At 46.1% G+C, this 60,948-nt stretch overlaps 2 protein-coding genes across 9 annotated transcripts; both read left to right on the top strand.

Annotated features, from left to right (window-relative positions):
* The first annotated feature begins 732 nt into the window (after positions 1 to 732).
* On the top strand, positions 733 to 27,494 carry LOC141929513 (solute carrier family 22 member 4-like). Of its 6 annotated transcripts, XR_012625047.1 has the most exons (11): positions 733 to 1,168; positions 8,349 to 8,452; positions 10,063 to 10,217; positions 13,807 to 13,978; positions 16,610 to 16,736; positions 18,729 to 18,829; positions 19,831 to 20,045; positions 20,691 to 20,873; positions 21,564 to 22,046; positions 22,825 to 22,950; positions 23,187 to 23,275. XR_012625047.1 is itself a non-coding variant. In XM_074839072.1 (10 exons), the coding sequence occupies exons 1-10, from the start codon at positions 776 to 778 to the stop codon at positions 24,590 to 24,592; spliced, it is 1,662 nt and encodes a 553-aa protein (XP_074695173.1). In that variant the 5' UTR covers positions 733 to 775; the 3' UTR covers positions 24,593 to 27,494. The 6 variants fall into 6 exon arrangements, 1 of the variants encoding a protein (XP_074695173.1); XR_012625049.1 differs by lacking the exon at positions 22,825 to 22,950 and having other exon boundaries at positions 21,920 to 22,046; positions 23,187 to 23,283; XR_012625048.1 differs by lacking the exon at positions 22,825 to 22,950 and having other exon boundaries at positions 21,732 to 22,046; positions 23,187 to 23,283.
* Positions 27,495 to 28,684: 1,190 nt separating this feature from the next.
* Positions 28,685 to 58,829, top strand: LOC141929279 (organic cation/carnitine transporter 2-like). 3 transcript variants are annotated; one of them, XM_074838501.1, is made up of 10 exons: positions 28,685 to 29,269; positions 38,341 to 38,444; positions 39,941 to 40,095; positions 41,414 to 41,585; positions 42,531 to 42,657; positions 48,104 to 48,204; positions 51,345 to 51,559; positions 52,779 to 52,961; positions 53,402 to 53,535; positions 54,158 to 58,829. In XM_074838501.1, exons 1-10 carry the CDS (start codon positions 28,877 to 28,879, stop codon positions 54,248 to 54,250), a joined length of 1,677 nt encoding a protein of 558 aa, XP_074694602.1. In that variant the 5' UTR covers positions 28,685 to 28,876; the 3' UTR covers positions 54,251 to 58,829. The 3 variants fall into 3 exon arrangements, 2 of the variants coding, with proteins under 2 accessions (XP_074694602.1, XP_074694601.1); XM_074838500.1 differs by having other exon boundaries at positions 53,402 to 53,537; positions 54,125 to 58,829; XR_012624991.1 differs by lacking the exon at positions 54,158 to 58,829 and having other exon boundaries at positions 51,345 to 51,569; positions 53,402 to 53,533.
* The last annotated feature ends 2,119 nt before the right edge of the window (positions 58,830 to 60,948 follow it).

The raw sequence follows: 60,948 nt of genomic DNA, 5'->3' as shown, positions 1-60,948 counted from the left end.
CCCCCAGCTCGTTCCTTGATCGATAACTGATCCAGTTTCCGATCTAGTGACCATCAGTGTGACCCTGGGCTTTGCCCAGCTCTCGCCGAGCTGTGCGGTGGCGTCCGTCCATCTTCCCACAGCAGCACAGGAGGAAACTGCTTTGGGTTCTAGAAGGGGCTGGATTCAGGGGTCCAGCAAGGGCTCAGGGGGGTTGGGGCTACCCCAGACAACCACCCCTGGGCCCCCAATCTTTACCGGCAGCAGCTGCCGGGCCAGCTCGTTCCATCCCAGCCCAGCAGTCTCCGGGCCGGGCGCGGATGCTGAGCTGCTGGTACTGGCACAGCCCTGGATGCAACCTGAAATAAATTTGTGAAATATTCTCGATAAAGAAAAAAGAAACCACCAAAAAAACCCCAAAACAAACAAACGAAAACAAACAAAAAACCCAAAACAAAAACACCCTTAAAAAAACAAAACCAAAACCCAAAACAAACCAAAAAAACCCCAAAAGAACCCAAACAAACAAAAAACCAAACTGGAAAAAGCCTCCTCGGAAAGCTCCGCAGCTGCGGGGCAAACGCGGGGGCCCAGGTGCCCCCCCGGCCCCGGGGATGCTGCGGGGCGGCGGGACCGCAGCATCCCCCCCCCCCACACACACCCCGGAGCGGAGCCGGGGGGGCCCGGCGGGACGCGCCGCCTCCGCGGGGGGGAAGGGGGGGGCCGGGCCGGGCGGGGGGCGGAGCCGTCGTGCAGAAGCTCCCGCGGTCGCGCCGAGCCGCGGAAGCTCCGCGCCATGCGCGATTACGAGGCGGCCACCGCCTTTTTGGGCGAGTGGGGCCGTTTTCAGCGGCTCGTTTTTTTCCTCCTCAGCGCCAGCATCGTTCCGAACGGGTTTAACGGGATGTCGGCCGTTTTCCTGGCCGGTACCCCCGAGCACCGGTGCGCCGTGCCCCGCGGGGCCAACCTGAGCGGCGAGTGGCGGAACGCCAGCATCCCGCTGGAGCTGCGGGGGGGGCGGGCGGCCCCCAGCCGCTGCCGCCGGTACCGCCTGGCCGCGCTCGCCAACTTCTCGGCGCTGGGGCTGCGGCCCGGCTCCGACGTGGAGCTGGGGTCTCTGGAGCAGGAGCCGTGCCTGGACGGCTGGGAGTACAGCCGCGATATCTACCGCTCCACTATCGTCACCGAGGTGCGCGGCCGCGGAGCCAAACCCTTCCCCCGCCTCCCTCCTCTGTGGGGGGGCGTTGGGGGGACGCGCTGCCTTGTAGGGTGGGGGGGAAGAAAAGGGAGCGGCGGGTCAAGCGGTTGGGGGAAAGGGGTTGATGCTGCGGGGAGAGGGGGGGTTTGTGGGGTGAACGGCCTCAGGAGGAGCCGCTTGTCCTTATTAGCCCGGCTGCGTTTTCCATTGAAATGTGATTTATTTGGAGAAGGCTTTTCTGTGGAGGGGGAGGCAAAGGCTGGGAGTAGAAGCCTGGTAGCTTCCTTTTGCCAGCAGGCCAACTGTCCCCAGAAACTTCCCATCTGCTGGAATCTTCCCAGTGTCACTTTGGATGGGGACATCGATGCTTTCCCATAAACGGGCCAACAGCTTGGCTGGGTCTAGAGCCGCAGTGGGCCCTGCCTGGCCCCCAGCACCAGTGCTGCTAGCCACAGAGGTGGCTTTGGTGGCCGTCGGCGCTGGGCTGGGCAAGTTGGTGCGAGGCAGGTGCCGTGGTCGTGGTCTACAGCGCGCGGGAGGCTCCTGTGCGAGCCTGGGCCCCGGGCTGCGGTTTTGTAAGGCTGGACAATGGCATCACTTGTACCGGGTGTCCTGTGGGGACGTCAGCGGCGACGGGTCATTTAAGCACTTTTTTGGGTTTTCTGGTTGTGCCACGGCGCCGCGGCAGGGACACGCTGCGTCTCTGCCCATGCCAGTGAGGAGCTCTGGTAGAGGAGGAAAAGGCAATTCCCCTAAAGCTGCGGGGTTGCTGCTGCTCTCTTGTGTTGTGGGAGGGGGTTTGAGGAATATGGGGCTCATCCTCGTGCCAGCTGGCACACTCTGCAGTCATTGAGCCCAGCAGCGTGCCCCAGGTAGCCAAGGGCCACCCCGCTTGCGCACCGATGGCTCACGCTCGGGGGCACGGCACGGCGGGGAGCGGGCGTGTGGCTCTTGGTCTCGAGTCCCCGTGACTCAGCAGCAACATCTGCCACCGAAAAACGTTGCATGGGGGCACGGCCAGGAAAGGTCCTGACCAAGAGGCGTGTGGCTGCGGGTCTGTGCCCCAGGGACACGGGGACAGGGTCAGTGTCTGTGTCCTGGGGACACAGGGGCAGGGTCTGTGTTCTGGGGACACAAGGACAGGGTCAGGGTCTGTGTCCTGGGGGCAGGGTCTCAGTGCGGGGGACATGGGGACAGGGACAGGGTCTGTGCCCCAGGAACATGGAGGCAGGGTCTGAGTCCTGGGGACACGGGGCAGGGTCTGTGCCCCGGGGACACAGGACAGGTCAACACCAGATCAAGGCAGAGAGTTCTTGGGAAGCTCGTCCTGCTCCTGGTCGTGGGCGAACCGTAGCAGCAGCCTGGCTGCAGCCCATGTGCTGCGCGCAGCCATGCCCGGCTGTAACCCGTGGGCTGGCACGGCCGCCTGGCCGATGCCTGGTAGCCACCGCCACGGCACTCGCTGCTGGAGGGAGGCCGGGTTATCCCGAGGTGGCTGTGAACTCGTAATGTGTGGTTTGGAGTTCGCCATTGCTCTGAGGGAGACAGTAAATGAAGCAAAAGGAGGAGAAATACTCTTCCTTCTTAATGAGCAGCAGACAACTTGTGTTGGCAGATGCCGGACGAGAGCCTTCCGTGCCGGATTCAGATGGGACGCAGCAGTGGGGCCTGGGGCACGCCGAGGAGGCAACAGCACATTCAGAGATGGAAACCAAGTGCCAGGTTCCCATCTGTACACCAGATGGAAAAGAAGGATACTTGTTTTGTTTTAAAATTGTCATGGATGTTCGGAAAAAATACAGAATTTGGTTTTAAAACAAGGAAAACAGGCGCTGATGAAACCCTGAAAAGAAGCAGTTCAGTTCAACTTGAGATGATTATTTTTGTACCCAACATTTTTCTTGGTATTAGGAAAGACAAGCCAGGACATGCCGTCAGGAAAGCTCAGTGGAAAAATATCTTTGGTTCAAAAACTCAATTGAGGAGCAAAACTTGATGGTACAGGATTAAGTCCTGGAGGTTTTTTTTTGATTTGTGCAGTTGCATCAAGTCCTGTTATTACTGCTGCTTGAAGGGAGCAGGCTGGGGGATGCCAGCTCAGCCCTGGTGTTACTTGGTTTGCGGGGATGTGCTAAACCCTGGCAACAGAGGCTCCCAGACTCCATCATCTCCTTGGTCTTAAAATGCTGATAATGGCAGAAAAGTGAGTGTGGGCACAGCACAGGTGAGAGAGGTGATGGTCGGGCTGGGGTGGTAAGAAGGAGCCTGTAAGTGTAACGATGAGCAGGTGGCTGTGCAGGGTCAGTGTGGGGTCAGGTGTGATCCCACGGCCAAGACGAGGAGGCTGCAGGGTTCCCTTTTGCTCTGGGGGCTCAGCCCCTTGGCCCAGCTGCCTCCCCGTCTGCTGCAGCTCCTCCAGTTCTCCCCACAGAAAATCACTGTTTTCCACCGAAGCCACTGCGCCGGGTCGGTGCCACCCGCGCTTGCATGAGAGGGCTTGAGCCAATCTAGCAGGTCCTGACCCCAAAGTGGGGCTGCTTCACTCTCACCACCCCTTCCACTTTCTGCCATCTGTGCTCTGAAATTAATTTAAACATTAACATGTGTATTTTTGTCTGTTGGGGTTTTTTTGCCTGGAACTTAACCTACTTGTGCTTTAATTCCAGATAGCGATGCTCAGATCTGGTATTAATTAGAGGTTCAAGCACCAGTTTTGCGTTCACATCCAGTTAATTCCCTCACGCTAGGTTGTGTCCCAGCACCGCTGCCTGGGGACACGCGGGGCTGCTCCCCACCACCGAGGCCAAGCATGTCCTGGCTTGTATCAGCACTAGCGTGGCCAGCAGGGACAGGGAAGGGATCTCACCCCTGTGCTCGGCACTGGTGAGGTTGCACCTCGATGACTGGGTTCAGTTTTGGGCCCCTCACTCCAAAAAGGCCATTGAATGACTCGAGCGTGTCCAGAGAAGGGCAACGGAGCTGGTGCAGGGTCTGGGGCACAGGTCTGATGGGGAGCGGCTGAGGGAACTGGGGGGGTTTAGTCTGGAGAAGAGGAGGCTGAGGGGAGACCTCATGGCCCTCTGCAACTCCCTGAAAGGAGGGTGCAGAGAGGGGGGATGAGTCTCTTGACCCAAGGAACCAGCGCCAGGACAAGAGGGAATGGCCTCAAGCTGCGCCAGGGCAGGGTCAGACTGGCTCTTAGGAAGGATTTCTTTGCAGAAGGGGTTGTTGGGCGTTGGAATGGGCTGCCCAGGGCAGGGGGGGAGTCCCCATCCCTGGAGGGGTTGAAGAGTCGGGTTGACCCAGCGCTGAGGGATCTGGTGGAGTTGGGAACGGTCAGGGTGAGGTTCATGGTTGGACTGGAGGATCTTCAAGGTCTTTTCCAACCTGGATGATTCTGGGATTCTGTCCCCCGGGCACCACAGCGAGACCCCTGCGGAGGGCAGAGCGAGTGCCGGCGGCTTCACCTCTCACCCATGTTACCTCGCTCAGCCTCCCTGTCCCAGCCCTGGTGCTGACTTCTTGGTGAAGGCAGAAACCAGGAGCTTTTGGGGCTGGCAGAGGTGAGGAGCTGGATGTGAATTGCTGTGGTTTGAAGGCAACTGAAGGATTTTTCTGTTTCCTTACAGCTTTTTCCAGCAGCAGTGAGCAGCCTTAGCCCACCCTGCGCTTGGGTGTCTGTGCCTGTCACTCGTGCGCTGAGCAGAGCCGGTCTCATTGCTGGCATTGGTGCCCAGGGTGCAGCATGGGCAATCAGAATATTTTTTTTAATATCTCTTGAGCTGTTTGTCTTCAGATTTTTCTCTTGGAGACAAGGTCAGATTTTCCCTGGTTTACAGCCTCAGCCATTTACACAAGGCTCCGCTAGTGTTTTCTTCTCTGATATGAACAGGTTGATACTCAGGATGGTTAATTAGTGATTTCTGATTGAGAACACGAGCAGTCAGGGCACCTTCTCTGGCAGTTTCATTTTTTCAGAAAGCTTCTCCATCCGTAGTGCCCCATAGCATTGGCTTCCAGTAGCTGGGAGCTTGTGGGAGAGGGTTGGAGGGATTCGATGGTAATAAAGTGATTTAATGGCATTCTCCTCAAGCAGCTCTTACTCCAAGCACTCAGAGCACTTGCTTGGAAGTTTACGTGAACTTTGCTCTCCAGTATGCTTAGCCAGGGATATTACAGAATTACTTATTGTCTGGTTAATGAATAATTCAGTCCAGTACAGACAGTTTAGAAGTTGTAGAGGTAGGTAGTTCAGCTGTGGCTGGGCTGTAGCTCCTGTACCCACGATGGGCTCGGTGATGGATGCAGCCTCTGAGGAAAAGGTCAAATAAGTTAAATTTCATTTTTTTCCCCAAGTACTGCTTGCAAGGAGCCTTAAAGCCCTGTACATTCAAGCACTAGTGAAATCTTGCCATGCTGACACATGCTGGGTCCCCGTGTGGTGCTGGACATGAGCCTCCATCGGAGCGAGCGCCTTTGGGGAGGGGAGGCTGGTGTTTTGGGACAAGATGAGGTGTACCTAGAGACTAGGGCTGTATACATCACTGCCCAGGTCCCATGTGCTATTGGATCTAAAATAGGTGGTGTGGGTTTTCACTCAACAGCTTCAGATATACTTGGAGGCGGATGGATTTGATGGTGTTTGTGTGTTTTGGGGTCAAATACAGCGAGTTCCTGCGGACAGCAACGCCTCTCCGGCCAGCTGGCTGCTGCGTGCTCTTTGCCACATCCCGCAAATTTTAAAGGCTCGACCCTGTAGAGTGAATTTTTGCTGTCTGTGCAGTCTGTCATGGGAAAAGGTAGAGTGAACAGCTGGGTGGGAGGCATTTGGCACCAAGGAAACACAGGAAGCAACCCCAGTTTCACGGGCAAGTTATTATTTAGCTAGGTTTATTTTGCAGCCAAAGTGCCTTTGGCACAGTGGAGGCATTTTAAAAACACTGACCCTTAACCTCGAGTGACTGAAGTCTGAAGGTCTGGGAGCAGGCACTGTGCTGGCGGCCCCACAGCGGGGTGCTGATCATAGCCAGATAATTAATAATCGTCTGTATGGGCTGCAAATTTTGCCACCTCGTTAGACACCAACTTTCCCAGAGCGGGGACTGGGAGGGGCAGCAGGATGTGGCAAAGCATCTCAGTAGTGTGGGGCCAGGTGAGCCCGGCTGGCACGGAGCTGCCGCAGCTCCCACAGCTTGTAGAAGCTGCCCCTCTGCTGCCCTTTCCTTCCCTGCGTGATGTAAAGAAACATTTACTTTTAATGCTGTGTTTTCTGAAGCTGAGTTTTGCTTCATTTTAAATACGGGGCTTGATTTCCACCGAGCTTCTTTACAGAAATCTCAGTTTTCTTTGACATGTGAAGCAGATCCCTGTATATATTTCTCACAATTTGCATTCTTGAACGTATCAGAGCCCTGCTGACCTGCAGGTTCACATCCACCTTATCAAACACAGCAAAGATAAATGCAGGTGTATGCCCAAACAGGCCCACGCCTTGCCACCTCTCCCTTCCTGGCAGGGACGAGAAAATATTTTACAGAAATGACTGCTGCAGGCTTCTTTTTCTTATTAATCAGATCTAAGTATTGGAGGCGTATTTCAGTCCTCAAATCTCCATCTCCCCATGTTAAAGACTGTGTGTTTCTCAGGAAGAGGCATGGGTTGTGTTTTAAAGCTCAATTCATCTCTTTTTGTCCCATAGCTGGTGTTACTTTGCAAGCTGGGCAGAGGGGTAGAGGTACCCAGCTCCCCACCGCTGGCAGCATACCTTCGTTCTGCCTGAAAACAGGCACTGATTGCATCTCTTTCCTAAATTATAGTCCAGAGCAAACTGCATCGAGCCACAGCACATGGCCCCTTGCTTTGGGGTTTTCTTCTCCTTGTTCTCCTGCAGCAGAAGCGAAGCCCAGCCACCGCCCCATCGGTTGTTTGGTTTGGTTTTGGCAGGACTCACAGTGCTGTCAGATGGCACCTGGCTCTCTGTGTAATACAAGAGTTGCTCCGTTTTGTTGCCTGCAGCTGAGCTGAGGAGCCGGAGCAGCCCAGAGGGGAGGTTTCTGCTCCACCACCCCTGCCTTTGCCTGGGCTTGGCCACTGCTTCCCGCGATGACTTGGCCCGTCTGTTCCCTGAGCGCTGGTGCAGGCGATGTACCCGCTCTCTGATACATGACTAATTATTAAAATTATGCTAGACTTTGATCTGTGATCTAATTAGCTTACCTTTGTGGTAGAATTATCTAATCTAAGACTGACATGTTTGAAGTCTATCCATAAGCTCTCCTGCCAGGCCCGCCTTCACCAGGAGATTAGTCACCAGGATGGGAACAAGCTGCAGCAGAAACACGCTCGGCTGTAACTTTGGTGGACTCATGATGCTGTTCTTATTTTTTTTCAACCTTGTCTGGGGTTATGAGCAGCTTTAGGTGGAAGTTTCCATGCTGGCTCCTGTCCTAAGCCTCCAGCCCCAGCCGGGTCTGGTCGTGAGGCTGAGTGATGGACAGTGAGTCAGCCCTGCAGGTTGTGGGGATAGAGAGGAATTTGGAAACATGTCAGGGTGGGAAAAGAGATTTCATTCTGTGCGTTTTCTTGCATATGTTTTGTCAACCCCAGAAGTTAGAGAAATGTAGTGGGTTTTGTGCTGGCAGAGGTCAGGTAAACTGGAAACTCTCCCTAGCTGGGGATGGGGCAATTCTTCACCCTTCTCCATCACTGTTTTTTTGGTGGGGAGCATCTCGGGCCATGGGGAGCCAGGTCCTGGGTGTCGGGGGGCCTGATGGGTGCGTGTTGGGGAGATTGTGCTGGAAACGGGGCCAGGGTGGCCCCTGGGTGCACACACCAACTGCCCACTGAGTTTTTGGTGTTACTGGCCACTCACCTGCTTCAGAGGTGATGGGGTCCCATCAGACGGCTGCCAGCCAGCGTTTCAGCCTGGTGGGGCTTGCCTGGGGAGGCAACCGCTCTCCCTTTTGTTTTTTTGCGCTTTAAGCAGGGCGTTCCGGCAGCGACCTTTCCTGGGAAAACAGTGCTGGTGCCAGCAATGGGTGGAAATGCGGCTGTGGGGAAACTAAATTAAATTACATGGAAACGTGTGTGTCTCCAGCCAATAACCCTTGTGCCTGGATGAGGCTCGACGCGGCGTGGCGGCTGCGTCTGAGCGCAGGCCCTTCTCTTGCAGTGGAACCTGGTGTGCGAGGACGACTGGAAAGCCCCGCTGACCACCTCCCTCTTCTTCGTGGGGGTCCTCATCGGCTCCTTCATCTCGGGGCAGCTCTCGGACAGGTAACGCCGCTGCTCCCGCTCTGCCCCTGGGCAGAGCAGGGCAGACCTGGTGCCACGGCTGGTGCGTTTGTTTTTAAGAGACATAGAGGAGTTAAATGTCCAATTCTCTTGAGTTTTAATCAAAATGAGGTAACTGGCCTGACCTCTGCAAAAATCCCAAACTTGATCTACCCCAGGTGTAGGATCACCACCTCTTGGGCACTTCAGAGACAAGAACTGATCTCTGCAAGGAGCCCATGCAGCTGCTTTGCAGATGGATGTGGTGGTTTTCACTTCATGACCACATTTGTTTCTTTATCCGGCCTTTTTAGTAGTTTAAAAGATGTTGTTCTTTGTCACACATTAACTGACAGGCCGTTCTTGGAGCTGCAGGATAGAAACTTGTCCTTTGAATGGAAGCTCTGCATAGAAGAGGTGGTTTGCTGGAAATAAAGTAAGGATGTCCGAGAGGAAGAAAAAAGATAACCTGTAAATGAATAGCAATCATGTCATAGCACCCAAGTAGATGTAAAATATCCAAAAAATCATTACAGGCATTTGATAATTATCTCAGCAGCATTGAAGTTGTGGCCTTACAAGTGTTGAATGTGGAATATATGTTCCTTTTGCAAGTGTGCTTCCCTCTGTATACAGCCCGTAGCCTTTTTTTTCCATATCATTACAGTGGGGTCTCCAGTACTGCTTTGGTTGCTGCCTGTTACCGAGGGAGTCGTGAGAGCAGCAGCGCTCCTCTCGGAGTTTGGCAGGGGGGTTTCAAAACTCAATGGGAGCCTTAATCCAAAAGCCTCCAGCATTAAATGCCACATGATCTGAATTTAATCTCCTGCCTCCTGCCCCCCTGCAGAAGTCAGTCAGTGTTACTGTTTGAAAGGGAGCTGAGGAAGTCGCTAAATCCCGCGGGTGCCGTGTGGCCCCTGGGAGCAGCGCGGCCAGCCAGCCTCCCCGAGAGCCCGGTCACCTTCTAGCTTCAGCTATTCCTTGAATTATTTTGGAAATGTTTTGTCAGGAAAGCTGTACGTTCTGAGCCTGTACCTGAGCCATTTCCCTCATGCTGCTGCAGAAACCTTTCCTAAGTCAAGGGCAGCTGCAGGCAGCGGGCAATGCAAACCCGTGCGTAGGCTTGCTCTTACCTTTCCTTAAGAAAATGCTACTAATGCAGAGAAGCGGGTGAGAGCAAGGGTGTGATACATATGGGAACTCAGACTGAAAGCAGTCGCTAAAGCTATTTAACACACTCAAAGCGTGATGCTGTTGCATGTATAGATGTCAGTAGCCTAAAAGCCATCATTTCCTAACTTTTGGCTGTGTGGCTTGCAATCTTCCTGTGACTCGCTTATATACTGTTGTCTAGTCTCCTCAGTCCCTGTCTAGTGGCTCCCTGAAGTTTCTGCTCTTCATTTTTCTTCTTGGTTTATTCCCTGGGTCTTGGAAATTTTAATTTCTTTTAGTGTTTATGAAGCTAAACAGAATTCTTTAACATGAACCAAAATTCAGGTTGTGCTAAGCTGTGTTGCTTGAGGTTGGATATTTGTGCTCCCTCGTGCTCTCTTACAGAGCCCTGCTCCATAAATACATGCTGTTTCAGTAATAATCTTTATCCTTTGCAAAAGGTTTGGCAGGAAGAATATCCTTTTTTTGACGATGGCCGTGCAGACTGGCTTCAGCTTCCTGCAGATCTTCTCTACCAGCTGGGAGATGTTCACAGTGCTCTTTCTCATAGTGGGGATGGGACAGATCTCTAACTACGTGGTGGCCTTCATACTGGGTATGAATATGTCTGCAGTAGATTAAATGCTTGCTTAACGTACTGTTATTTTTTTTTTTTCCCCTCTGAACCTGCATCATTTAATTAGACAGCGGTAAATCCTCACTGATACAATTCCTAATTTAGGCCAGTATGATTTTTTTTTTTTCTCTTGGATACTTCAAGCCTATATTTTCTATAGATTTAGAGGAAAAGAAGAGAGCAGAAAGGCTAAATAAACATCCATTTCCCTCCTTTTTTGGAGAAGAAGTTCGAGGCAGCATTCAGGGTTTGTTATCAGCAGCAGCAGGTCTGAGATAGAGAAAACGTTTGGGTTCCTCCCTGCGTCTCTGCCTCTTTGCAGAGGGGTCGGTGCGTACCCGGGTGCAAATCTTGGAGCAAACCAGCCCTTCCAGGCAGGACGGGAGCAGAGGAGCCAGGTGGGTGTCAGAGCCCCGTTAGCCATAAAAATCACTGGTCTTGGAGCCGAGGTTAGTGATAATGTCCCTAATTTTAGAGGCCAAGGTCTGTTTTGTTTTCTATGGGGAGCATCAGAAGAAAGAGCCAGTGACTGCAGGGAGGCTGCCGGGCTGCCTGGGGACCCCCTGGGGAAGGAGGGACCCCTGGGGAAGGGGGGACCCCGCAGAACCTCCCACTAGTCACAGGGTTTTCAGGAAAGGTGACGACATGGGGAAATTACGGGGATGGCTGATGCAGGCCTGGGCGGGGAGCTGGGATTTGCAAGAGCTGTCTTTAAAGTGTGCACACATGTATTTATGTCAGCTTTTAAATCAGTGCTGTCAAAATTACAATTTGTAGATTGTAACCTGAGCTAGTCTAAATTAAAGCCGTATACAAATAGTTAATGCTGGTCTCTCTTACCCCATGAGGTTTTAACGGGGGAAAAAATAGAGCAGAAGAGCATAATATGAAATCAGTGCTGTGGAGGGGATATGGCACCGGCACCGTGTCCCCGGGCAGCTGTGAGTCACCGCTGCGAGTGACGGAGGGAGGGTTAAGTAGGTCAGGCTGTCAGCGGGGAGATCCCTTGCTGTTGCAGTCGCCATTGCCACAGCTCCCTCCGTCCTGGTAGTTAACTCCTGCGTGGAGCCGATGGAGCCGGAGCCAACGCCTGTGGCGAGAAGGCTGGGAGCTGTGGTGCTGGGTCGGGAGCGCTGGCTTGGCTGAAAATCCTCTTGGAAGTACATGGGGTTGGTGAAGCACGAGTCTCTCTGATGGGGGTGCAGGATCTGGTTGGGCAATAATTAGCCCCGAAGCTCCCCCCCGGGAACGTGGGGCATGGCTGGATGCGGATCGGGACGCTGCCTCGGTGCTCGGCAGAGAGAAAGCTGGGGTGGGGGGCCCGGGGCACCCCACTGGCCAAATGCCCCCGCTGCTGAGAGATAGGACTGGGCCTCCCACAGTAATGTTCATTTGTTTAATTGCACGGCTGCCATTTGCTGGCACTTTATCCCTTGTCTTGTCTCTTCTGCCGTCCCGTTTTCTGTAGAGTTGTTGTGGCAGCGATGACTCCCTGGCAGCAGAGAGGCAGGTGCCGCGGGCACTCGCCATGCTGGCTGCTCCCCAGCAGCCTCGAGGCTGTTACTAAGGGCGGGATTAATCTAAACTAACTTAGATATTAGCTTCCTAATTTAAGTGAGTCGTCAGCCACCTGTCATTGATAAGGAGGGAGGCACTTCCCACCCTACGCTGTGTAGTTGCGTGGCTGGCATGTCCCCCAACCTCTGCCTGTAGCAAGGCAAACCCGGGAGCTTCCAGGAAGCCGCACGCAACAAAGGTGCTGGATAGGAGAATATACCCACGAAAAGAAAAGTAACTCCTTAAGAAAGCCCACCCTGATCATGGGATGCGCTGGAGATGCTTCCCTTGTTTCATCCCACCACTGCCAGGGCTGTGACCTGGCTTGGGAGGGGAGCGGTGACACCAGCACCTATAAAGTCCCCATTGATGCTGGCTGTGCTGCAGCCCTGGCACCCTCTGTCCCCAAATGGGGTGGTTTTTTGTTTGTGGGTTATTTTGGTTTTTTTCAAGTGGCCACCTCAGCACAGGTTTCTCCTGTCGTCCCAGCTTTCAACATCCAAACCTGAGTTGTGCGTAGCTCAGACCCTGTTTCAGCATCCGCAGCCACCCAGGCTCTTCCTGTCCGTCGCACTATTGCTGCCCACCTTCATGAGAATAGAACTTCTGTAGAGAATTTTAATTTTTTTTCCCAACCACATCCTGTGAAATTTCTCTCTGCAGCATTTTTCCTTAGCTGTAGGCCTCAGTTATTTTCTGTGCTCAAAATTGTTGTTTTCAAGTTCTGGGACTGTAAAACACTATGGAGATTTGTAAAGGCGTCTTGGTATCGTCCCAGAACTGCTATTCCTTGGCCAGGAGAATGAGGGGGGAGGAGAGGCAGGAGAGAAGAGAATTGTAGTTCTCTACAATGTCATCTCATGTTGGCTTTGAATTGCCACAAATTATAATGTAATGTTTAATAGATAGAAGCCAATGTTTCAAGTATCAGACCTCTCCTGAGAGAGTTCCTCTAAACAAGAGCAGTCAGAGAGGAAGACGGTATAATTTATCCCCACACGATTGTTTTATCCCTAAAAGTTCTTATTTTCCGTTTTCTTACTGTGACTTTATTCAGTTTCTAAAATGAAAATTCATGTAGCTATCAAATAGGAGATTTTTTTTCTGTCTTGGGTATTTTTTCCATTTTTCTCTGCAATATTAAATCTTGGAGTTCTTACCACACTACATAACTAAAATACACTCTCCAGATTTCCCAAGACCCTCCTGTTCGCTCAGTGTCATTTGCTTTTTAACTGAGTCCAGATCAAACTGCGGGAGTTACGGCCCTTGCGGTGCTCCTGATGGAGCTCTGTAGACCCGGGGCTGAGAGCTCAGCGGGAAGTGAGGCGGACCTGAGGGCGTCTGTGGATGTTGTTAAGCAGTGGCTGGGTATTTTATTGGAAAAGAACTTACAACAGTCTCAATTGTTATTCCTAGACACTCGGTGGGCGCTAGGCTGCGCGTGACACAGTGGTTGTGGGGTGCTTTCATGGACTGGTGCCTGGCTGCTGGAGCAGTAGCGTTAGTAGAAGGTGGCATCTTCCCTGGTTGTGTCCTACAGCCCGCGATGTGCCAGTCTGACATTCCAGCCTTCTGTTCCAAAAACTAAACGTGACATTTGTTCCCACCTCACTGTAAATTCATGCCCTTCCATCCCATGTCAGTCGGCCGTCCACCGACCTGCTCTCCTCCAGAAGTGCTCAGAGGTGAACTGCACCTTAAAAATCCCGATGGGTGAAGTGGGGGAGCAGGCTGTGTCCCAGCCGAGGGTATCAGGAAGGCTCCTGGAAGTCTGCTGGCCATTCCCCGTGCCTGCCCTTATCTGTCTCTGACAATGCATTAATCAAAGCAAACAGAAGTCACTCCTTCATCTGAAGGTCCCTGATGCTCCCAGCAACTTTTCTGTACCGGTTGGGTCCATGTTGTCTAAAACTGTTTAGCTTATTTTTGTGTAAATGCAGTAAAGTATTTAGTCATGATTGAAAAGAAAGAGTTAAAATGCTAATCCAACCTCCCTTGTTTTAAACAGGAACAGAAATTCTTGGCAAATCAGTTCGTATTATATTCTCTACATTAGGAGTTTGCATATTTTTTGCAATTGGCTACATGTTGCTGCCACTGTTTGCTTACTTCATCAGAGACTGGCGGATGCTGCTGCTGGCGCTCACTGTCCCGGGGCTGTTCTGCATCCCGCTCTGGTGGTGAGTTGAGTGCCTCCCCCCGCCACGCTCCCACTCGCCTCCCCACCTGACGCTCTCTTGCCCTGGGTGCTGGTTAATGGCAGGGTGGCGGGGGGGTCCCCTTTCTCCTCTTTGGGTGTTTTTTTTTTTTTTTTACTAATTGGTATGGGAGGAGGTTTTGCCTTGAGGTGGGAGTTGGGGGGATTTTTTGTTTGGGGTTTTTTTCCAGTTTTAAGTCAACTTAACTATCTGCAGAGCCTCACTGGTGCTGACCGTGTGCTTGAAGCCACTTTTTCACCAGCTTTCCAGAGCAGCTTGGGAATTCTGTACTTGACTCCTAACTCCAGACACTGTTAATCACCTCTAGGTTTACTCCTGTAGTACCACTGCCTGATTCGTTCTAACTTTGCTTCCTTCCTTTTTTCTTTAAGCCATTTTTTAATGTGGTTTCACCTGCTGATTGGTACTAAAATCTCAGAGGAAGGCTGAGCCCGTTCACTTGGCACGCAGCAGCAGGCAGTTTCTTGCCCTCGACGTCATTAAGCAGCTCATTGCACTAGAAGTCGTTAAGCAGAGGCGTTTGCCGGCAGAGCTGGCCGGGCCAGCCCGCTCCCACGGCTCTGCGTGCCAGGAGCCGTGTGTCCTCCCAGCTTTGCTTTGGCTGCTGGAGCAGGACTTTGATTTGTGAGCCCCTTCGGCCCATAGGAACTCTCTGGCTAAGCCAAAGGTTGGCTCTACCTTACCCTCCTCCTCTCAGCCATCCCACACTGTCGTCTTGGTGGCTGAGTCCATGTTTTCTTTCATCTTTCCATCGCACTTGTCCACACCCGTGCTCTAATGCACTGCTGATGTGTGGGTGCACCCTTACCTGCCCTGGGGGACTGAAAAACAGTTTAGGAAAACTCCCTGTTCTTCTCAGCTGGTCAGAAGCATTGAAGAAGGGCAGATGTCGTTGTTCTGTTGCCGCCTTGGTCATCTGTTGTTTTCTGAAGAGATAAGTGTTTAGAAAATAAGGAGGGACAGGCAAGGTATCATTCACACTTAAGGATAATTTACAAACAAACAGAAAAGTAGTTCCTTCCTTTCCTATTAGTCTTATCTGGGAATAATTCTTCCTGTTATCTCAAAAGAGTTATACCTAGAAGTAAGAGATTAATGTCTTGAACAGTTAAGCAATTTAGACCCACTCTGCTATAGTCTAAAAGACCTCCTGCAGATCTCATTCTTGTCAGAAGTCTCTGCTGATGGTTTTGGTTTGTTGTTTTCATCTTAGTCTTCAAACCAAACCTTTAAAATGGTTTCCGGCTCCACCTCTGCTATCATCTGATGTTTAGATATAGTCTTCTTCTGTTGAGGGGTCAGTTTGCTTATTTAACTTGAAATGTTTCAAACTCCTTCAACACAGTGGCATTTCCCTCTGCACCGAGCAGCTGCTCTTTGGGGAGGTTGGTTTTGGGTGGAAGCCTCTCGGATGTCTGCTATAGAACAGGCACTATTAGGCACACAAAATTTGTCCCCAGAGTCCTGCTTTGAAATGTATTTGGTGGGAATTGCCATGGTTTTTCAGAGCATACATCATAAAGCATGCCAAAAATTTCCATGGATGGCACTTCCAGCCTGGGGCCAGTGTGGGGGTAGATGGGGATCTGCTGAGGCTGGTCGGTATTAGCTGGCATTTGGGCACCTGGACCCACTGCTCCCACGGGCAACGTGACCTGCACGTCCCACTGCTCCGTGCCGTAGTTGCTCTTTTATTCATTCCTCTTCCAAATTTTCCAGAAGGTTCCCAGCATCGTCTCTGCAGTCTTGTGTTCCTCAGCTTGCCCACAAAGAAGAGCAGTGGAGCGGCTCACCTCACAGAAAGGCACGTTAGTGGTTGAACAATCTGATATAAATTATCTGACGCTCGCAAACGTTGACGTGGCTTCGGGTTAATCCTTTAGGGAGTTCATCAGAAAAGGAGTGTCTGACCAGCTTTTTTCCAAGGAAGGGAAAAAATGCTGCTGGCTGAAGGGCGCAAGGTAGCATCTGTTAAGATTGAAGGATTTAGTTAAGGAAAGGTGAGATTTTCTGTCCTGTGTTTGGTGTTAATTCACTCAACACGTGCCTGGAATTGATTAGAAAATGTCATCAGCTCCACAAGGGGACACTGCCACTGTCCTCTGCCTGGGAGAGCCTGCCTCAGAGTTGTGGTAAAATTGTGAGGTTTGTATAGAAGATTCCTGTGACACAGAGCCTTTAAATATACCCTGCGCATACTTAAAGCATTTCCACATTGTGTGCAGTTTCCCAAGAATATTTTTGCTCAACACTAGTTAAGCTACCCCCATCTTTGCTGTCTATCTGGTGACATCTGGGTTTTTTTTCTGGTGGACATCAATTATTCCTTAAAAAACAACCACCCAGGACAAGGGCCCAAGCGTGCATCTACTTCAGCACGAGAATAAACACATCCCATATATTTGAATTCTCCCACTGATCCCAGTAGGACAAATCCATGAATTACATTGCCTACATGCTTCTGTGCTGACTCTCTTCTGCTGCAAGCAATCTGTGAGATGAGAGCATAACTCATAAAAGCGATACATCTGTTTTTAATAATGTCTTACTTTCATGAAAACGTTGAGTCATTTATTCTGAAACTTATTGCAGGATCATTCCTGAATCCCCTCGGTGGCTGATCTCACAGGGAAGATATAAGGAGGCAGAAGTTATTATCCGAAAGGCTGCAAAAATAAATGGTGTTCCAGCCCCAGCCGTGCTTTTCGACACCGCAGAGGTATGTTTAATCCGTCCTGGTACTTTACCTCGCTGGCAGTTTCCCCCTTTGCCTAGTTGGGAAATGCCAGCAGAGAAATGGTTTGCACCAGCAGCTCTTAGAGGCTGGCAGTGACTGTTGGTGTGAGGTAAGTGCTGGGTTAGCGAGTTCAAAATGAGAAGCCAGAGGGGGTTTTTGTTTGTTTTTTACAGTAAAATTCTCTTCCTCAGCAGTGGTTGGTTGTGGTTTTCAGAGCAAGGGTGACCCAGATTGTTTCATCCTTTGGGCGCTGAGAAGAACCGAGGAAGACGTGTTTGTCCCCATCGCAGTATTAGCAATTTGCAGTTTAACGGCAGCCCTCGGCAGGGGGGCTGAGCAGGGGACCCTCAGTTGGCACCCACGTGTGCCAGGGCTGTGCAGAGCCCCCAGGGACTCCTCAGGTTGGACAGACCAGCCAAAGCACCCGAGTGCTCCGAGGGCACTTGAAAAACCGTGACGGTAGCAAAGGCACTGAAGAACATTAAGCTTCTTTCCAGGCCTGTTTTTTTTTCTTGTATTTCATACTTATCGGTTAAAAGGAGAAAGCCTAGCACAAACCTAGCACCCCAGCAAGCCGGGGAGCAGCACGCCGCGGCAGGACGGCTGGTTCTTGTGCTCCTCTCCCCCCCTCTAGTGGCTTTGCCCTCACCGGAGCTCCTGCTGAAGAGCCGCAGATGTTTTTCTTGTGTAAAGAAACCAGCAACGCTTCCAGCTTTGCGTCAGCAGCGACCGTGTCTCTATGTCAGACCTTACTTTCCTGCGTTGTACCTAGCACCTGCGTTTTATGCCTCCTGACAGAGCAGAAAGCAAAGCTGCTACGTGCTGCACCTCCCATGGGCAGGATCCTTCTCTCGAGTGTCACGTTTATGTGTTGGCTGAGCTGCTGAAGATCTCTTTTCCAAGTGTATGTTCTAGTGTAAATTGAAGTGTGTGTTCCAGCTAGGGGAAGCTCATCCTACAGAAACCATGGAAAAGCACTTCCCTCACTTCACAGCCAGAGTTCAGATGTCTTTCATACTGGACATGACTTTTTAAAGCTCCAGCACGTGAGTTTGCTTTTCATCGCTCTGGCGTATTTTTGAGACCAAGAGGCAGCTCAGCTGTCCTTTACTTCGTGGGAATCTTGTGTGCCAAAGCATCTGTCTGCAAAACATCCTGAGGATGATGTTTGTGCATTAAGTCCTCCATTGGAAGTATTTTTTCAAACGTTGCTAGGAAGACGTTCCTCGGAAACCATCCTCTCTTCCTGGGAAAGGAAGTCTCCTGGGTAGGCCCATAGGGAGGCCAAAGTGATTCACTCTTTGGGCTGGGGGGGAAGCCTGACCACGTGCGCTGGCTTTGCCCTGTCGAGGGCTCTCCATGCAGGCAGAAGGGCACCCTAATGCCACCCAGAAGATTCCTGCTTCAGGCCTCAAACTGGACCCTCCGTCTCTGATTTGGGGTGGTGGATGCTCCCACGATGAGCCCTGGACACCACGCTGAGCTCTGGCCTCTATCCCCCTCCTTGGCAGGGTGCCAACAGGCAGGCAGCAAAACTGGGTGATTTTCTGCATTTATTTTCCATCGTTTGTGAAGGTTGAACAGAAGAGAGTTCAGTGGACAGCGTGCTGGAAAATGCCTTTGGTGATGAGGTTACTCCTGGAAGTACTGTGTTAGGTCCTCAAGGAAGTGTTACTGCGTCTTTCTTGTCAGCTGATGCTCCTTTTTAATTAGTCAGCGTGGTGCAGTGGTCTCGGTGCTACCCTTTTTTTGTATTTTAACAAAAAACTGGAAACTACCACGAGTACAGCTGGGTGCAGAGACAAGCTCTACCTAAGGACCGCCCTCCCCAGTGCAGAAGCGGCCCTTGGGCTGACTAGTTACCCCCTGATAGAGTCATAACTTCATAACTGCCCAAACTTGTGGGTATGCAGAGGTTGTTGTGCTCTTAGGTGTGTGGGAATTTTTTTGGTTTTGTTTTCCTTTTTCCTTCAGATGCAGGATTCGAAGCCTCAGCAGCAGCAGAAGGCTATCCTTCTGGACCTATTTCGAACCCGAAACATTGCAACTATTACTATTATGTCATTACTTTTGTGGTAAGGAAATGTGTATTCCTAAAGTACCCAGGCAATAGAACAATTTCTGATTTGAGGGCACATGCCACAGGTTTAGATAATAAGTCTCAGCCTCGGAGCCCATCTACACATGGTCCTTGGCCGATACATGGCCCTCGGTGTCCTTGCACCCACACTGCATTAATGCACAAGAGTATGGAGACAGTAGCCTCGACTCAGATGTAAAATAGTTAGGAAACTATATGTAACAACTTGTGTATTTTAAATATTCTGTTGCTTTTCTTTTTTTTTTTTAAGAAGCTCCCATCTCTGTAATCTCTATTTGAAGAGAAATGTCCTTCTTGAAGCAAAGGCAGCAACTCAGTAACATAACAAGGAGCAGACCCATGGCCAGCGTTTTTGTCCTGTTTCTGTACAGTGCCCATCTCAGTGAGATCCTGGTCCCTGCCTGGGCAGCCACGAGGAATGAGGACCCAATAATTCCATATAGACAAACCGGGACCCTTTTCTGTCCATATTTCCCCCAGCAGAAAGGAACTGGCTAGCACACTTGGCATGCCATAGTAAAGCACTCGTGAGATTTGAAACCCGAACATCCAGCGCTCTCGTGAAGATTAAATAAGATGTCACGGAACTGCTGAGGGTGGGAGATCCTGTCACTGGAGTTGGCTACAAGTAGGAGCGTAGTTGGCATGGGAAGCTTTCAAGAGTTATTTCATTGTGCCGTTAATGAGCCCATTGCAGTGAAAAGCCTTTGTGAACGACTTCCACAAAGCCTTTTACTTGGTATAGTGTATGCAGGAAGGACAGAGAAATCAGAGGTCTCTTCAAGCCGCTGTGGATGGTCACTGGAAGGGATGACAGAATTAGAAAGATGGGGTTGCCACTGAGGTTTTTTTTAAGCCACAATGTCTGTGGTGATGCTTTGCGACATCCTATTTTTGTAACAACATCTGAGGCAACACTGGAGGCGTTCAGAGACTGGTGTTTCTGGAATAATTTGGTTTTATTGCTTTTCTCAGGTTTTTCACATCAGTTGGTTACTTTGGCCTGTCCCTCAGCACTCCAAACTGGCATGGAAATGCCTACATCAACTGTTTCCTCTCGGCTGTTATTGAAGTTCCAGCTTACGTGATTGCCTGGCTTCTCCTCCGCTCCCTCCCTCGGCGCTACTCCTTGTCTGGCACCTTTTTTTTAGGGGGAGGTGTTGTCCTCTTCATTCAGCTGGTTCCTGCAGGTACAAGATTCAATACATGACTTAAGTATATAAAATGTTAGAAATACTTTATCTAACAGTTCTGTAAAACTACTAGAAACCATGATCAAATTTAGAATTTGAGGTTAAGTTTATGCTGATCACTTGCAGCCATGATTTTTTTTAAAATACACAGCTCTCATTTATTGTGTCAAATTACTGAGCTTTTTATAGTCCAGGGGAACCAGCTTGTAAAAGGAGAGCCAAAAGTGTACTGTGATTTATCTGGTTGTGCATAGAGGCTAAAAAAACCCCTGAAAGTCTTCCAGATTTCACTGTGTGTAAATCTCCACAGGATTTTGTGAAAAAGGGGTGGATTTCAGCTTGTGCTTTGTTGCTGTGTAATCCAGAGTTTTGTTCCATTTCAAGAATGCTGTTTTACTGAGAGAGAAGCAAAATGTGAAAAGTACAAAGTAACCCGAGCATCTACATTTTGCTTAGTGGGAAGTCTGGAGCCAAGACATCTAGGGATGGAGCTAATACATTGTATAATTAAAAACCAAACAAAACCACTCACAACTGCTAGGAAAAATAAAACAGTGATATGGTCTTTGGGTTGTAAAAGAAATACAAGTAATAAGCACAGAGTGTTATTTATTCCCCTTAATTTTATTCTTTCTCCTCCAGATTTTAACGTCCTCTCTGTTGGCCTGGTGATGCTCGGGAAATTTGGCATCACAGCTGCATTTTCAATGCTTTATGTCTACAACGTGGAGCTGTACCCAACGCTAGTGCGAAACATGGCAGTCGGAGCTACTTCCACGGCTTCCAGGCTGGGCAGCATCATTGCTCCTTACTTTGTTTACCTGGGTGAGTTACCTGGGGGAGACATTTTGCATTTCTTGCCTTGTACTACACAACTGCCCAGAGAAGTGATCGGAGCTTCCACAGTGCAGGCTCAGCTTTAAGTCCCTTCGTTTGTTGTCTAAGTCTCTTCTCTCACCTTGGGTCCGAGTTCAGTTGTACACGCTAGAAATGAAGTGGATCTCCTTGGGTTTCACAAAAGACTCAGATGTGGTTTTCCTTTCTTGAGGCTGGGGTCTGTTCTTACAGCACCAGCGTGGGCCCCAGCTGGTCTGAGGCAGTGATGGTGTTTCTAAACTGTGCGGGCGGAGTGGTTGGGATGATAATTGGTCACATCTTGGCAAAGGGTGTCACCCCTGGGATGCCAGGTGGTTTTGCAGGAGAGTGTGACGAGAAGGGATGTAGCAAGGATGGAAATCTAGCAGCAGGAAATTCATTGCGTTGTGCTCGTCTTGCACATCCCCAGATGGGTATGTCAGGAGCAGGTGAACCAGGCGGGAATCCAGGCATCCCCCGAATCTGTGCCCTAAAGCAGCACGGGGCAAACATACAGATTAAGCAGCACAAGAGTGTGGTTAATTGTGACCTTTGTGATTTTTTTTTTTTTTTAGCAGAATTATTGATTTCCTCATAGGCTTTATTTTGACATGTTCAGAGTGCTGCACAAATATTAATTGATAATTTTTTTTTTTAAAGTACACAGAAATGATCCTCATGTTGCAGACAGGAAAGGGTGACAGAGATTAGGGGACTAAGGGTGGAAGTACCTGTGAATACCAGCTGCTCAGTCTGGGGTGCTCAATCTCCCATTTCTTTGGCTCACACATGATTGATTTCCTTCTGCAATCACTGAACCCAACTCAGCTCTCCCCTGAACCTAACGACTTTTCCTTCCTGCTGAGACCTTTGGTACAAACCGACCCTGACTGCCGACTCTGGCGGAGCATTGCTGGTGTACTGCTGAGGGGTGAACGCTGGCTCACCGTGCCAGGACAGGAGAGAGGACACTACTGGCTGTAGCTCACCTGTGTTGTCTCACCTCTACATTCCAGCGTGACTGTACCAAAAATGATGAAAATACAGTGTCTTTATTGCATACTTGTACAGTGCAAATGGGAAGTAAAAGGGACAGCAGGACTGTGATGCTCCTTAGGGTCTTCAGTCTCCGTTGCAGAACAGGTAACAGTAATAGCGATGTAGACAGGATAAAGTTTTTACTGTTGTGGGTTTTTTTCTCCCAAGTTTCCATAGGCTCAGCTTTTAAAAAAATCTTGTTCTAGTCCTCAGAATAGTTTCCTAAACTTTAGGAGGTTTTAGGAGAGACTTGTCAGCTGCTGCTACTTGCTACAGCTAAATTAGGATCTCGCAGTTCATCCAGCTCATGAACACAGAAGAGATCAAATCACCAACTTTGGCTCTGTGTGAAATACCCACGACTCTTCAGTTTAATCCTAGTTTATTCCATACAATATGAAGCATACTGCTTTATCCCGACTAAAAAGTAAAGCTGTCAAGTCCAGTTTGGTACTTTCTCTACCTTAAATACTTTAACTCCTAGCTAATTCTTTTACTGAAAGACCTTTTCATTGCTGTGCTCTTGTGACATGAGTCTTGCATCCTGCCCAAACACTTGTGTGCTAGCTTCAGGCTGCTGGCAGGGGCCGCTGCCTTCCAGTCCAAAACCAGATCCTCAGGAGACCAAGGTCAGAGCTTCTTGTCTGTCACGGGAGGCCTGATGCTTTCTCCCCTTGCAGTGAGGAAGGTATTTAAGGATTCCCCCGTTACAGCCTGTTAGTCTGAAACTGGCCTGTTCGGCTGCCATCAGTCTCTTCCTTTCTTTTGCACAAGCCCAGCAGGATTCACAATCCCAGGCAGCTGATGAGTGCTTAGTTGCTTATGAGCACTTTTATTTCCTCACACTGAATTATTTAATGGAGGATTTGGTTCCTGATCACAGTGTAGCACTGAAGACTCCAGCAGTGAGCCCAGCAGAGCTGTTACCTTGCAGAGATGTTGGCTATCCCAGTTGAAAATATACAAAAAACCTATTAGCCACTACGCAAACATGGGCATGAAACTGATGGTAGGTGTTGACCATCCTAGAGTGCACGTTGTAGTTTTAAAACTGAAAAATCCCTTTGTTTGCTGGCAGATAACAGGTGTAACTTGGGTTTGGATTCACCTTTGATATTTATGAAGATTTCAGCTAATTACTCTAAATTAATTCTGCATTACAGCAATGTCTGGAATATAAATTTTACACATGGGTTTGTTGATTGTGGACATTAAGTCCTGTTGTCCTGTCCTGTGTTCTGGCAGGTGCCTACGACAGATTCCTACCGTATATCCTGATGGGAAGCCTGACTGTGCTCATCGGGATCCTTACCCTGTTTCTCCCGGAGAGCTACGGCAATCCCCTGCCCGAGAGCTTTGAGCAAATGCTGAAGGTGAAATGGTAAGGCCACTGTCATTCGTCCCGTGCTTCATGGAACTCAGGACCTCTTTCTACACAGTCCCTTTTCCCAATCCGTAAACATGTTTCGTCAGATCCACTGCAAAACACCAAAGCTTTCAAAGTGCCCTTTAGATTTATCTTTTTGGTTGTTAATTTGACAGACATTGACATGCAGTTTCTCCAGTATCTCTGAACCTGCAAGCTGATGTGCTTCAAAGTGAGCTCTCACAAAGCAACACTGACTTTCACATCACCTTGAGGCTGTTGCTTCATATCTCCCAATGGTTTCCATCCTTTGATATCATTCATTATGCTTAACTCTTCATTTAGTAGGATGATTTACATTACAAAACACTTTACTCTTTCAGTGTAAGTTCCAAATTAAACACAGGGTTTCAGTATCCCAGCCTCTTTCATTTGGGAGGCTAGGGACATGCCAGGACAGCTTTTCTCCTGGTTTATTTTCTTTAGCTGTAAGCAGTGATGGCTCTCTTGCCCCACCACCATTGCTATTTAGGGTACTCTGAGCAAACATCTCCACTGAAATCTGCGCGTACATTGCAGTGCTGGTGCAGTGGAGATGGCCAGCGTTTGCTAGTTACTATTGTGGGAGGAAAATTCTTGGGAGCAGCAGAGAGAATTAGCCAAAGTGCAGCTGCATAGGTGCCATCCAGCTTACTGAGAACTTGTACTGGAGCAGAATTTGACCTTATAAGCAATAGTGGCTTGAAAAACCTGGAATTGCCTGTATCTAATCCCTGGTTGGTATAAGGAGCTGTCATTATGCTTCCAGAATAAGAAGAATTCTCGGGCCAGGTTCCTTGAGAAGGGCATGCTGCTTTTAATCACAATTAGGGACTTCTCGTGTGTCTGACCTATGGCTTTTCAGCTTTGCGGTAGATGAACTGTAGCTAGAAATCCTGGAGTCAAACCAGATTCCTGTCGCAGGCTTCTTGCATAAACAGACTGAAGTAACTGACTTACAGTCACTGAATTACATTTGAGTTCCAAGTGGTGTTTGCTGCACTACTTCTGCCATCCAGAAAGGTGTACTTCACAGAGCATTACATTTTTTCTAACATTTGTGTTAGTAGTGTAACACGGTTATTTTGGTGGTGCTAATTAGAAGGGGGAAGTGTCTGGTGACACCCTGTAAAATGTTCTTTAGCTTCTCAGTCTTTGACTTGCTTTCAGTTTCAGAAATGGGCAACAAACCACTGGCGTTAGGAATTCAAAGGAGAGCCCTAAAATTCTGGTAACACCCTTGTGAAGAAGGATGCACACTCTCAGAGGGGCTGAAAGAAGAACAAGATCATCTCAAACTGCATTTTCTGCCAGAAGAAAACAAACCAAACCCAACAGTCAATGCTACTGCACCATAGTTACTATCCCCTGTGCTACTGTACCCAAACACATAGTTTACTCAACAGCTGCTGTCTACTCCCATAGGACTCTTAGTCTTTAATTCAGTGTCCTGACACCTGGGGCTTGTCAGCAGATACGGTCCCTGTTGAGAAATGGGGGCCTGCATGTGCTGAACATGATTGATTTGAGGAGTTAAGCTAGAAATGAGCCTTAGGAATAACACAGCAGAGACTCCACTCGGTCAGGTTCTCAATGAAAGCTGCTTAAAGGAGGGGGGAAAAAAAAAGATAGCAAACATTGGCTTGCTGGTGGTTTTTCTGGCTCTCTCTGTTCACTGGATGAAGGGGAGCTGGGTGTCTGTCTTTGAAAATCTCAGCACGTGCCCCTAAAGGAAGGATCCTGGCCTCCTTTGAAACCTGGGACCAAAGCCCGATAGATTAAGTCGTTTCAGAATCTAGTTGCAGCAAAGCAGACATAGACTTCACTGTAAGGACATGGTTTTTAAACAAGACATCGAGCATCTTCTGATGTTGCTTGCTTTTCCCAGGACCTGGGGTCCACTTGTCCCTGTAAAAACTGATGCTTTTTCATAAAGTCTGAGCCCGCTGAAATCCTTGGGTTTCACGAATGTTCGGTGTCTTTGGGGAGGGGGGAAGCCTTTAACACAGAACGGACTACAGCTTGCTGACCTTCTGCTGGGCCGTGCCCACATGCAAAAGAAACGCGGGCTTTAGCAAGTCATTGATCCTGTCCAAACCTGCCGTGCAGTTTTAGCTTTCAGGTTTTCTGTGGTAAATTGGCATAAGCAGTTTTTTAGATCTTTTGGGGTTTTCTTTTCAAAGCATTTCATTTCTCCTTTGAATATATACCCCATTGTTCTGTACCTTCAGAGAAAGCTCATTGCAGTTTCAAAAGCTTCTGCAAAACCTTTCTATCCTTTACAGATTTAAAGGGGATTTGATGCTTGCAAAAATCTGATCTTCTATACTGGAGATGTTCACCTGTAGCAGTTTTAATAAAACACAAAAGGGCTAATTTGGGACCACAGTTTTTTCAAAACAAAAAACCCCCACCAACAGAGCCAGTGTGTTGTTTTTCAAACCCTACAGGTTATGTATGCTTTTTTTTTTTCTTTAAAGTTCAGCAAAGCTAGACTGGATGAAAACAACTGTATTGCTTAGAGTTGTGCTACTACTGTTTTATGAACACTACATAGTTTGAAAAAAGTATAATACCTTTTGTTTTTCTATTTATTGGTTGTACATGCACTTCTTGGCCACGTAAAGTCTATCAGACCTGGTAGACTTGATTTTTATCATCTATAAATAACAATTAGCTATGATTCACCTTCTGTAAGAGCCAACAAAAACACACAGTCTCATCTCTAATGTGAGAGTTCATGGCAGGTTGATGATTCTGTGATTGTGTGCTGGCACTTGGCACGGGAATGCGGCTCTCCCTGTAAGTTCAAGCACAAATATAAAGCTTTATATCATTTAAATGCAAGGAACTTGTGCAATTATTTCAAGCTGCTCTTTGGGTTGAGGAAATACTATTTGCTTTCATATTAATTTTCTGCAGTTATGCTTGTGCCATAAATGTAATGTGGCATGAGGCAACCATTATCCTGTGACCCCTGTTGTTCTCATCCATTCTCAAGCTGGAATTTCTCTAATAACAGCAGTATTTAATCTTGTTTTTACTTATTACAAAGTTAATCTATGGAATAGCTGTTTAGACTTAACTAAATTTCTCAACAACACCTTTATATCAGCATGGGACAGGTTTGAGGACTTGGTTAAATATAGGTGGCCGTATTTTTATGAAGATTTTTATATTGAGTTGATACTTATTTTATGTGATTGTAGGCTTGGGTGTGTCTAAAAGGTAAATATTTTTGTACTCTTGAACTTTGTAGTATCTTAAAACCTAGTTTTCTTTTTTTAAAATAAGAAAAAGGGTTGTGGGTTTTTTTAATACCTTGTTTTAATCAGTCTCATTTTTCTTACACCATTGATCTCAAGCTAGTGTCACATTTTAGTATTTTTAATGGCAAACTGAAAAAAAGACTCTTTCACAAGAGCAGAATGCCTTTCTGAGAAGTACGTGATGTTGTTAAAAGGCCTTACAGTGTCTGCGCATAGTAAAAATGAGAGGAGGAGATTGCTTCAGCTGATGAAGCATTTGCAGTGAGAATTTTTGTCCTCCGCCAGTATCTTTCCCAGGCTCGCATGGGGATTTCTGAAGAATCCCGAAGAGCAATAGTCTGCAGAGGAGTCAAACAGGGGTGAATCTGGAGGGCAGGAGTGCCTCTTTCTGGCGAGTTACTTTTTTTTTTTTTTTTTTTTTTTTTAATTGTAAAGCTGAAGAGGACAAGCACTGGTTTAGTAGCTGTTGACAGAAATTACAATTATTGCTAGTGAGCTATTTAAACCTCTCACTGCAACCTTCAGTGGGTTTTCTGTGTCAGATGCTCAGCAGGGCTTGGTGCGGGCCCCGTGTGCTCACACGCAGCGGGGGGATGCCCATAAAGCTCTGACCTGGGGACGGGAGGGAAGCACCAGCTGGATCGCTCCCACGGACCGCAGGGGCCGTTGTGCTGTGCCTCGTCTGTCACCTCTGTCACTTCGGTCTCTGTGTCACCTTGGATCCTCAGCTGGCTCACTGGGTCTGCTAAAGCATATATGAAACTGTAGTAATTGTCACTCATTAACTTCTCTCTTAATTGTAATAAAAATGTGCCCTGGCATTGTATAACCTACTTTCTGTGTGGATTGTAATTGAAGAATAAAGTCTCCTAACTTTAACACTTTGTGCAAAGAAGTTTAAAGAAGTAATTTAAAATGTATTTAGCATGGATAAAGTATGAAAAAAACCCCAAACTAGAGTAAGTTCTTCCACAAATAAGCTCTTCCACAGAGGAAGACTATGATGTAGTACAGTTTTTCTGGCTTTCAGATGGTTCAGTCCTGACTCTGCAACCCTACAAAGCCCCAGACACAGACTCTAGCCAGGCTCAAGGATGATTTTGAGGTTAAACTTCTATTTTGTCTATTTAATTTCACAACTGCGTGATTCCAGAAATGCCAATTAGGCTGGTAAAACAGCTTTTATCAATTCGAGGTGGAGAAAATATCAGCCCTAAAAAAGCCAGTTGGAAATGTGATTTAGCCTTATGGAGAGCAAAGCCAAATTCTGCAGTTCCACACAGCTGCTTAACTGAGCCCTGTGGGAGACACGATCTTGCTGACAGTGCCACCAGGAAATGAGCTGGGATTTTTGGGCTAAGAACAGAATATTATTCGTTAAATGTATTATTTGTCAAACATATAGTGTGTGTTCTCTCAGAAAACAGTGTCATGGTCAGCAAAACCTCTTTACAGCCAGATGATCCTGCCGAAGGAACAATGGCAGTTGTGGCAGCAAGAAGGCGAGGCAGCACTGACCCCTTGGGCTTGCGGAAAGCTGCTTTTGGTCGCTAAAGGGGCAAAACAATCCACCGGTGAAGGCTCTTGGCTTGGCGGTGGCAACAACCCAGAGCCAGGCCTTACCAAAGAACCCCAGTAACGTGTAGCTGAGCCCTGGGGGTCGCAGGCACCTGAGTTCAATTCACCTCAAGCGCGGTTTCTGAACTTTTTGGGCAGTAAATATAACGCCTGTATTAATGGGCTGGAGTCAGCAGAGGGCAGGGGACGGGCAGCCCAGCCGGGCCCGGGAGGGAGCCGGAAAGCGGCCCCGATACTTGCCCGGTGCCCGCAGGCCTCGGCGCGTCGCCGGGCACCTCCCGGCGCACCGGGGTCGCCTCTTCCGGCCGCCGCCGCCAGCACAAGCCGGGCCCGGGCCCCCCCTCCAGCCTCTAGCGCCGGCCCGGCCCGGCCAAGGCAGCTCCGCGCGCGGGAACCGGCGCCAGGCCCGGCCTCGCCTCAGGGGCCGAGCCCCCGCCGCGCCCCCGGGCCGCGGGGCATGCCGGGAGCCGCCCGCCCCGGGCTGAGGCGGCCGGGCCGGGGCCGGCGGGGCTGCGGCGACCGGCCCCACCTGAGGGGCCTCCGCCTGCAAACCCCACCCCCGGCCGCTCCCCCGCCGGCCAGGCCCGGCCCATGGCGCTCGGCGGGCTGCGCGGCGGCCGCTGCTGCTTCCTGCCCGCGCCAGAGGGGCCCGCAGGTAGCGGCGGCCGCAGCGGGGCCGCGCCATGCGCGACTACGAGGAGGCCACCGCCTTCCTGGGCGAGTGGGGCCGCTTCCAGCGGCTCGTCTTCTTCCTCCTCAGCGCCAGCATCATCCCCAATGGCTTCAACGGCCTCTCCATCGTTTTCCTGGCCGGTACCCCCGAGCACCAGTGCGCCGTGCCCCGCGGGGCCAACCTGAGCGACGAGTGGCGGAACGCCAGCATCCCGCTGGAGCTGCGGGGGGGGCGGGCGGCCCCCAGCCGCTGCCGCCGGTACCGCCTGGCCGCGCTCGCCAACTTCTCGGCGCTGGGGCTGCGGCCCGGCTCCGACGTGGAGCTGGGGTCTCTGGAGCAGGAGCCGTGCCTGGACGGCTGGGAGTACAGCCGCGATATCTACCGCTCCACTATCGTCACCGAGGTGCGCGGCGGCGGCGGGAGCGGGGTCCCCTCGCAGCGGGAGGAGCGGGGGGGGGCTGCGCCGGGGAGCGCGGGCGAGAAGTCTGTGGTTATCGTGGCACAGCTTTGTCCTGCGGCTTTCCCGTGATGCCAGCCTGGGCATCTTCCTGCGGTTATCTCTGGCACACTCAATTTATTTTGAGAGGTGCTGCTCGCTTCCACTGGCAAAAGCGGTCTCCGGGTTCCTTAACTAGCACAGCATGGGTAGGGGAACTGCTTAACGGGTCTTGTTTGGTATCTCTACAAGCAGCTTGGAGCAAGGGACCAGGGGTTCAGCTCACTCGGTGGTTCGGAGAGGTCTTTGAACTCAGGATATCAAAAGAGTTTGTTTTATTTCTTTAAAAAAGAAAAAGGTGGTTGAAGTCACCCTGAGTTGTGCAAGATGCAGCAGTCGGGGAGCCCTGGTTTGATGCTGTGTCCAAAAGGATCTTGAACTTTGCTGTGTGCCCACGATGCCTCTGCTTTGGTCACGGCCACTGCTTTGGTCTCCCCACTCACCTGTTGCACAGTTCAAGTTCTCCTCTGCTCTGATACACCCCTCGAGGCAAGTCTCTGGTCAGGGCAGCCAGACACAGCTGAAGCTCTGCTGATTGTCCCTCTTGTTTCAGGTGTAAGCTGGACAGACCCACAGGTGCTGGCTGACTTTAAGATACAAGGAAATACATTTTGGGGAATACTTGAATTTCAAAATGTGGACAAGTTTTTTCAGAAAGCTCACAAATCGTTTGTAGAGTCCCATTGCCTGTTTGTGCCTGTAAATGGGTTTTACAAAGCTGGAACTGCATTTGCCTTTATTCATTGCTTTGCAAAATGGCTTGTGATGGGTGTTTGGAATAGTGCTGAATGTGAGTACTTAATGACCGTAAGCTGATCTGAGCACAGAAATCTTCCTCAGGAGAAGGAGGAGGACTGGGGTGAGGAAGGGAGCGTGGGAGAGGAGCCATACCAGCACAGGGAGGTATGGAAATGGTGACACTGGAATTGTTGGAAACTTCCCTTGAACCGCCCAGCAGCGGGGGCTCGAGTGATTCTGACAAGTGGCACAAGGCGTTGCCTCACCTATTTCTAAAGAACTGTTGTTTTCCTCAAGAGGAAAGCTGTTTTGAATTTCTAGACCCTGGTCATTGCTGAAATGCACTCTTGTGGAAGGCTGAGGTGTCCTTAGGGCAGCGTAAGGCAGTTGGCGTCTTCTCGGGCTAGTCCTGCTCATGGGTTTTGTTCCAAGTGCCTTACTATAATGCTTGACCTGGCTTAGACTTGGTTTCAGCCAATACTTTGTCTCTGGAGCTGCTTTGCTGAGCTTTGGTTTGGTGTGAATTACAATGTCTTGAGCTATCCGGGAGTCTTACAATCTATAGGAAACAGGAGCTGCTGACGTTTTGCTGAGACTCCCCAGCAGCTCTGGCCCGTTGTCTGTATGGTTTGGCAGATGTTTTGTGTCTGTGGGAGGTAGTGTTTGTCTGCCCAGACATCGTGCACTGAGGCAGTATTTTGTTCTTCCTTTAATATTAATGCTTCTGAGTGAGTTTTGCAAGAGCTGTGGCCTTTCACATACTTGCAGGTTTTCAGTGTTAAACTTGTTTAATTTCTTGGCTTGGTGCTGTCACTTTTATGATTCGCTAATCCTGTGTTTGGTTGCGTATCTCTAACTTACTGAATAATCATGAGGACCTTTGTCCCAGATTTCCGTAGCCGACACTGGGAGGGGGAAGGGGGAATTCTCTTTTAAGAAAGCTTTTTGCTGACTCTCTTATGACTCTGGAGAAAGTCCTTGTTTATGGCTCTGCTTTTCAGGGGAGACTTAAAACATTCAGTTCCCTCTCATTTGAAGAGAGACTTCCTTTTCTCACACAGACTAACAACAGAAGGTTGTTATTAGCCAGGCTGCAGTATTTAACCAGCTCCTGTGTAACAAAATCCCTTTCTGTCTTTTACTTTTTGAAATGCTGTAGCTCAGGGGATAAGAAAAGCTTTACTTTGGCTCAAGAAGCCATCTGTGTCGTTCTTATTCCTCCATAAATCACATAAAAGAATGTAGGAGTAATAAAAGTTCATATGTGGTAGTAAAAGGAATAAAGCCAGGGGTAATTAAGGGGAAAAGCTAACTTCTGCCAGTCATATCTGTTGTGGGGCTACACTGAATAACTGGGAATAGAATTGTAGAGTTAAGAGCATGAGTGGACCAGAAATACAACAAGAAGTAGTTAGATGATACAGCAGTCAAAACATTTTAGTCCATACAGGAGTAATTCTTGCATACTGAAACGTAAATAGACACTGAATTTTGTATACACGTATTCATCCTCAATTTCTAAAAACGTGGCGTTGTTCATCGATTTGAAATCAATTCGCTGCAGGTGCTGTACTCCAGAGCTGCTTGTTTTTCTGCCTGCTGTGCTCTTAACAAGCTTCAGAGCCTGTTTGGCTTTTGCAGGGGAAGGATGCGCGTGGTGGGAATTGCCGAGTGCCCGAGGCTCGGCGCAGGGCTGGTGCTCTGTCCTGTACCGACATCCAGGCAGAGAAAGCTCTGGGCAGGTCCAGAGGTTTCTGTTCCCAGCACCCCAGGGATTCGAGTGCCCTGCTGTGCTGTCAGAGCCCTGTCCCCAAAGATCCGTGGGTTATACCAGACCTTTGGGAAACAAGTGGAGACTGCAGTGGGGGAATCTGAAATGGCACAAATGGGCGCTGTGGTACAGCTGTCGAACTGGAGGTTTCAGTGTTCACTCCTTGTTGGAAGGCAGAGGGATTTGCTTTACCAAAATAAAAACACGAGCTCACGTTAGACATCATAATTTCCACAGGCTTTTCTAAGAGCGGAGCCAGTAGCTCATGTGTAAATCAAGCCTGTGTCATCTGGGTTCAGCTCTTACTGAACACTTCATTAGTATTAGTCACCTCCATTATTTCTCATCTTTTGAAATAGGTGCGTCTTCTTTCTTGCTGTAGGTTAATCTCTGCTTGCTTTTCTGGCTGGAGTTCACACTGACAGCTTCTCAGCCCCAGGAGCTGATAAAGACCTTTAGGAGATTTGCAGGTACAAAATCTTTGTATTAATAGTCTTGTCAGAAGGAGAAAAAAAAAAAAAGTCTAGTTTTCTTTGGTAAGTAAATACAAATGTCTGACGGATGTAAAAAAAGTACTTGTAAAGTGCTGAGGTTTTCAGGGTGTGATTTCAGAAGCACATAATGCAGGACTCTTCAGACTTGTACAGACATTTCTGACCTTCCAACATAAAATAGGGTTAGTATTATTAAAGAATTATAGGCCTGCAGTTGATATTGTTCAAATGGAAACTGCTCTTTTAGAGGTACCCTGGACAATTAATGACAGGGTCATGTTCCCATCATGCTGTCTTTACTTTTAGATTAAAACTCGGCTCATGTTTCCCAGTTTCTGATGTCAGCGCCCTGTATCCTTTTTCTCCAACCATCTCAAAAATGTGATGTATGGGAGAGAGTTAAGTTTCTGCACTGGAATTATAAAATACTTGGCACTTTCCTTCCTGCTCTATGCAAGTTTTACCCTGTAACCATTTAAAACAACTACAAGGGGAGAAATTGAGCAGAATGTATATTTTGTAGATACAGGCTTCTGCTTGTTTAGATAATAAGCTTTAACCTCTAGAACTTCTAAGTATTTGGAATATACAAATGTATTTTCAGAGGAAAGGGTGTTTAATAACACTCATAGCTCTCAAGTAAGCAGAGAATTTATATGAATATGAACAAGACGATTCTGAATCAAAGGTCATAAGCAGTTGTGAGACTGCAAGAGTTTTTTTGAAGAACCTGCCTCTACTTGCAGAGAGAAGCAAGTGGTAGGAGAGAGCACAGGATATTGGATTAGCTTCAAAAATTCTTGCTAATGTTGATTTTAAAGATAATATTAAAACATTGGGCTGTCCCACCTCATTTTTCAATCATGCCTGTTATTCTCAGCAAGAGAGGAAAGTTTAAATAAATAAGAGTGTGAGGACATGATATATTATAGCTGTAAAAATTCTTTTTCCTGTAAGGCTTTTCCTTGTGTAACAGGGGTATAACTGAGTAAGGCTCTAGAAGCTTTTGTATTTGTCATAGTTCATCTTTGTTCAGGGTGATAGTAATGGTACTGGGGAGGTGTGAGTGCTCCTGCAGTGGAACAGTTCCCTATAATCTGAGAAACACGCTTTCTTCAACTGAGGTCCTAAATTATATTGTTGGTTGTCTTGCAACTACTTCTGTAACTTTCCAAACATATTTGGTGGTGATATATATTTGTTTGCTGTGACGCTGTACTGCAAGAACTTTTGATGTTTTGAAGAGCTCCCCTATAATTAGACTTGCAATTTCCATGCTATGATGCATTAAAAGTATTGGGCAAATTTTATGCTTAAATAGGATAGGCATCTTGATGTTAGCAGCTCGAATTTTGTTATTTCCTGTTTTGACATCTCTTACAAGACTCTATAATTGCAGTGAAAGTGAAGCAGCATAAGGGATCTGCGTTGGTGTCTGGATGAGAGCCACTGTGGGATTTACTGTCAGTAATTCATAAAGTGCCAGCTCTTCTTTCGAGGCAAGCGGTATTCTGCAAGCGCAGTGGATGCAGAGCCTCTACACGGGAAGCTGCTCTTTACCCCTTAAAGTTTTGAAGTACCTAGAGAATTTAGAGGAACAATATTTTTTACTTGTGGTATGGCAGCATCCAGCTGGACTGGTGGCATCCTGTCAGCCTAAACTTGCCTCGCAGTTGTAGTTTGACATTGTTGTTTTAGGCTTTGAGGGTTGGTCCACAGTTTGTCGTTTAAAGAATTCAGGTATTTCATCTTGGACTCTGAATTTCGTTGTGATTGTGGTTTGTGTGAAAATTGTAGGGTAGTTTTCTTTGTGGCTAGAGGTGTTATATTAATGTTCAATTTAATACTGGAAAGGTGTTAGACAGAATACAGGAAATACCAGTCTAGCGAGATTGGCATGCTTCTGCGATGCTGCTTAGTGTGATTCTAGCTAAACTTGCAAGAATACCAGTTGTTCAGGTTATATTGTGATAAAAGGCTGGAACCTTAGGGGTTTTGTCCTTTTCAGTTTTATAACTGGCCTTGCCTCATAGTAAGGGATTTGGAGGTGTGGTTCCAGGTCGCTGACTCGCCGTGTAAGAGATGAAGCAGAACTTGGAAGGTGCTCTCCTGAAGAGATGCTTAAGTGAAGACTGTAAATACCTAGACCTGCTTCGTACCCTGGCCCCAAAGCTGTGCTCAAGAAGCAACTGCTTCAGTGCCTCTCCCTCGTGGTGTCCCCTGCCTTCTCCCCCAAGCTGTCCACATTTTCTGGTGGTGTCCATATCCTGTTCTCTTTTTCCCAGCCCCTCTTCCCACCTGTCCTCACCAGTGGCTGGTATCAGCCAGGAATCCGTTACGGAGTGCATATCTCACCACACATCTCGCCTCCGGTGCATAAGTGATTATTGCCATTAGGTGTGAGGCTGCCGCTGAAGACAGTACTCCAGCCTCATTATTTGTTCAGGAAGTAGCTACAGCCCAAAGGATCTGTCTGCCTAGGAAGATGAGTGGAGACCCCAACAGAAGGATGTCGTCATTTAAAGTTATAATATAATTGAGTGAGAATGCTCTGTGCCATGTCTTGAGCGTTGGGTACTAGTGTTTAGGAGCTCCGTGCTTCACAACATCCGCAGCTGCTGTTTGAAACAAAGCTGAAATGTTTTTCTCCTGTTTGGAGCCCTGATACCTTGCTGAGGTTAACCTTATCTCATCGACTGGGGCAAAGGCTGTTACAGCTGGCTAACTCAGAGAGTACTAAGAAGTGAAAACAGCACATGATTTTAGAGCACTGGGTCACGGTATACTGTGTCGAAACAGCACTGCCAGCAGAGCGATTCAATCAGTAACTGCTCCCGGGACCCTCACTCTCCGCGATGCTGGGTCTCTAACAGCAATGCTTCAGTGACTTCTTCTTGGGCCACGTGCAGCTGAGGGAAGGGTCTGGTTGCAGAATGGTTCTGGAAGACTGATGCCACTGTGGAGCAGGCAATGTAGTCGACCTTGTTGGTGAGTTATCAAAAAGTTGAAGACTTCAGCATTCCTTTATCAGGGCAGGGGTTAACAGACCTTAAAATCCCTTTGTTCTGATTGTGGTGCATCTGTGTAGTCTGTAAATAACCTCTATTGCACAACCAAGGTAGTTTTCCCCCTTGGAAATTTGATAGTGAAGTTCACTTTGGTGCCTGGTTCAAGTGATCTTCAGCGTAACAGCTCGTAACGAGCAGACAGAAAAACAAGCTGGTAACCATTGCGACATTTTAAGAACCAGTATATTTCCACCTGCTAATGCAAGAAGCTTTTGGCAGAAGAGTGCAAAACATTTTAATACGGTGAACTTTTCCAAGCAACGTCTCTACCTCGGTGGTCTGAAGAAAGTTTTTTACTGGGCACAAGCATGCCAATGTCTGGAGAGCCGAGTGTTGCACAGCCTCGTGCCAATGTACAGGGTGTAAGATAGGTGAAAAGAGATGGCTAACTCACAAGCACGGGGTGATCAGCTGGGAAATAATGACTTATTTAGACTATAAATCACCGAGCTAGGTGTTTGGCTGGTTAGATTTTAGTTCTGTTATTTGTGATGTCTGGCTCCAGAAGCTGATACAAAGATGATTCTTTGTGAATAGGTGAGTCTTTATTAAAGCAGGATCTATGCTGGGAGTGGTGTTTGTTTACCTGTAAGTGTCATTCTGTGAAGACATATGATAAATCACTGAAACCACTGGCCTATGTGAATTTGATAAGGATCATTTGCTGCATATTTGGAAGGTGCCAGATACATTTTGCTGAAGCTTCCTGGCTGGATTAGCCTCTGTGGTCATCACAGAACTGCTCAAACTTTCTTTAATTTATAATTAAGTACAGCTTTTGTTGAATAAATACAGATTTAATTATAGATGTTAATAAGAGTTTTTAATCCCAGTGATATTGATAACTTTAGTAAGTTAAATCCCTTACATAAGTGGTATAAATTTGTTAGCATGTTAGAAAGCCACAATTCTGAAAGGAACTTGTGTAATGATGCAGAATTGATGGGATTGGTAGGATTTGTTGGAGCATTGCATTGAGTGCTGGTGTCTGTGCTTCAGGTGGTGTGGGGCTGAAAAAGTTTGGGGAATAAGTGCAAGAATAATGTCAAAGACTATGAAATCTGATATAAAGAAAGGTTCTTCAGACACAAGACCACAATCAGATTTATTGAAGGAGAGGTTAAGAAATTACTTGAGTACAGGTACAAATTGGGGAAAGGTGCGTTTTGTTTGCTCCTGTGACCTTAAAAAAATAATAATGGTGAGCTGAATTCTTAAGATTGTCAACAGGTTGGCAGCTAAAGTTACACAAACACTGCTGAGAGTGCAGGCTGTATGAATGAGCATCATTCATCTCTAGAAGAACTTCCAGTTCCAACTCAAAACTGGATCCTCCTCCGTGAAGCAAGTGGTGGCTCAGCTGAGTTTTGCTGCAGGGATCTGGGCGTGGAAGGCGATTGCTGGTGGTTTGCCATTCAGCACGTGGTTTTTAGTGATCCCCCAGCCTTAAAACATACCCGAGGGTGTAGTTGTAGCATGAATAGACTGAGGGCTGTGGGATTCCGGGGGTCAAAGGCTTAATGCTGAGGGGATGGGACTGGCAGACAAAGCAAAACGCTGGTGTGGGACCACGGATGAGGTAGATGGTGGAGCTGGGACACACAGCAACTTCAGGGGCAGATCTTACGGGGTGTTCGAGTACAAATTCTAAAAAAAAAAAAAAAACACCTAAGAGGAAAACACACTGTTAATTATTTGGAATTGGGGAGCAAGGGGAATTAATTATTGGGGTCAGGGTGAATGTTTTCATTCCAACTTTTTAAATACAGATTAAAAATTAAAAGTTTCCATCCCTAAAACATCAGAAGGGGCCCTGTGGGAGCTGTTTGAATAACTAAGCTGAGGAGGGTTTGGCCTCGCATCAGAAGCATTGGCTGCCTCCAAATTCCTCCCTGGTGGGGCTGCAGCACCTCCTGCCCTCTGCCAGCGGGCTGCGGGGTGGTGTGTCAGGACAGGGAGAGCTCTGGGAGCTCCTCCAGCCACAGCACAGCAGGGAGGTGGGGGACGAGGCGTCCCTGCTGGGTTTTGTCCTTTCTTCTAATGTTTACACACTTTTTTTTTTTTCCTCCCCAGATAACCAAAATAAAATTAAGATTCTTTCAATAATAGCTGTTGGCGTAGATACAAAAATAACACGAGTCCTATTTCAAAAACATCAGGCTGAAGTGGGTAGGAGATTGGAAACTATTGCAACCTTCATTTAATAAATATCTTGTTTTCTTCCTCCTTTTTGTTTTCATTTTGGAAATCTTCATTTGTTTTGTGTATATTTCAATTTGTATTCCGAAGATTATAATTGACATTAGTTAGGCGCCCCGTGAGGAGTGAACAGCCTCCAGTCACTCTCAAACCATATTAAAATGTAATAAAGGAAGAGGCTTTTTTGTTCTGTAGTCTTGTTTCTATAGTTCAATTTCTCTTAAATTAGAAATGTGTGTTTTTAATGGCAAACTTTGCCATATGCAGGGAAATCAAGTTTGGGGTCCATTCTCACTCCTTCCAAAACCAGCAGAACTGCAGCGGTTTAAGGGGCTGCAGAGCCTTTGAAAGGGAGCTGAATCCAGTGAGTTATGAAATTATTAGTTACTGTCACTCATAAACATGTGGGGGAAATACTGCAGCCGTCCGCTGTGTAAAAGCCACATGGGTCACACGTGAAGGTGGCCTTGGGGCCTCGGCTGGATGGCTCCCGAGGTGGCTCAGGGCGGGTGGCCTTTGCCCCGTGCTGCCCTGCGTCCCTTCCTGTGATTTTCATGAAGCTGCATCTGTGCGGTGGGTTAGTTACTCATTTCTCACATGGAGGTTTTCTGTCCAAAGGGTACGTTTTCACCCAGGCTCAGCCAAGGCATTTAGGAGGGAGGGGAAATCCTGTTTATTAGAAAACTTCCATGTTCTCTCTCCCTGCAGTGGAATCTCGTATGTGACGATGACTGGAAGGGACCCCTGAGCACCTCCCTGTTCTTTGTGGGCGTCCTGCTTGGATCTTTCGTATCAGGACAGCTCTCAGACAAGTAAAGTATATACACCAGAGCTGCTGGCTCTGTTTGATGCTGTTTTGTAAGCAATTCTTGTTTGTGAAGTTTCCTTTAAGTGTCTTTCTGCAACTACTAACATGTCTTTTGTTCGGTGACTGTCTAATGTGAACGTACACAGAGCGTATAGAGAAAATGTCTTGAACTAGAATGGTATGTGACAAAGATTGTTAGTGGGTGTTACCTTTACCTGTTTATTTGTTCAGCAAAATCACTTCTGGAGCAAACTGATTTTATGCCAGAAAACAGGTGTAGGGCATATGTTTCATCTGGGAAAATCAGATCAATAACATTCCCTTATAATTACTTTGGACTATGTTCAGAGAGATCCATGTGGCTTGTCTTCCTTTTTTTGAGGTCAAACTTAAAATCCTCTTTTTATAAACACCCATAGCTTCTCTCCCTCATCATCAAATGCAGCATCTAAGACTGATGCTCTGCGTTTGTGGAAGCTGCAAAGCATGAATGCTGTTCAGCTGTACCCCAGAGAAGCAAGGATTTCTTGTTTATCAGTACCAGCGTTTAAAAAAAAAAAAAAAAGTGGAAGACACCATTAATTTTTGTGCTGTTGCCAGTTGTTTGAGCTTTAAAAAACCCCTCTTTTTCTGATTCTCTCCCTGGGATTTGCTGTGCATTGCATTGTGTGCTGTCTTCCTGATTCCCAGAGAACCATATATGGGCCTCTAATTTGCTGATTTACGTGTAGCATTTCTGTTTCTTTGAAACATAATCCCTATGCTACTCGTCATCCGTCCCCAGGCAGAACTCCTCACATGGCAGATCACTGGAAGGTGTGGGGCGATTTCCCCTCTTCACCATGGGGACTCTCCCACCGCTTCATTGCGGTGCTGCCGCAGGGCTCGGGTGCTTCATTCAGAAGAGCTTCCAGCCCCTTGTCTGCTACAAGGGTGGTGAATGTCTTCCATAGCGAAGGAGGAGCTGTTCTCCTGGTGCCAGAAGCCACGAGCTTCCCCCCTTCACAATCACAGGAGTCTCCTCCCGCAGCTCCTTCACGTGGTGACCCAGATCCTCACCACATGCAGCTGAGGAGACCACCGATGCAGCTCTCCTAGGCACTGAACAGCCTCTTTACCTCATGGTCAAGAGGCCAAGTGCATCCAGCAGCCCCGTGAAGAGGCTGCGTACAGTGTCTTGCTGCTGCCATCTGGTACAGAAGGTCCTGCAGCCAGCTGGCCAGGCGTGACATTGAGATGGACAAAATATTTTGCAGGTTCAAATATGGTCTGTTCTTAATGTGTTGTGACCTACCTGAGGCTTGTGGTACCAGCTGTGGACCTCCTGGGCAAGTCTAACTTCAGGGTGAGGTTATGTGAACCTGCACTCTGCTTTTTGCAGATGTTTTGTATCTCCTTAAGGATGCATATGAGTAATCTTATTTTTTTTTGTTTCTGAAGATTTCATTCATGCTGTTGTATAATCTTTTTTTTTTCTTTTTTTTAATCTGTCCATGGAAGGTTTGGCAGGAAGAATGTGCTGTTTGCAACTATGGCGATGCAGACTGGCTTCAGCTTTGTACAGGTCTTCTCTACCAGCTGGGAGATGTTTTCAGTGTTCTTTGTGCTGGTCGGCATGGGACAGATATCTAACTACGTGGCAGCATTTGTTCTTGGTATGAAAGTCCTGCTGGGCACAGTATGTGTTCTTTGTTTTGTGCTTTTCCTGCTCCTTTTCAGTACTGGCTTAGGGTTGATTTGTTTTGCCAAGCAACACTGTTAAGAGTGTGTCCTCACCACGGATGGATAATTCGTTCTCTCCTTGGAAGTTTCCAGTTCGTAGAGGTGCAATCTGAATTAATTCTGTGGCTTACCATCCTAAAAAGGCAAAAAAACAGAAATTGATTATTCAAAAGAAAATCCATTTTCTAGTTGGAGAGGCGAGACATGTAAGACATGATTTTTCAGGGATATCTGTTGTCCATTTTGGGGCCTAAATGCCTATTTGATTTAAAAACTTGCAAAAGAAAAAAGATAGAGTAAGCATTATAAAGTCTCCTTTAAACAGCCCATAGTAAACATTTCAATGGCATAATGATTCTCACTTTGTATACTTTCAGTGTAACTAGGACTGTATTTGATCGTGGGAATGTGAATTAACTCATGAATCTGAGATTTCAAGAAAAAATTTTTTTCTATTAGCTATTTTACAGTGACCTCACTGTCCAAGTGTTGACAAGAAATTCCTTTTGGGCTGAAGAAGGCCAGTGCAGTATGAAAGCAGTGTTTGGCTAACTTCACTGCAGACATCCTGCTGCAACTTCTGTAATCTTCCTTGATTTCTGTGGAAACGAGAAAGATTATATTTCTCTCTATGTCTCTTGATTTGCAGGTCCCAAAGCATTTCCAAGGGAAGCACTGACCCCCATTCACTCATTTAACTCCACTGCCAGTAGCCTGGCCTTTGTTAGTGACCCGACAAGAACTCCACATGGGTACAGCAAAAGACTGCGAGGTTTTTTGGCTAATAGTGAAATAGTCTTTTAGAAGGTGATACAGGTCAGGAACCTAATTTAGGCATCTCTGAATCATCTTTTGAAGAAGGTGGTCTCTCTCCATAAGCTGGAGAGGACCCTATAGAGATCAAGCTGAAGTTAACTGTTGTGGATGTTTGTAGTATGTCAGGTGGTTTATAACTCCTCAAGTAAAATGTGAGATTCTAAGATAAAATTATAGAAGTATTAGCTACTTCGAGCTACAGAAATACTGTATGGTCCAGTTCTCTTGCTTTTCTACATATAATTACTTGGGTTGATGGAGGATCACTACACAAAACAGATCTGTGGTGCCTCTAAAACTGGATGGCAGAGCGTGCCATATACTGTAACTACCCAGTGCAGTATGTTTCAAAGCCAATTGTTAGAGGTATTTTTGGTAACTAACTTGGTTGCTATGAAGTTAAAATACTAATCTTCACTCTGTTGTTTTGAACAGGCACAGAAATTCTTGGCAAATCAATTCGTGTGCTGTTCTGCACGCTAGGCGTTTGCATATTTTATGCATTTGGCTACATGTTGCTGCCACTGTTTGCTTACTTCATCAGAGACTGGCGGATGCTGCTGCTGGCGCTTACTTTACCTGGGCTGCTCTGCATCCCGCTCTGGTGGTGAGTATAACTGAGTTAAAAGTCTTCAGATTTTTAAGATCTAGACTCCAAGCCAGCCAGCCTGTACCAATGAAATTCGGGAATGGGCAGGTGAAGAATGGATGTTGTGTCCTCTGCTCTTCCCAGTCGTTTAGCTGCAAGTCCATAGCTTTGTGGGTGATCTGACTCGTGCCTGAAAAGCCTGTTCTTCATTTTCTGTAGGCTTCTATAAAATTGTGGTGCTCATGCAAAGAAAAAGTAAAACTCACCCTTCTGCACCAGCTGAAATCCATGAGCTTTTAAGAGTAGGCCTGAACTAAGGGCAGAATGAGGAACCAGTTGTTTTGGGAAGCTGGGCAATGTTAGGGTGACACAGATGTGCAAATACTTGGTTTTGTAGCTTGTCAGATCTGTAAGACTTCTGTGTTCTCTTCCATAGTTAATGAAATACTACTTTTTAGGTGGCATGTAAAGTTTAAATAGTCCACATGGTGGTGGTGTTTCTTCACTTACACTAGCATTGGTTTGTGATTCCATTCGGTTTCTTAGAGTTGAATGACTCAGGCAAATTCTGCTTTCTGACTTGCCTTTGTATGACAGTATTTACAGTTACTAATTTTATATGTGTTACTCTCTAAGGATATGCCTCTTAATGCACGCTGCTTGTGTGTCACATTTCGGAAATTCTTTAATTAAACTTTTCCCATACTTTGAAGATTTTGTTTACTCTTTTTTTCTGAGTCATTGCTTATTTCTTTAGTACTTCTAAAATCCACAAATGCATTTTAGTCTGTTCTTGTTCAGTATGCTAGTCTGCTCTTGTAAATCTGACTTCTGTTGTCATTCCTCTAATTTCTGCAAGATATGGCAAGTTTTGAGCAATTCAGGCCTGGACAACGTGTATTGGTGCCTGCAGCAGTGCTTTCCGTGGAAATGCAGGCTCGTTATTCTGAACCTTTTCTGCAGGGTCATTCCGGAATCTCCACGGTGGTTGATCTCCCAGGGAAGATTTCAAGAGGCAGAAGACATCATCCGCAAGGCTGCAAAAACGAACGGCATTACAGCCCCGGATGTAATACTTGACCCTAGTGAGGTAAGATTCCTTTAACAGTCCAGTTGTTTGCTGGACCTGTCAATGACCATGTAAAGTGATTAATTTCCAGACATATAAATCGAGTTATGCCCGCAGCATATTACGTACTTCTCAAATGTGTAAAAGGTCATAATTTTCCTGAGAAGCAGAATACCTTTTCCCCGCTTCATTGAGATTTGCAAAGCCTTTGCTGCCCCGTTCCTGTGGGAATGCCAACATGCATTCTAATGCAAACATCTTTTTGTTCCAGTTTACAGCCACCTTTTTCCTTTTAAACTCTACTTTTTTGGGGAAAGTAATGAATTTGAGGTACCTACTGCTTTGTGATCTACACACTTGCGCTGAACAGATTTTATGCTTGTGCAGTCTAATACAGTTCTGTAAAAGTCTAACACAGGACTAATCCTGGCCAGTGGAACTGGAAATAATGTTATTCTAGTTCAACTCCATATTTAACTCCCATTTCTATTCCACATTAAGAAAAGCAAAACTTAAGCCCCTTTAGGGTGGATTAGCTAGCAGTATCTTTTCTTCCCCATCTATTTCTACCAACACAGTCTGGTTTCCTCTAGGTATTTCCCCTTTGTCTGAGCTCTTTGGTGACCTTAAGATGTGGAAAAAGTTCCACGGTCATTCAGGCATGACCTCCAAAAGTCAGACAGACAAACGGTTTGCATAATCCAGGAGATTGAGCACCTCTCTAGGCAGATCTGTAGAATCTGTCTGGGCAGTTGCCCCATTGTTTTCTGGCTGACAGTTGACATTACCTTGTCATTTCTGGGAAAATCCCTTGTCTACTCACTTGCTTACAAGGCCTCTGTACCCGGTGAAGGAGAGTGGTTAGCCATTAAACTGTAGTGTGTCTGCTACTGAGATTGAAACAGCTTCACTTGGGTCAAAGTTAGCTGAGGTGCAAACAAACCTGTTTGTTCAGACTTACAGATAGCAGGACAGACATCCTGGTCTTCCTGGAACAGAGTGAGAATTCCAGGAAAACCCAGACCTTCTCATGAAGCTTTTCCCCCTGGATTTTCATTAGAACATGCTTTTGTCCTATTTTTTTTTTTCTCCTTCTTTCTCATGCTGTAGGCGTAAAAACTTGCCTATTGCCAGCACTGCAGTAGGAGAATGGAAAATAGACTCTGTCTCCAACATCTGCTTAAGGTCATTGTTCCTGGAATCCTCTATCGCGTGTTCTTAGAAAGAAATACTGATCCATTTGCCATCTCTGAGTGGGGCTGGAGTATGGAGCAGCAGAAGTAAGGGCAAGAGTAGGGGTGTTGCCCCAGGGAACACTGGACAAGGGGAAATGCTGACCTTGGCAGCAGGGTGGGCTGAAGTACATGGTGCTTATTTACAGATAAATCATTGCACGTCGGCTTTTAGAAACACAGATTAATATTCTGATACTCAAGGGAAAATGAACTTGATGAACAGGTGCTGTTTAAAAACAGAACTCCTGTCCATCTTTTTTTTATTTTTTAAAGTAAAGCCTGTCTTGTCTTTTTGAAGTAAAGCATGTCTGTGAAGACAAGTTGAGAGAGTTGGGGTTCAGCCTGTAGAAGAAAAGGCTCTGGGGAGGCCTTATAGTGGCCTCCCAGGACTTAAAGGGGCTACAGGAAAGCCAGGGAGGGACTTTTTATAAGGGCGTGGAATGATAGGACCAGGAATAATGGCTTTAAACTGAAAGGGTAGATTTAGATTAGATGTAAGGAAGAAATTCTTCCCTGTGAGGGTGGTGAGGCCCTGGCACAGGTTGCCCAGAGAAGCTGTGGCTGCCCCCTCCCTGGAAGGGTTCAAGGCCAGGTTGTACGGGGCTTTGGGCAACCTGGGCTAGTGGAAGGTGTCCCTGCTCGGGGCAGGGGGTTGGAACTGGATGGTCTTTAAGGTCCCTTCCTGCCCAAACCATTTCTATGATAAAAGTAATGCTGTGACCAAAAAATCTGTGCAGAACTTTCCTTCATCGGTGGTCAGTTTATGCTGTTCCTCTGTCGGCTTTCTGAAGAGCTGTGAAGCAAAGGCTCACAGCCTCTCTTGAGTTTTTAGGAAGCATGTTTACAGTGCAGATTGGTTCTCAGAAATCCAGCTGGCCCTTAGCCCTCATGCAGTTGGAACTTGAGTTCTGGATGGAGAAGCAACCCAAGCTCCTGCTCGGGGTATTCCTTGACCCCATGCAGCTAGAGAGCAGCACCTGCAATATTTAGGCTCTGGAGATTTCAAAACCAATTAGGATCCAGCGGGTGACTAGTCACAGACAAGCTGCAGAGCACAAATAGGGCCTGGTTGGCTGAATTATCCCATGTGAAGGGGATAGAAATGTTTGGATTGAAACAAAGAAACTGACTCAACAGTAAAGGGGTTTTTTTCCTGTTAAGCAGGTATTCTTTATTAGCAGTGCTGGGGTCACCCTGAGGATTCTCCACCATAAGAGCTCCCAAGAATTAGTAAGGGACACCAGTTTACATACACACAAATCATATATATTCCTTAGATTTCCTAGAAGGGGGTGTCTTATGATAATGAGTTCCCAGAATTCACTTATATAGTCTGAGCATCCATAGTGAAAATAGGTTGAGGGTCTTCGGTGGTCAAGGGAAGAAGTAAGCAGTCTTCTTCACAGTGTTCGCTAGTTGACCTTCTTTCCAGAGCATGCGCTGTGAAGTAAAGTCCAGGTGCCTCCTTCCTAAATCAGCAGAATCATCCTCCCTATAACAGGGTCTCTGTGTCTCTTTGATCGAGCCCCCCCTTATCTTAGTTTTCGCATTCTAGGAGTTGCCCAAGTGTCCACTGAAGGCCTTGAGTCTGCTCTCAGTGATTTATGTCTGGAGCTTAACGAGCGTTTCAATCTTACCTAAACAGACAAAGGGACCTCAGGAACAGTTGAGGAGTCAGGAGTCCTTGAGAAACAAATGAAGCAAAACACAATCAAAGCTTTCATACATCACATCACAGTTAAGTCTTAATAATTGTCAGAAATTCATTTGTTTGAGGATAATAGATCTAATTTCAAATCACCATTTTGCCCTCCCTGCCCTTCTTATAGCTTCTTGTTCTAGCCTGTCCTGTTAAGGATTATGTTGTCTGCTTATCCAGCTCCTAAAAGGCAGGGTCATTTTTTTCTCATCAACTGTGTCTCTCTGAATTTTACTGTTCCTGATTTTGTTTTGTGGTTTGTTTGGTTTTTCTCCTTTTTTTGTTTCCTGTTTGCTGGTTTCTTGGCAACAAATAGTGGCAAAACTGGAGAGTACTTAAGAAAGATCATGTGATTTATGAGAAAGGGCTGTGAGCTGTAAAGCCGACTGCAGTTTGTGTGGTGGAGGCTGGGCTTCAGGCACAGTGGAAGCTATCAGCTGTAAAGAACTGTTTGCCTTTTGTAGGAAGTGAAGATTTCTGAAAGCAGATACACTGAAGTTTGCATGAACATCAGACTGCTGTTGTTCTGAAGACCTGGAGGATAAAAAATATCACTCAGAAAGAATTTTCACCTGACTGCAGGGGTTACCTGAACTTCATGTTCTCATTAGCTTGGATACAAGACATTGAGGAGATAATGTGTATTCTGAGTTGAGGAACAAGAATTAAGGGCCCCAAATCAGTGTCCAGCAATAGCTTGCCAAAAGAAACATCACTAAATGAGTATGGAAGGGAGGTTGATGAGGAAATAAGTTAAACTAATGGTTGCTTTTGTCTCTTTATTGGTGTGTTGTGTCCTGCAATACATCCAGCTACTTCTGCTGGACCAGCCTGATGTTTTAGGGAAAAAAGTATTGTAAGTTGAACTAATACAGAGTAAAGGATGCTATATTAGACCAGGGGGAAAGAGTTCAGAAAAGTTTAAAGTAGTGAGTAATTGCACTATTTTGAAGCTACAGTCATAGTTTACTTTTATTGATAATCATTTGCACATTCCATGAAGAGTACACAGTGCCAACAAAAGGCATTCAGTCTTTAAAAATACTAAAATTTAATTTGACATACTCGGATCACTCTGACTTGAAAAATCAAGGGAGGAAGTAGTCTTTGTATACAGTTTATTGTGCTTGCACATAATAGAGGTCTGTCAGGCAAGAGTGATTCTTCTGGTTGTGGAAAGAGAAGTCTTCACTTAAATATTGTGAGGTGTCTTGGCTGCTTACAATTCAAAGTGTCAAAATTTTAAATATTTCAGTATTACTTTTTTTATTTGATAATTTTGAGTGCTAAGGTGGATGCTTGTTTCTTTCTTGGTTAGATTTCTAACTGTTGATAAGAGTCACAGATTCAGATAGATAGAAAATATCCTAACAGAAAAAAGAATCTGTGGAAGACTGTAAGATCAAAATCTTGTTAATGTTGTTACTGCAAGACTGTTAAAAATACCATTAAATTGATGAGTAAGTAACCTGTGATAAATCCTGAAAACATGTTTTGTGATAACAAAAATATGACGTATGTAGAAAACTGGGGTGCTTCAGCCATAGTATTGCTTTATCAGAGTTGATAGTTTTAATCAATGGGACTTGTCCTCTTAAATCACGTTTTACATATTTTGGAAGATCTCTCCTTTGTTACTCCTTGTTAGGGGTCTAAACTTAAAAAAAACTTAAATTCTTTCCTTTTTTACAATCAAGCACAAAACTTGTTCACGTGCTTCACTGATGAATATCTTTGCATTGTGCACACAGAAGTAGTTTTATTTTGAGGAGCTGGAAAGTTTCATGGGGAAAGGAGAAACTTGTTGTCTTTTTGCTTATATTCTTAGAAGAAGATCTCAAAACCAGGCTAGATAATGATGGGGACTCTTCAGCTCATTAGCCAGTTTGTCTCAGTTTAAATACATTACTGTTAGGTCCAGCATGAGCAGTCATTTATTAAGTCTGTCCTTCTGCAGTTTAATCTTATTTCTTGCCTTGCCTGCAGTGGACATAGAGGGCAGTTTATCACTTTTTTTTTTTTTTGATCTTTGAAGACCATTCTTGGTCTTTCAAGATGCCCTCAGGCTAAATAAACCCTCTGCTTCTACAGATCACATTTTTCAGATGTCTCCTCATCCTTGTTGTTCTCTTCTTGTCAGGGTGCAGTTGCTTTGCATGATCCTCAAGGTGTACTGCTCAAACTGGACGGAAGAACTGCCAGTAGTGACACGTAAATTGTGAATGAATGCTTGGCTTTGTAATTCAAGTGTAAAAGGAACAATAAACAGTTGCTTTGTGACACCTCAGGCAGAGAAAAAGATTGCCAAATTCAGACTAAATTTTAAGTGACTTTAAATGAGGGAGGAGCAACTACTTTCGCAGGTTGTTGGCTCTTATGGCTTATATGTGTTTGATTAAAAGTGAGGCACCTGTTTCAGCTCTGCAGCGTATCAAAATACTGATGTATAAGTTGGGGGGGGACTTACCTTCACAATAATGCTGCTTGCAGGAAGTTAATGTTCCCATGGCTTTTTGGTTTGTTTTTTTTTCAGCTGCAAGATTTGAATTCCCAGAAGCAACAGACATACACCATTTTGGATCTAATGAAAACCCGAAATATCCTAACTATCACAATTATGTCAGTGATCCTTTGGTAAGTAAGTGTGGTTCAGGAGTATGTAAGCACAAAAGCAGCAAAACAATTAGAAACTGCTCATTGAACATTCAGGTATTCTGAAGAGGTATGGATAAAACTGGCTCAAAAAGCAGTGTGCTGGCTGGAGCACAAAATTCTGGTTATGTAGATTCTTCGTTTGAGTAACAGTCTAGAAACACATCTGGATTGTTTGTTCTTTCTGAAGCAGTCAAGCATATCCTGAACTGAGCAAGAATCAGATCAGCTGGCAGTGATGTGTGGGAATCCTGCCTGATCCTGGGCCTTGGGGAATCTGCATCTGACTGTAACAAAGTCTTCTAAGAGGAATGAGTCATGCGCTCTCCCAGTCAGAGAACTGCTGCCCAGTGGTCTGAACACAGCCGTGCCTGACTTACAGGGATGATCTTCCCATCTCTTTTGTATTGTCTCTTAAAGGGCTAAAGCTGCCTTTGAAGTTCTAATCTGAGATTTCCCTAGACTTTCCTGCAAGCTGCTCTGTCTACCTGCCATCTTCAGCTTGGTTTTGCACTAGCTGAAGCCATACTTTATGTGCAGTTTGATTAAATGGTTGTCATTGTCCTCTGCTGGAAATCTCAATGAAGCTATAATTGTTCAGAAGAGAGAAAATGGAGAGAGTAACTTACAGCTTGCCAGAGGCTATAAAAGTGAGGTTTAATTAGTGCAGGTACCTACAGTGTCCTAACCAGTAAGGTCCCTTCAGTTCTTGGGAGCTAACTTCAGTCTATTTGCTGCCCTTTTGAACAATGTTCCTCTGTTTTAATGAGGGAAAGTCTTGGAGTTCAGTCCACGGAGCTGCCAGTGTGTACAAGCTGATGTGGCTTTTTGGGTCAAAGGATGACTTGTCTAATATTTAAGCCAGATTTCCTTGCCCATCACCAAGCTCAGTGCTACAAACTTGCTGAGAAAGGAACTTGAGCAGAAAACAGCTCGAGAAAAGAGAAGTAGTGTTGGTTCTTTGCAAAAATGTCAGTACAGTTTCCATATGCTGTTGTCTTACCTCCAAGTCCAATTCTGACTCTCACCTTTAATTAGAAGTGAGCTAGAGAACTGAGACTGCCCTACTTCTAATCTACATGGAGTAGATCAGTGGTGAGTTCCTAGGCACAGCCGATTTTGCGTGTGTGGTTGTAGAAATCAAATGCAAAACCTGTTTGAACAGCATTCCTGGTAGGACAAAGTATCTGAGAGAAGCAGTGGTGTGGCAGTATGTAATCCATTCCATCTGCTGAAGGGCTTTTTACCACGTGATAAATGAAGTTTTAGGATAGGCAGGAAAAGTCAAACGTGTGCAACTGACTTAGACGATTGTACCTCCTCATGTATTCATCTGATTTGGGCAGTTTTCCCACTATTTCTATCTGGCATGTCAGTTGTCTAACCTCCTTTTAATGAATTTCCCAAAATACAAAGCATCTTGTACTAACTCGCAGCAGTGTTTTCCAACCCGTAGCATACCAATGGTATATTCTGCATTATGAACTGAAAGATCTCATAAAAGAAGCTCTGTAAAAGAGGACGGTTGCAGATAGTGGTATATCACCCTTACATATTGTTGGGTGTTTTGTTAATTTTAAGTAGCAGGCCTTTAAACTAACCCCTTTGCTGAGTTTGCATCAGGGAGGAGGAAGTTTGGCTTCAAGTTTTCCTAGAAAATTTATAACTGTATCAAGGTTTGCCAATGTGATAAGCTAAGGCAAACTGCTACTGAAAGTCAGTTCCAGTGAGCACGGTTTATTGCATATAAAAATAACTCCCAGGAGCAGAGGCTGGGCGTGTTGCACGGCATCATGGAAAACACTGCATGACTAATTTTGAAAAGAATAACTGTAGCTGGCAGGGCACACAGCAGCAGGGGGTTACCCTCAGCTGTATGGCTTCATACCTTCCCAGGTACACTAGGCAACTTATTTTAAGCAGTTGGACCGTGAAGGCTCTTCCCATGTGAAGTGAGGAGGAGGAAGAGCTAATTTTGCTCCAGGTTCTGTTATAACACAGATGCTGAAGGAGATAAAGTGCTGAGTGGTCTCTGCCTCACTGTTGCACCTGGACACGTCCTGATCCAGTGCCCATTACTTCCTTGTTTACCACATGTTACGTATTGGTGAAGCATAACCTCCTCCTCCCAGCATCTCCCAAGACACGACAGGATTTGCCTCCAAGGCCAGTTGTGTGTTCCCCTTGATGATGTGGAAGCCAGCTCTCATCTGGCAGCAGCACAATTAAGATGGCAGAGTTCCTGGCCACCGAGCTCTGTCCTGCTGCACTGACCAACCCAGGCACCGAGCCATGCAAACGTGACTTGGATGCTGCCCAGCCAGCTTGGGGCATGGCAGAGAAAATCCTGGATTGTTTGGGTCTGCCAGGATGCCATATTCCTCCTCTCTGACTTTACACACAAAGCATGATGGTAATGACCCAGAAACTGTTCTCCACCCAGAGCTCTCTGGTAAACATAACGAAAAGCTGCTGTAGGCCTCAGCAGCAGTAAAATAAAATTCAGTAGTCCAAACTTTCAGGCTAAGGCTGTAACTACTACTAATAGGAAGTGCTCTATCACTGTGTTGTGAATGATTGCAGCGGGGTCACCTGAAATACAGAGGCATATGTGAAAAGTAGTCAGCTCTTCATCAGCACGACTAGCAGGGACAAATGAGATGTCTAAAAGTGACAGATACCCAGAGCTTCCTTGCGAGATCTGAATGAGAGTGGGATGGACAGTTGCAAAGTCATGCAATGGCATCAGAAAAGAAATATGACCTCTGTAGCTGCAGGACCATCCAGCACCTGCGGCCGTGGGCTCGTAGGCCTGCGCCTCCGCAAGGCTAGCAACAGCGCTGGAGTTACCTAATTGTGTGAATGCTAAATAGGATATTCTTAATTTTTAAAATATATTTCATTCAAGAGTATCTTGAAATATAAAAAGCATCAGCATTGTTTAATTGTTATCTTGCTGTTTCGAAGTCAGCTCTTCAGCTGCTTCAGAGTTGAACGAATCTGGCAGACGCTGAATCTGCCTCACATAGTGATTTCTGTGCTTAACGGAGATGTAAAAGAGGTTCCTGGCAACCTCAGGAAGAAGAGAGATTTGTCTGATTCTGTTGTTCTGCTTCTTTCAGGATGATAATCTCTGTTGGTTATTTTGGACTTTCTCTTGACACACCTAACTTGCATGGAGACGTCTATTTGAACTGTTTCCTCTCGGCGGTGACTGAAGTTCCAGCCTACGTTATTTCCTGGCTGCTGCTTCGAAATCTCCCTCGACGGTATTCAATGGCTGCTGCGTTATTCTTGGGAGGCTGTGTTCTTCTCTTCATTCAGCTGGTGCCTTCACGTATGGAATCGTTAGTTCATCTCGAATATGTACAATAGATGAAGTGCAGTACCACACACTGGGCAGATGTGGAGGAAAAGTGTCCTGAAGGGACTAAATACAGATACAAATTTCCTATCTTTGCCCCTCTTCCTTGGTTCTCAGTGCGGCTGCACAAGGAGCTCACACAACACCTCAGTTCAGATAGATTTTTATGGGTGTGTCATTGGCTTTGTGATCTGTTGGGATTAGCATTGTAGGCCAGTTTTGCATTTAATATACATTCCTGGCAAGGTCCAAGTGTAAAACCAGGACTAGACCAAGCAGAATTTGGTAAGCAGAGGTTACCAAGAGGCTGCAGAACTTACTTCCCAAAGAGCTGTCAATGACTGTCTCTTCATGGCTTGTTTAAACAGTTACACCCAAGGGAGTCATCGTGGAAGCATTTTTGATGAGCAAAGGTGCTTGTACGGAATTAGTATTGATAGTTAAAATAATGTTTGGCAACTGGAAAGGAGGGCAAAATAACATTTACTGATTATCAAACCATAGGTATCTTTAGGCCAGTTAGATTAAAAGGGTTATGGAGTCGTAACTGGTAATGACATTGAACATGATGGGGGGTGTGCACTTGTTTACAAATCAAAGAATAAACAAAAGAGAATGCCCAAGAACTGCCTTGCTTATTTTATACAGGTAACCTGCGTGCTGCATTCTTTTTTTTTTTTCCTCCTGTCCTTTGAGTCGATTGGACACTGATACAATCTGTTTTGATTTTCAAATCTAACTGTCCCAGCTAAAGTCCACCCAGCTTCCTATAATTACATTATTGACTTATAGCTAGGAATGTTAATGAAAAACCAGAGCAGGAAACCAAAAATAACTGGTTTCAAATGTTTTAACTTTGTTTGCTTTATTACAAAGAGATATATGGCATTGTTTACAATAGCAGAGATCTGGCCCCTGAAATCTGAGAGGACCTCTGCATTTCTTCCTCTGTTCTTATTTTTTGCTTGGCAGGAAGCCCCATGCTCAAGAGGAAATGAAAATGTTGAATCCTGGTAGTTTTTTTAAAAAAAATAAATAAAACAAAGTTGCCTGTGCTTGTAGGCATGTACAGGGAAAAAATACACAAGATCCTGGAATTAATTAGGCAGGAGTTACACAAATACAATGGAATTAAGAGATAGCATGAATGGTCAGAGCTTTACTGAAGTCCTTAACTGCATTTTGATTTCAGATATTCGTGCGCTATCTACTCTACTGGTGATGATAGGGAAATTTGGGATCACATCAGCCTTTTCAATGGTTTATGTTTACACGGCTGAGCTCTACCCAACAGTGGTGAGAAACATGGGAGTTGGAGCAAGTTCCATGGCCTCTAGACTGGGCAGCATCCTCTCGCCTTACTTCGTTTACCTTGGTAAGTTAACTAGGCCGTGCGGGTGGAAAGCAATGCTTTTTACCCAAAGCAGTGTCCTGTCTCTGGGTTGTTGGCCTTTTCTGCTGTTCTCTGTTTCCAGGTCCAGGTGTCTTGTGAAACTGCAGGTAGAAGTGGGGTCTCGGCATCTCTGAGGAATGGGCATAATGTGGAGAAATGGTGGTTTGTGCCCTGTTGAAGAGATGGTCTGAAGACTCACAATATTATTGACTCAGCAGGGACAGCTCTTCTAGCTGTTATTTCCAAGTCTCTTGAGTTCCTAAGACCACATTTATAGCAACATAGGCTTTGAATGCCAGACTCTGAGGGGGTTGGTTTGTTTTTTACTGAGATCTTGCACAGATAAACCCCTGTACCTAGGTACAAACATTACTGAAGACTTAGGGCTGATGCTGGCTTTTTTTCTTTTTTTATTCTGCTAGGTGCCTATGATCGATTCCTGCCTTACATCCTGATGGGGAGCCTGACTGTGCTATCAGGAATTCTGACTTTATTTCTGCCAGAAAGCTACGGTATGCCTCTTCCAGACACGATTGAGCAAATGCTGATGGTGAAAGTGTAAGTGTCACCTTCCAATCTTAACCCATCTGTTGTCTATTCCGAGAAGAGTGGACTTGCCTAGGTATTGTCAGAGGGAATATAGTTAGTGCTCTGTTGAAGATGCAAGAGCTTGGCTGGAATCCTGGTCCCTCTTCCCAAGTGTGTCTGTTCATATGTACCTCTCTTGGCTCCAAATTTATCATCTTACTCTGAGGACTGAATAAAAGTACATACAAGGAAGGCATTTGTAAAAGTGTATTGCTTTATAAAGGTGTAGGGACACTTGGTGGGTTTTAATCTATCTTTCTAGGTTCTGAAAGTCATAGAAGTACTGGTGAAGGGCTGAACTCTTCCAATTTAGTTCAACTGACCTAAAAAGGCATGTGAGCGTTCAGCCTTTTGCCACGACTCTGGCTAAAGATGACAAATAAACATACACCTGGTGTAAGAAAGGGACCTGTCCAGCTGAAGGCAGCATTAAAATGAGGAGGCTGTAATGTCAAATAGGGCTCAGGATATCAAAGAATTTATTTTTTTCTGTTCTCTCATATATTTCTTTATGTTATTTTCTTTTTTTCTTTCTTTTCTTTTTTTTTTCCCCCCAGATTAGAATTCAGGCCTGCGTCTAGTAGCACAAGGGATTCCAAGGAGGAAGAAGAAAATCCAGAGATTTTAAAAAGCACAGCTTTTTGATGGAACTCCTGTGTACTTCCTGGTGGACTGAAAGTTAAATGGACTTTTCGTCTAATATTCGTTCTAGAAAGGGCTAGTGGCAACACTTTGTTTCCTGTAATTTTAACCTTATTTATTAATTTAAACAGTGTGTTCCATACATTCTCTTTTTATATGAACATAAATACTGTATAGCCTTCAGTGAGATTTTTCAGCCACAGTTGTTCTAATGCAGTAGAACCATGGAACAGTATCTGATCGATCCTTTGTAACTTTAAGTGTATGGTTCAGCTGAAAGATACTTGAAAATGAGTTCAAGGGCTGGCAGGGTACCTGGATTCTTCAGTGAACCTTCTCCAGAGCTAATGCACGTCAAGAAGTAAAAATTGCCAGAAGAAGCTGCTATTTGGTTTTGATTCCTTGACTTCTGTCTCTGGACAGGAAACTTATTTATTGTAGTAAAGGTTATGAGAACAAGCCTCTCTCTGATCTCACTCAAACGACTTTGCACGTGCTGAATTTGTTACCAAATTCAGAAAGATGCAAAGTTTTTTGAGAATTAATTCTAACTTGATATGTTCTAACTCAATGTATTTGTAGCACTGAAGTTTTGCTCACAAAATTCACTGATTCCAACGCTGGTTTTCAACTGTACCTGTATGGTCAAGTTGTTTACATCTGACCCTGAATGTGGCCTGTTTCTGGGTCATATTTCTTTTAAATGATACAAAAGGTTTCATCTGTGTGTGGAGGGAGTGGTGTCAGTTTGGGGTTCTCCCTTCTGATGCATGGTGGAAGTTTTATGAGTAAGTTGTTTTGTCATCTGTGCAATTTGGATGACAGAAACAATTCTTCGTTCTGTGCTTTTCACACACGTGCACATACACACGCACACAATTAATATATTTAGAGATAAATTTTTGTGTTGATCTGTGCCACTGCGTTGACCTCATGGTGGAATGTACTGAGAACAAAATTCAGAATTTATTTCTGACCACTGCTTCTTGATTCTCAAGTACCAACTGTATGATTGCTGCGAGGTCTGTTCTTTCACTTAACTTGTGTAATCGGTGAATTGTTTTCAAATTGTTTTTTTAAAAAAATACAAACAAATCTTGTTGACAGTCTGCCAAGAAATTTTTCCTTGGGTCATGGAAGCACACTTGGGATTACCTGTGTTTCTTTAAATACATACAATATATACCTACACCCAGTCTCGTTTGTGCTGTTCTGATTATACTTTGACAGATGTGAGCGGTGAAAGATTTCTCTCTTGTGGCACTTGTGTTTCGTTCTGTCTTGTAGAGACTTAATAAACAGAATCTAAACCTTTGTAGCCAGAGCTGGTAGGGGCCTTTCTCTGCTGCGGCAGCTGGTCGTGGGAGTTTTGCATTTTCCTACTGTATTTAAATACGTAGGTGGCAGTGGCTGATTCCAGTCTTTTGTTAACCAGTACCCCCTATTCTGTCCTTGGTAACTGGCTCCTGCAGTTGGACTGATGTGTGCCCTCCAGACTGTTTGTCCTAGAAACAAGAGAGTAGAAAACACTGGGTAGACTACAGTGGTTTGGCGTGTTTAAACTCTTCCTACCAGTGTCTTGAGCTTTAGGGTTTGCTCCGCTTTCCCTGCGTTTTCTCACCTACTCATTTAGTATTTTAATTTCTGGATGCAGCAGGAAGTTGGTCAGTGTTACCAGGTCAGAGAATAATACTGAGAAACACAGTTTCATCATAGTGTCAGTTCTTCAGAGGAGAGAAATCCAAAGGTTTGGGCAGGTTCAGTGTCACCCCTGTTTCATAGGTTGACAGGCCCTTGGCAGGTGCGTTTAAAACGCAGCGTGTGATTTGAAGCTAGTGCAAAACTTGATACTGTGGATTTTGCACGCCTCGCTGCACACCACAGAGCAGCCTTGACATGAGCAAATACATGTCAGGAGAGAGCATGTAACGGCCAGTCTCCCCTGCCCAAAAGGCATGGTACAATTTGTCGGGCTTGCCACCTCTGTTTTCAAATATTCATTGCAAACAAAAGAGTATGTTCTAAGACTTGATATGGATATTCTTCTCTGTAAACCTTATTTCTAGGAACTGGAACAATTGGAAGCAGCTTCTTTTCTGTGTGTTGTAGAAGAATTATCTAATAACCGCAGGAATCTGAGACAAAACACATTTAGCTGCAACTTCCTTGTAATGAATTTGCCAAGGTAAACAACAGCGTCCCATAAGTCTCTTCCTGTAAACAGTTTCAGAAAATATCCTGAAATGTAAGATATGTGCTTGCCTGATACATGATCTAGCATGGAAATTCCTGTCCTAAAGTCCAGAGTCCATTTAATGTCTGATTTAACTGTTATCCACTGTTTTATCCAGGTATGTGCCTTGACAGTGAGGCTTTTGTTCTTGAATATTTAAATATTCTGATGTTTACTAAAGATTTTTGTGGGGGTTTTTTGTTGTTGGGTTTTTTTTAATCCAGACAAATTGGGGGATTTCCTGGTTATGACTAATACTACAAAACACAATGGTAATCTCTGTGTCAAAAAAAACCCCATTTTTTTACTTGCTTATCTTTTTAAAAACAAAAAGTATGAGTCAGAAATGTAGAGTATGTTTAATATAGCATACTGGGTGAATTTTTATTTACTTTTTTTTATCCTACTCTTTTCAAGTTTATCTCTAAAACAAGGAGCATGTTCTAGTGGCTAGGCAGAATGCAACTGATAGGCATCCAGAAGAAACAGAGGGAATATTTTAATACTGGTAGGTGATCTGATCTGTGCAGATGAGATGCAGATGAAAGGACCTGATCCAGTCGTTGGCAAATCTTAGAGTGGCATCAGTGCTGGCGACGGGTAAGGTTTGCAGCTCCACGTGTGGCTGCAGATACACCTGCAGAATAAAGCCCCGGTGCCGCACCGTGTCGGGGCTTCGAAGGGCGTCTGCCGAGGCCCGCGCTGTCAGGCGTGACCCACTCCCAGGCGAGGTCTGATTTCATGAATACACATCTTGGCACGGCACTTTGCGTTACTCTGGTGCAAAGCAGGATTGGGACTGACTTTCTGAGACTCTGCCCTAAATGGACCACTGGAACTTTGCATTTTTGAGACCTGTTTTGCTCATGCACCACCCCCGCGGAGCTGTGGTGTTAGTCATGGTCTGTGTGGGAGATGCTTTTTTTGGCCTTGTGGTGGAGTCACACACAGATGGTCCCTTCTGTGAAGAGTTGATGGGTTTAGGACCACACCTAAACATGAGTCTTGCCTAGAGCACTGGCTGGTGGGGAAGGACCTGCTCTCTGGGAAAGCCTTTTGCTCCTGTTGTCCTCCAAGAAGTAGTGAGTGACACTTTGTAAGGGGGAAGGGACAGAATTTGTCTTTGAAAGAGGAGTTGTGATAAACCTATGAGCTCCTTGTACTGCAGAGGAAGATTATAGAGACTTTGACATTCAGGCTAACCTTCACCTGGGAAACACTGAATAGTTTTGGTGCCCATGACCTGTATTACAGCAGCAATACGGGTTGTACAAAATTACCTGGCTAGGCAAAATTCTCTGTTGCTAGAGAACAAAGCACACGACAGTATCTTCACCACAGAAGACAGCATATAGTCTCGAGTTGGGAACTAGGATCTCTTCCTTTCCAGCTCTTGGACTGACTTCTTTCATCATCTTGGGCATGTTGCATAATCCTGTGACTTTCGTTTCTTTGCTTGCAAGTCGAAATACTCAGAATTGCTAACCTTAATTTCTTGTGATGCTCCACAGTCTGTATTTGTTGCATTCTCTGACTCCTGACAGTGAATGTAATGCTCGCATGAGCATCGTGTAGTATTTCATCTTTCAGAAGCAGGCAGCTTTGGATGACTTCTGACACTATTTTTGGTAGGAGGTGTGAATGCCTCCTCCCCCGTTCCCAAGGTACTGCTCGGAAGGTGGTGGCTCAGGGAGGTGGTGCAGTACCCAGGGAATTGGACTGCAGTAAGTCAAGCCAAGGATTGGGTTCTGAATGCTTAATCATCTTCTTTTAACTGCACAACCCCTTCATAGTTCTACACAAAACTGCTCTCAGTGTGCTGCCTGTGAGGTATTCTGGAGCATTTTCACTGTGCGCCAAACTACACTGTAAAAATACGTTTTTTTTCAGAGGACTTCCATTTTGAGCTATGATGATGCTACTGCTGTATTGCTGATCCCATGGAATTTGAGATTAACGTGAGTTATACCCATCTCTGCTTTACAGCTGGTTCGGTTTTATAGTCTCACCCAGAGGGGCTCTTCTTTTTAACGCTCCCTGGGGGCCTGCGCACGTGAGCACAGTAAGCACATGAGGAAACGGATGGGACTGTCTCTGTGAACAAATTTTTATTTCAGTATTTGTAGAATAGAACCTTCATCTTAACAGTTGTAGATGGTTTTCTTAAAGCATAGAATCGGTTCAGGTACCATAATGCCTTACAAATGCCTTTGGGGGTACTTCAGTAATGGCCACAGCCTTGTATATAGAAAAATCCAGAAATGTCTTCTGACAATGTAAATATTCCTAGCTGTAACTAAATTGATTCTTACCCTAGGTTTTTTATAGAAAAATGCTTGTTATTTGTAAAATTCAGAATAAAATCATATCTGGAATTATCTTTAAAATGAAGCATTCTCATAATTCTTTTTACATCCTCATGTTTTAATGTGTTATTTGTGTAACAGAGGTGCTTTTTTTTTTTGGTGTAGTCTTGCAGGCTTTACCTTGATTAATCTTGTATTATATATAATGACTTTTTTCCATAATTTTTTTTTTTAAATATTTGTTCTAAGCAAAGAACTTCATAACTTGAGCGCTGTGTGTGGCTGCTGGCCATGGAAGAGGGGATGGGAGGTGGGTGCTGGAGCAGCAGTGTGGGCACTTGATCTGCTGAAAGGTCATCTTGTGGGTCCTGTTCTTGGGGAGCATTTTCCAAATGTCAGCACCACGCAGAACCAGCAGTTCAACAGTTATTTAGAAAGGGCAGGTTATTGAAATATTGCAAGAAGCTTCTCTAAGGTGCCACTAAAATGTTTGTAGTGAAACTGTATGGGAGTCATCACGTGGCCCGAGATAACGAGCTGAGCAAACATCATCACTAGACTCAGTCTCAGGGGTTTTGTGGGGTTCCCCTGCACGTGCTATATTAAGCTGTAAGCAGAAGTACCACCAGCAAGATCAGCTGAGTGTGATACACTAAGAAGTTTAAGAAACAATTAGGGACTCTTTGAGGTTTTTTTCACTCAATAATTAGCATTTGGCCCATCTTGTACATGGTACACGCAGGTCTGGTTTATCTGTAAAAATCTTTGCCCACCTTGTGAAGAAATTTCTCCTCTGAGTTTGGACCAACCTTCACAAACTATCTTTAAAACCTGAGTCACTTCTATTCTTCTAATACATTTACTTCCTTTTAAATAAATGCAGTAAAACAGTGGGGAAGTATGAAGGTGAGGTTATGGGGCAGCAGGAATTTACTTAAGATGTTTACAGAACTAAATACTTGGCTGACTGACTGCAAATAAACCCCTGCTGTCCGTAGCCTGAATTGCTGATTTTACCCCTTCAGGGAGGGGTGAAGGCCCCCAGAAAGGGAGAAGAACCCCTTACCCAGCAGGAGGTGGGTTGGGGAGCAGCTTCCCAGTCTGCTTTCAAGAAACCCACCCTTGTTGGAAAGGGCCACGGCGACCGGGAGGTGAGGGCAGGCGCAGGGAGCAGTGTGTTTGCCCTGGGGCTGAGATTCCCCTGGTAGACACGTGGGAAAGCTTGGTTGGGTGTGGATTTGGTTTTGGTTTTGTTCTCTTTTTCTTTTTTTTTTCTTTGTAGTGCAGAAGTCTTGAGATGCAAAGAGAAATGGATACCTTTAAAACAACGCTCCTGCACTGAAGAAGAGATCTAACTTGTACTGCAGAGGAGTCACAAGTGCCTCCCTGTGATGAGATGCGTGTTCATGGCTCTGTCCCGTGAGGAAGAGGCTGTCCTGAGCAGCTGTGGTAGCAGAGGGAGTACCTGCTTTGCTCTCGTGTATTTGGAGAAGTCCAGAACCATGACTCAGGTAAAGCAGGACTCCAGGTTTTTTGAGGTGTTTATGAATATGTCACTAAATAGACACGCTTTCCTCTCTCTGCATTCATCGATCTAAATGATTCTTCCCAAGTTCCCTATTTTCCCCTTCAACTCTGTCAAGGGTGAAAGTTAAAACAGTCTGGTAGAGATGCAGAAATCCCCTCGGTGACGTGCACAGCTCGGATCTCTTGGCAGCCAGGAATGGCCCTTAGGCCAGGGTCTGAAACTTCACAGAGGGCAAGTGCACAGGGCGTGCACCCCCTGCAGTCCGCCACTGAAGTAACTGGGTGACTGGTTCCCATGACCCACATTTCAAATATGATTTAGGTAACTGACGTTTCAGCAAGTCTCCCCAGGAGCTAGAATTCAGGTTACTTTGAAGCAGTGCCTCAGATTCCCAGATCATTTAAGCACTTCTTGGAAACCTGTGTAGCCCATGGGACGCTCTACGGGGACTGGGGGCTCTGGGGGCTGTTTCCTTGGGAAGTTCCTCTCGGCTTAATTTTTCCAGTTGCAAAATATAAAGATCATGATTCTGTGAGGTTTATAAAACGTTTGACAAGGGCAAGATATTGTTGCTTCACCGAATACCAACCTTCTTTCTTTAACCCAGTTGTGACATAGTTTAGAAATAAATCTTGAAGATATTTGAAGTGCTGTTAGTGTGAGGTTTTGTTG

The sequence above is a fragment of the Strix aluco genome, chromosome 13, assembly GCF_031877795.1.
Source record: "Strix aluco isolate bStrAlu1 chromosome 13, bStrAlu1.hap1, whole genome shotgun sequence".
Classification (NCBI taxonomy): Eukaryota; Metazoa; Chordata; class Aves; order Strigiformes; family Strigidae; genus Strix; species Strix aluco.
The sequence above is the reverse complement of the archived record's forward strand: the minus strand, read 5'-3'. Positions and strand labels throughout refer to the sequence as shown.

Bases quoted from the DNA above. Each gene is read 5' to 3' on its own strand.
- LOC141929513 (XM_074839072.1), top strand. From the start codon at position 776: ATGCGCGATTACGAGGCGGCCACCGCCTTTTTGGGCGAGTGGGGCCGT. The intron at 1,169-8,348 runs GTGCGCGGCCGC...CTTCTCTTGCAG, and splicing joins GCTCCACTATCGTCACCGAG to TGGAACCTGGTGTGCGAGGA. The intron at 13,979-16,609 runs GTGAGTTGAGTG...AACTTATTGCAG, and splicing joins TTCTGCATCCCGCTCTGGTG to GATCATTCCTGAATCCCCTC.
- LOC141929279 (XM_074838501.1), top strand. From the start codon at position 28,877: ATGCGCGACTACGAGGAGGCCACCGCCTTCCTGGGCGAGTGGGGCCGC. The intron at 48,205-51,344 runs GTAAGTAAGTGT...TGCTTCTTTCAG, and splicing joins ATTATGTCAGTGATCCTTTG to GATGATAATCTCTGTTGGTT. The intron at 53,536-54,157 runs GTGTAAGTGTCA...TAGTAGCACAAG, and splicing joins AGCAAATGCTGATGGTGAAA to GGATTCCAAGGAGGAAGAAG.